This window comes from Pelodiscus sinensis, chromosome 21 (genome assembly GCF_052426305.1).
Source record: "Pelodiscus sinensis isolate ZL-2025 chromosome 21, ASM5242630v1, whole genome shotgun sequence".
NCBI lineage: Eukaryota > Metazoa > Chordata > Testudines > Trionychidae > Pelodiscus > Pelodiscus sinensis.
Window position 1 is genome coordinate 9493189 of NC_143072.1, and position 68411 is coordinate 9561599.

The 68411-nt window shown below is 57.3% G+C and overlaps 2 protein-coding genes and 1 long non-coding RNA gene across 4 annotated transcripts; 1 reads left to right on the plus strand and 2 right to left on the minus strand.

Moving 5' to 3' along the window:
• Nucleotides 1-7963: 7963 nt before the first annotated feature.
• On the plus strand, nucleotides 7964-30761 carry MPO (myeloperoxidase). Of its 2 annotated transcripts, none has more exons than XM_089772102.1 (14): nucleotides 7964-8040; nucleotides 11766-11843; nucleotides 13228-13321; nucleotides 15392-15567; nucleotides 16235-16358; nucleotides 19813-19942; nucleotides 20774-20980; nucleotides 22347-22662; nucleotides 24356-24516; nucleotides 25531-25777; nucleotides 26390-26560; nucleotides 27066-27303; nucleotides 27956-28167; nucleotides 30182-30761. In XM_089772102.1, exons 1-14 carry the CDS (start codon nucleotides 8034-8036, stop codon nucleotides 30202-30204), a joined length of 2184 nt encoding a protein of 727 aa, XP_089628228.1. In that variant the 5' UTR covers nucleotides 7964-8033; the 3' UTR covers nucleotides 30205-30761. The 2 variants fall into 2 exon arrangements, with proteins under 2 accessions (XP_089628228.1, XP_075761168.1); XM_075905053.2 differs by having other exon boundaries at nucleotides 7966-8040; nucleotides 30179-30761.
• A 1050-nt stretch (nucleotides 30762-31811) lies between these two features.
• On the minus strand, nucleotides 31812-33540 carry LOC112546370 (uncharacterized). The gene is made up of 3 exons (XR_003090055.3): nucleotides 32901-33540; nucleotides 32364-32541; nucleotides 31812-31950 (listed from the first exon to the last, which is right to left on the minus strand). It is a non-coding gene; the product is annotated as an uncharacterized LOC112546370 (long non-coding RNA).
• Nucleotides 33541-34561: 1021 nt separating this feature from the next.
• LOC102454048 (myeloperoxidase-like) lies at nucleotides 34562-59898 on the minus strand. The gene is made up of 12 exons (XM_075905054.2): nucleotides 59799-59898; nucleotides 52337-52430; nucleotides 50520-50695; nucleotides 48838-48961; nucleotides 46486-46615; nucleotides 45604-45807; nucleotides 42081-42396; nucleotides 40814-40974; nucleotides 39664-39916; nucleotides 39069-39239; nucleotides 37679-37916; nucleotides 34562-35222 (listed from the first exon to the last, which is right to left on the minus strand). Exons 1-12 carry the CDS (start codon nucleotides 59872-59874, stop codon nucleotides 35015-35017), a joined length of 2151 nt encoding a protein of 716 aa, XP_075761169.2. The 5' UTR covers nucleotides 59875-59898; the 3' UTR covers nucleotides 34562-35014.
• Nucleotides 59899-68411: the final 8513 nt, after the last annotated feature.

The following is a 68411-nucleotide window of genomic DNA, read 5'->3' on the forward strand; positions in this document are numbered from 1 at the left end:
CAGTCGAATTGGGCCCCGCGCCTAAGGGGGCCCCGCGCCCCTAAACCTGGAAGTGCCAGCGAGTTACCAATATGTGGAGCTGGGTCTCTCCCCCCACTCTGCGTGGAGTGGGCCCCGGTCCCCCCCGTGTGTCCTCCCACCCTGCCCCCAGAGCGTCCCCCTCGGCCCTGGACTGTCCTGCCGTGTGCGGCTCCTCCTCGCTGCCTGCTGCTGCCCATGCGCGGCGCTGCATGTGGGCGGGGAGGACACCCAGGCATGATGTGACGTCACGGCCCGGGATTTTAAAAGTCCTGGGAGGCAGGTCGCGGGACCACGCTGGCTCCGGGTTCGGCATCCGGGGCCTGAGCACAGACTCTGGCCCCACAACGTGGAAGGCAGAAGGTGGGGAACGGGCCTGTGCAGTGGCGGGAGGGGAGGGGAGGGGCTTGGGCTGAAGTGGCGGGGGGGCTTGGGCAGGGACAGAGGTAGGGGCAGGGTGAGGGGTTTGGGCGGGGGGGGAGAGGGGCGGGGGGAAGGGGGGGGGAGGGGAGGTGCTGGGAGAAGTGAGGGGGAGGTGCTGGGAGAAGGGGTGGGCATGAGAAAGGTGGGGATGGAGCAAGTCATGTATGAGGGCACAGAGGGGTATGAGGGGAATGGGGCAGAGAGTGGTGAGGGGGTGGGCATCAGGGAAAAAGGGGGCAGGGGAAGTAAGGGAAGGGGGGACACCAGGAGGGGGTAGGGCTAAGGGAAGGTGCAGGTGCCAGGGGATTCTGGGGAGAAGCAGAAGGGCAGACTCCTGCAGGGGAGGGACCAGCACCAGAGGAGAGAGGCAGGGCAGGTGTGTAGAGGGAAGTGTTAGGAGAGGGGATGAGGAGGGGTAGCTCACCTGCTCAGAGTGAGGCTACTGGAGGAGCAGGCACAGGGGGGAGAGAAGGGCTGGTGGAGGGGGGCAGGTCTCAGGAAGGCTGAGGGCAGTGAGAAGGGCAGGAGTCAGAACAGCAGAGGAGGGTGAGGAGTTGGGGGGCAGCAGGCACCAGGGGAGATGATGGAGCAAGGGGAGGAGACATGGCAGCAGAGAGAAAAGGGAAAGGTTTATAAAATATTTATTAATAACTTGGTCTGCTGCCCACGGCCAGTTTGTTTGCGCCACGCGGTGCAGTTTGGGTTTATGTGGGGATCAACACGTGGCCGGCGAGTGGGAGCCAAAACAAAGAAGTAGCCAGTGTAACGATCTTCTGTTGAGATGTTTTAGTAGTTAAATTCTTGGACTGTCATTGCTCATGAAAAGTGCTGTCACATGAGTAGAAATGGGGTCAATGTTGTATTTTATTAATATCAGCAGAACTGACTTAAATGGGGCCTGTGTGTTGTGTGTCTTGCCTTAAGCTTTGGATTCATGCCTGTCAGTGTGAGAGAAGCTATTTGTGTATATTTGTTTGCATATGCAACCACACTTAAGTTGAGGCCCTCAACTTAAGCTTCCGACACCCCCCCTTTTTTTTTGCTACTTCACTCAGAGGGTGGGGACGCCCTGGACTGGATTTCCCAAGGAGGGGCGGAATCTCCATCCTTGGAGGTTTCAAGTCCCAGCTTGACACAGCCCTGGCCGGGCCGATTTCGTTGGCTTTGGGCCGGGGGCTGGACTGGGTGACGGTCCTGTCCCTCCCCCTGGAGGAGGGGGGTCAGGGCCTGGTCTGCATACGCAGCCAGGTCCGGACCTTCCGCCTCCAGGCCCTGCAGAGACTCCTCTTCAGTGCAGGTAGAGGAGCATGGGGCACCTTGGCGCGCGCCTTCCTCCGCCGCCTCCGAGGGCTCCGATACGACCGGCAGCTCTTTTTTATCCACCCGGGAGGTCTTCCGCGAGACCTCTCAGAGCTTCCGGAATTCTACCAGGACCTCCTCCAGACCTGGAAGCTGTTCTCGGCGACCAGGTCCGTTGTGGCCTCCGAGGGGGCAGACCTCCTCGCGGAGCCCCTGCTCCACAATCCAGCCTTGTGCGTGCAGGTGGCGGAGTCTCCCTCGGTGCGCCGGAGTCTGATCCTGGCAGAAACCACCATGGTCGGGGACCTCCTGGCCTACGACAGGGGGGACTGGGTGGATCCCCGAGCGCTCGCTCAGCGCATGGGGCTCTCCACCCCTCGAACTCCCCTGCGCCTACTCCAGGAGGTGAAGGCGGCTTTGTCGCAGCCCGCTCACGATCTCCTACAGAGAGCCCTGCGAGAGGGAACGCCCCGCCCCTCCCCTCCTGCAAAGCCTCCGTCCCTCTTTATTGGGCCCCTGTCCCGCGGGCCCCCCCGGCCTCCCCACCCTTGGACCCCCAGCCGGCTGCAAAATCTGCAGCCGGTCTGTTTCCGGACCGCGCCCAGGGAACAGCTGTACACGCTCGTGCTCCACGCTTTGCATTTCCCCACCCTCGTGTCCCACCCCGATACAAAGTGGCGGGACTACCTCAGACCTATAGAGGGTGGGGAACCCCGATGGGCCAGCGTTTATTCGACCTTAATTCCGTGGCCCGTCGGGGACATCAGTTGGCGGCTCCTTCACGGGGCCGTGAGCACGGGCGTGTACTTGGCGCGGTTCACCCCAATCCCAGACACCTGCCCCTTCTGCGGCGTGAGGGAGAACCTGGCGCACGCCTACCTTGAATGCGCCAGGTTGCAGCCCCTATTCCGGCTCCTCCAGAACCTCTTATTGAGGTTCTGGCTGCACTTTTCCCCTCACCTTTTTATTTATGCACACCCAATCCGTGGCCCCACAAAGTCGCGAGACCTCCTCGTCAACCTCCTCCTGGCCTTAGCGAAAGCTGCCATCTATAATAGCAGGAGGAGGATGTTAGACAAGGGGGTTCTCTGCGACTGTGGGGCCTATTTCCGCTCTTCCCTCGTGTCACGAATCCGGGCAGAGTTCCTCTGGGCGGCGTCCACTGGCTCCATCGACAGCTTTGAGGAGCAGTGGGCGCTGTCCGGGGTTCTCTGCTCGCTGTCCCCATCCGGCTCCCTTATTTTGAACCTATAACCCGCACTTCTTGATCCTTTAGTCATTATTTGTCCCAAGCAATCAGTTGGACATGGGTTCAGTGTCCCTCCCATGAGGCTGGGGAGGGGCTTTTAGAAGGTGGGCGGGCAAAGCCCGCCCACCCTCCCATGATTCCAAATAGACTCCGGAGTCTCAGAGCTCTTCACGCTAACGTGGGTGATGGCGTCCTCAAAGGCCCAGCAGCGGCCTGGGCAGTGGGCAGATTCACATTCTGAAGCGCAAGGCAATTTGTGAGTGCTGGATCTTGTTCTAACCCCACACCTGTCTGAGTGTAGCGGGGGAGGCCCCTGTTCCAGTTCTGGCACCACCCAGAGACTCCCCCTCCCCAGGGCAAGCCTGGTTATCAGCTGCCTGCCCTTGCAGGAAGTTGGTTAGCAGTTGTAACTGAATAATTCACGCGGCTGTTTCTCAAGAGGGCTGCTTCAGGTCACTGGGTAACAAACCCTGCGCAGTGTTGCAATTGGTGTTAACCTTCCTCAAGGAGGCCACTTGCTGGACCTGCCCATGGACCCGGGCCTGCAGACTCAGGCTTATGGGGCTCGCGCTCCGGTGCAGACATTCCCACGCGGGCTGGAGTTGGGCTCTGAAACCCAGCGGGGAGGGAGGGGGAGATGCCGGGGGCTCAGAGCCCATGCTCCCCTTTGCGTGGCCGTGGCTACGCTGCTATTTCCAGTGCTGCAGTGTCGGCCCCTCCCCCGCCGAAGAGCGTGTTGTTTGCAGTGTGCGAGTGCCCCGTTAGCTCGGTGCAACGTGCACGGCACGAGGAGCTCTAGACGTGCGTGTGCAGCTGCTCGAGCGTTCTGGGCCTTGCACGAAGAGCGCCGAGCAAGCATCGGGTTGCAGTGCCGCGGCCCAGCAGAAAGTCCTGGTGCAGTTCAAGGTCTGGGTTCAGATCGTGCCCAGCAAACAAGAACACTTGAAATCGGCAGCCCATGACGGGTGTGCTGGGGGTTACGGCTCATTGGGGGGTGTTGCCCCCCTCAGCCTTTGGGGGAAGTAGCAGGCTGCCAACAGCCACTGCAGAGAGCCTTCCTGTCCTGGCTGCCACCCCGCACCTCTTAGGACCCCAGCATCTACCATGACACCACTGGGCCTTTGTGGGGCTAATCCTGAGAGACGGCCTGAGCAGACCAGGGTCTGTCTACACTACAGCACTAATTCGAACTAATTTAATTCAAATTAGTTAATTCGAACTAAGCTAATTCGAACTAGCGCAGCTAGACCTAAAAACTAGTTCGAATTAGCGTTTTGCTAATTCGAACTAGCATGTCCACATTGAGTGGACCCTGAACCGAGGTTAAGGATGGCCGGAAGCAGTGCCGGCAGGGCATCAGATTGGGACTTAGAGCGTGGAGCTGCTGTCTCAGGCTAGCCAAGGGCTGTGCTTAAAGGGACCCAACCCCCACCCCGGACAGACAGTTCTCAGGGGTTCCCCGCTCACTTGTCTAACTTGATGAGGGACAGCAAAGCAGTCCTGGCTTGGAGTGCCCTGAATGCCCACACTCGGCACATCAGCCTGGCTGCACTTGCTGCAGGCTGCCATCTGGGGGGGGTGGTCAATTGGGGGGGCTGCAGGACAGCTTCCACCCCGAGGAGCCCGCAGAGCCACCCCAGTTCTCCCCATCGGGGGCTCGTACCCCATTCCTTCCTCACCTCCTTCCACTTACCCCTCCCTAGCCCCCCTTCCTGATGTACAAAATAAAGGACATGTGTGTTCAAAAATAGAAACTCTCTTTATTGAACAAAACTCGGGGAGACTGGGAAAAGGAGGTGGGAGAGGGGAGGGAAACTAAAATGATTAGGGGTTTGGAACAGGTCCCATATGAAGAGAGGCTAAAGAGACTGGGACTTTTCAGCTTAGAAAAGAGGAGACTGAGGGGGGATAGGATAGAGGTCTATAAAAGCATGAGTGGTATGGAGAGGGTGCATAAAGAAAAGTTCTTCATTAGTTCCCATAATAGAAGGACTAAAGGACACCAAATGAAATGAATGGGTAGCAGGCTTCAAACTAATAACAGAAAGTTCTTCTACACAAAGCACATAGTCAACCTGTGGAACTCCTTGCTGCAGGAGGCTGTGAAGGCTAGAACTATAACAGAGTTTAAAGAGGTTAGATAAATTCATGGAGGTTGGGTCCATGGAGTGCTATTAGCCAGGGTATAGAAATGGTGTCCCTGGCCTCTGTTTTGGAAGGCTGGAGATGGATGGCATGAGACAAATGACTTGGTCATTGTCTTCGGTCCATCCCCTCCGGGGTAGCTGTTGTTGGCCGCTGTCGGCAGACAGGCTATTGGGCTAGATGGACCTTTGGTCTGACCCAGGATGGCCATTCTAAGCTCAGGGCTCAGGGTTGGGGGTCTCACTGGACCACATTGATTTTCATGCAAACCTGCCCCTGAGTGGCCAGGCTGGCAGCTATCCTGCCCTAGACGGCCATTTTCCTGTGCCTAGTGCGGAGGTCGTGGATGAGGTCCATGGTGTCCGCACTAGATCAGGTGGGCGCCCGCCTCTTGTGGCCCCAGGCAGGCTCCTGGGCGCCGCCAGCCTTGTCCCGGGAAGAGGCGGAGGGCTGGGTGGCAGCGGGTGGCTGGCTCATGCCGTGCCAGGTGCAGGGTCTGCTGGCTGGGTGCTGGCAGGCTTGCACCTGGCACGGGCACCGTAGCCAGCCCGTGCCCCTTTAAGGGTTCCGGGGGCAGACGAGTTTCCCTGGTGGTGCCCAGAGTGGCCACCAGGGCAAGCTGGGGAGGGCTAGCCTCCCACTAGTTCGAATTAAGTGGCTACACAGCCCTTAATTCGAATGACTTAATTCGAGCTAGGCGTTAGTCCTCGTGGAATGAGGTTTACCTAGTTCGAATTAAGCGCTCCGCTAGTTTGAATTAAGTTCGAACTAGCGGTTTGCCTGTGTAGCGCCTATCAAAGTTAATTCGAACTAACGTCTGTTAGTTCGAATTAACTTTGTAGTGCAGACATATCCAGAGAGGCACCCAACTGGTAACGTCCCCTCCACTGGGTCTGGCTAATCTCAACCCCCATCCAGGATGGGGGAGTCTGTTAGCATCGTCCCCCCCCCCCTTTGGCCTTCTCCTCCCCTCCCTTGGCTCTTCTCTCTTGCCCCCTCTCATCCCTTCCTTCGGCCTAAGGAGAGCCTGGCTTAGCCCGCCAGGACTGTATTTTGCAAGGGCTCAGCCAGCCTCTGGCCCAGCAGAGTCAGCTGTGAGACCAGGAACAGATTTTTAGTGGGGTTTGAGCTCTCCAGGGCTTACGGGGGGGCACCAGGGGTCCCACGTGGCTGCTCCAGAAGCACTGGGGGGGTCTGAATCTCAGGAGAGGAGTCAGTTAGAATTCCAGCCTGCTGCTTTCCGGCCGCCGTGCGAAAGAAGAAGTGCTTCGGTGCCCCCCAGATAACAGCCGCCGGCGCGGCCCATCTGCCCGCTCTGCCGGCTTGCCCAAGAACGGCCCGAGTTGCGCAAGGCAGCTGTGGTAACGCACCCAGGAGTGTTCAGTTTCCCTCTGCCGGGAGCTGATTGTGGACTTGGCCGCAGCACTCGGTCGACCGCCCCCGGGGAGCCGAGGGAGATTATTCTGGGCCACATCGAAGCAGCAGGAAGGGACCTTGTGCAACTTGTCCAGCACTAGAGAAACAGCCCAACGGGGGGGTTGGGGAGGCACCCGGCTTGCCACAGCCCCGGGGAGCCTGGGTGGAGAGGCAGCCATGAGGCTGCCACATGGCGGTGGAGGGGGCAGAGGCCTGGCCTGTTCTGTCCTCCCAGAGCCAGGTGTCGTGCCGGGGTCTCTCTGCAGGGTCAGAGGGCTCCAGGGCATGTCAGGGTTCGAGCCCAGCGGATCTAACACGGATTTCATTTGCTTTCTTGTAGCTAGGAATGAGGACCAGGCTCTGGCTGCTGCGCGATCGGCCCCAAACCGAGAGCTGTCAGTGCCTACGCAGCCCCCGTCATCCCGGTTACGGTGGCCCCCTCCTTCCGAAACCTGAACTGAGGCCCCCACGTGAAGGCCGAACAGACTCGCCGCATGGGTGCGGTTTGGGGGGGCAGGGCCGTTCTGGACACACAGTCTGGGCTGCAGCGTGGCCAAGGCTGGTACGGGACGGGGCGGCTGGGAGAGACGCCAGGCTGGAGGCTGCTTGGAGGACCCAGCAGCAAGGCCAGGGGAAGCCCTGCTGGCACAGGGCACAGAGCGACTCCCTGGTGTGGACTGTCCCTGGTGCCCCACAGAGGCTGGCCGGGCTCTTGCAGGACGTGGCTTTGGGCAATGGCCCCCTCAGCAGCCAGGGCAGCGAGGCCTACCCCCACGGTGCCCCCTCCTCCTTTCGCCAGCGGCAGCCCCACATCCCCCTGCCTCCACCTTGCCCCATGTGGGCAGCATGTACCAGAGGCCCCAGGGGGATCCCCTGACCTCGGACGTGGGGACAAGCACCAGCAGCCTGGAGCCGGGGCAGGCCAGGGCGAGTCGGGCAGGGCAGGAAGGGCCCTCCAGCGAGCCGCACAGACCCCAGGGTGGCCCAACGCAGCTTCAGCAACAGCCTTGCTCTGGGGAAATAAGGCCAGCTGCCCGGTGGGGTGCGGCCCTGGGCTTTGCCTGGGACAGGGACATCCCAGCCCGCCAGCCGGGCAGGGGGCTGCCCCCTCGCACTCCCTGCTGAGCTCTGTCCACACGGGGTCAGACCCAGGGTCCATGCAGCGGCCAGTGCCGGGCGCCCCAGTGCCACTCACCCCGGGATCCCCCCGGCTGCCCATTCCCAGCCCTGGCTCCCAGAGGTCGTGTTGCCTTCCCCGGCGACAGGAGGCAGCCAGGGCGCACCAGGGACACGGCCCCTCAGCCTGGGTGCTGCAGGAGTGGGAGCTGGGGGGCGACAAGAAGCAGGGAAACCTCCTCGTGGCCCTGCCCAATTCATGCCCACGGGGCGTTTCCCACAGCCCGGGCTGGTCCCGCCCAGCAGGAGCGGCCCCGGCTGGGAGATAAAAGCGCAGGGGCCCGGCTGCTGGGAAGAGACGCCGAAGATGGCAGGTGAGATGCGCAGGGTTCCGGCTGCTGGGCGTGAGCAGAGCGGCGGGCGGGGAGCTGCGGGTGGGAAGTGCAGTGGAGGCCCCAGGTCTGGTGCTTTGCACCACGTGGGTAGCAGCCTCTGCGGCGTGGCCCCTGCACTGGGGCCGGGCACCGATTCTGCTGTGTGCCCACCAGGCTGTGTGGTCCAGCGCCCGCCCGCCCGGTCAGCCAGCTGGGCTCTGGGCCAGGGAGCTGCCGGTGCCTTGCTGGGGATGGGGAAAGGGAAGCAGCCCGAGAGCTGAGCTGCTGGGTTGTGTTTTCCTTCCTCCACTGCGGTGCGAGGGGCTGCCAAGCCCTGCCCCCCCCCAGGGCCTGCCCTCTGGGGGGCTGGAATTGTCTGCCCGGCTGGAGCACCCCGGGTAAGCCTGGGTGGGAAAGGACGGTTCCACCTTTGGGATTGTTTCCTGGCGTGACCTGGGACAAAAATCAGAAGCCTGGAAAGTTTGAAAAACCAAACTTAAGGAAAAGATTGGAGCTGGGCCAGAGCCATTTTATTTCTCTGATTTTGAAACATTTGTCTCCGTTTGGCGCTTTCCTTTTAGCAAAACTTGTGAGTGTAAATTTTAAAATGAAAAATAATTTTGATTCAAACCCCTGAAACATTCCTGTGAGGGGCTGAATCACAGACATCCCCTTAGGCCTGCAGGTCATGGCATGGACACCCATCCGCCTGCTCTGCTGGGCCAGATCCTCTGGTCTCCCCCAGGCATGGCACAGAGCTGGGGTGACTGCCCCCCTTCAGAGAGAGACAGACACTGAACCGGCTCAGCATCCAGGAAACCGATCCCCAAAGGTCGTTACGGGGGGTAGGGGGATGGGACACTTCAGAAATCCGAGATGAGCTTGAAATACTCAGAGGCCTTGGGTCCTTTGCCTTTGGTCCTGCTTCCAGAGCTCGGTGCTGCAATCCTGTCCTGTTTCCAAGCTTTTCTCGGCATGAATCAGAGTAGAAATTCAGTAGAAACCCTTCCTCCCTCGCACGCTGGGCCCTGACACCGGCACGGTCCATTTGGCTCAATTTCAGTCTTAGGAAGTTAAACATAAAGTCCATTATTTCAGCTATTTAAAGCTGACACTTTGCAGGGCTGGATTTGTAGGGACCCTGGCCCACAGAGGCATTTGGGGATCAGGAGGTTTCTGTAGGAGGTTGTGCCCCTGTCTTCTGCGAGGCTGCGGGGAGAACACTGCGCAGAGCTGGGCAGCAGCAGCTTGCGGCCAGGGGCCCAGCCGGGAAGGCAGCGCCAATGCCAGCAGCAGCAGCAGCAGCGAGGGTGGCCTGGGGCGATGTTGCCACCTTTGTTTCTGCGCTTTCTGCAGAGCAGGGCCCTTGGTCGGCATCTGCCCCTCCCGGGCCACCCGGCTCTGAAGGCAGCAGAGAAGTGGCAGGGCCTGGTGCGGCCTCCCTCACTGTGCTTGTTTCTTGTGTTCGGACCCATCGCTAACCAGGCTGGGCCCCCCCAGAGCCCCCCCCCCCCGCACGCTGCATGGAACGAAGTCGGACCAGAGCGTGGTACAGGGAAGGCAGCCTGGCCCCACCTCTCGGCTTGACACGGGCTCATGAGGGGAGTCTGAGGGGACCAGGCTTGTCTAGTCTGCAGCAGGGAAGAGCGAGGGGGGATCTGACAGCAGCCTGCAGCTCCCTGAAGGGGGTTCCCAAGAGGCTGGCGAGAGGCTGTTCCCAGTGGGGGTAGAACCAGGAGCAATGGGCTCAGATTGCAGGGGGGAGTCTGGGTTGGAGATTAGGAAAAGCTGCTTCCCATGGCGGGTGGGGAAGCACTGGGCTGGGCTCCCTGGGGAAGGGGTGGGGTCTTCATGCTCAGAGATTTGTAAGGCCTGGCTGGGCTGATTGAGTCGGGGTTGGTCCTGCTGTGGGCAGGGGCTGGACTAGCTGGGTCTCTAGGGTCTCTCTGGTCCCCAGCCACCTCCACAATCTGGGAGGTACAAAGGGCTGCTCCATGAACTCTGATTCCCAGACCCATGGGAGTCTGGCACTAGCTAGTAGCCAGTAGCCCCTGTGAAGTGGAGTGGGCGTCTGTCGCCGAGGGGGGGGGGCCCGGGCCCTGCACCCCCATCCATAGCCAGAGGGACTCCCCGCTGGCAGGGATTCGTCAGCAGGGACACAGCGCAGCACAGACTTGTCAGTGCAGGAACCAGGAGCAGCAGCGCCAGCCATCCTGGGGGAAAAGGGCCCAGAGGCAGGGCCCTGTAGCCTAAGTCAGCCAAACTAACTCACCCACTCGACAGCCTGTTCCAGTCCTGCAGCCAGCCCGGGCTCTGGCCTTTGTCCAGCTTCCGGGGCAAGTCTCTGGAGGGCGGGGGCATCGTCTGGAGAAATGGTCTGAGCTAAACAGGACGAAGTACTGGAAAGGGTGTCACAGGGAGGAGGGAGAAAATTTGTTCTCCTTGACCTCTGAGGATAGGACAAGAAGCAATGGGCTTAAACTGCAGAGGGCGAGGTTTGGGTTGGATATTAGGAAAAACTTCCTGCGCATCAGGGTGGTCAAACACTGGAATAAATTGCCTAGGGGGTTGTGGAATCCCCATCTCTGGAGATATTTGAGAGCAGGTTCGACAGACACTGTCAGGGATGACCTAGATGGTGCTTGGTCCTGCCATGATGGCAGGGGACTGGACTTGACGACCTCTCGAGGCCTAGTTTCTATACATTCAGAACCTAGGGTTGCCAGGTGTCCGGTTTTGAACTGGACAGTCCAGTATTTGAGCTTTCTGTCCGGGAAACAAACTGAGACAATATCAATGAGAAAGTAGAAATGTCCGGTATTTTCTAAACCAGGTGGAATGTGGCTTGTGATGTTGTGACGTAGTGGGGGTACCTGGCTGGTTTCTATGCTGCTGGCTCTGGGGTAACCCCCACTGGCTGCCGTGGATACCACGACCCAGCAAAACAGGATGAGTCACTATGCAAACCAGTATGGCCAGACACCCCCGATGGAGAGGAACAAAGGAAGGTGGAATGCTGCCCTGGCTGGGGGGCAGGGCTGGAAGAGTGTTAGTTAGTTGCTGGCTGGGAGCATGGGGGAGACAGCCTAGGGAAAGGGGCTGGAGTTTAGGGGCCCAGTCTCCCCCCATCTCAAGGGGGCCTGAGGCATCCTAGCCCAGCTCTGTGACCAGATTACATCTGTGCTGTGCTGTAACCTGGAGAGGCAATAAACTCCCTCTATTCCACCGGCTGGTGCAGTCTGTTTGTGCCATTTCGGGGTGCAAGAGACGGGGGAACCCCAACGCGCCATCACAGATGTCATGGCAAGCGCCTCCGTTTTTTTTGTTGAAACCATCTGGCAGCCCTAGGCGTGCCCCAGAACGCAGTGCACATGCGCTAACGCACCTCCAGAGTGCGATACAACCTGACACCAACAAGCGGACGGACCGTCTCCTCTCTGTTCAGGCCAAGCTGCTCACGGGCTGTGCTTCCCCCGGTGGCGTTATGCCAGTGTAACTGTGGCCGTCAGCAGGGTGCTAGGCGTGGGCAGCGGGTGCACTGCTGCCGTGGAAGTTACCCTCCCTTCGTGGGGCTGCGTGCGCCGTTAGTCAAAGGCTCGAGGCTCTGGGCTGGAGCTGAGCCGGGCCGGGTGGGCAGACGGGGCTGACCGGGACAGGGCAGCTGAGCTCTTTGGTGGGGGGCGAAACCCGGCGTGCTAATGAGCGGGGGGTTTGTGTCTCTCCAGGGACGAAGCCTGCCATCGCGCTCTGTGGATTCCTGCTGGCCCTGAGCCTGTGCCACGCCGCCGGCCCGGACGCGCACGGTACTGCCCCATCGCCGCCATTGCCGCCAGGGCCATTCTGCTCTAAGGGTTTCTATTGCGGGAGGGGCAGAGTGCAGCCACGCCAGCCCCAGGTGTTACGTGTGTCCCCAGCAGCGGCGCTAAGGCAACAGCTGGCTCCGGAAAGCCAAGCGAGCGCCGGAGCCAGATGCCCTCTCCCTGCACGGCTCAGTCGGGGGCCGGGCGGGGGGCCAGTCATTTTTTGCCTGGGGCCACTTCAGATATTTGCAGTGGCCCTGGGCCACATTGGAAGGGGCGGGGCTTCAGGCAGAAGGGGCGGGGCCAGGGCACTTCCCTGCTTCCCCACCCAGAAACCCTGAGTGGTCTGGGGGTGGGGGAGCTTCCCTCTAGGCGCCCATGCCCCTGGGGCGGGAGGAGACGTCGCACACTCCCCCTTCTGTCCCCAGGCCAATCGGGGCTTGGGGGGCGCGCGACGTCTCCTCCGGCCCCACCAGGATGCGTGGTGCTAGCGCTGTGAGCTCCTTGCAGCGCGGGGGCAGGGCGCACGCTCCTGATTGGCCTGGGGGCGGGGGAGCGGCGGGACCCGCTTGCTGGGCTGGATCCGGCCGGTGGAGGCCCTTTTGCCCACCCCTGCTGCAGAGGGGGGCGCGATTCCGGCAGCTCCCGTCCAGCACCGGAGAGCCCCTGCCAGAGGAGGTGTGGCTGCTGCTATTTGTATTTGCTCAGCGCTCGGAGAGCACAGGCAGAGACCGGATCCCGGCGGTGAGGGCAAAACTCCGTCTTACCCAGGGAGCCAGACACTTGCCGACAGCTCTCCTGATCCCTCGCTGCCCCCTCGGGGCAGGCATGTGGAGCCGTATGGGACGGAACTTTTGCCCCCCTGCCAGCCACCCGCAGCCCCTCCAAGCCGGCTGCCTCTCGGTGTCCAAGCTGGGAAGTAGGGGGCAGGGTTCGGGGGCTGCGGCAGCCGGAGGAGCTGCTGGAGTTCTGCTCCTTCTTGCTTCCCCTGCCAAAGTTCAAAGTTCATAGCACGGGCCCGTCATTTAGGGCAGAGCTTGGTGCAATAAGATCAATGCGGATGAGATGATAGTGCAAAGGGAAGCGCACCGGTGCATTTCCAAGCTCTGTGGGTATGGAACAGCTGGAAGGGTGGGTGCCCGGGTGCCCTAGGGAGGGGTGGAAGTCCCGGCTTGACACAGCCCTTGCCCGGAGGATGGAGCTGGGGGCCCTGAGGGCCCTGCCCGCCCGGGGGTTCTGTGAGTCTCCGGTAGAGGAGAGAGCCAGAGGGCAGATTCACCGCAACGGGCAGGGACTTGTTCCCAGGTGTACAGTGAACCTGCCTTGTGCAGTGAACTCGTGGGCGGGGGCCGGCCTCACGTCCTGCCCCTGCTTCTCTTTGGACCAGATGTCTCAGGGATGCTGTCGGCTCCCTCCATTCTGAGCAGCGTCGAGGAAGCCAGGCGGCTGGTGGACACAGCCTACAAGTACACCCGGGACCGGTGAGTGCCAGTGTGACGGCGCGTTGGGGGTCCCCCGTCTCCTGCACCCCGAAATGGCACAAACAGACTGCACCAGCCGGTGGAATAGAGGAAGTTTATTGCCTCTCCAGGTTACAGCACAGCACAGATGTAATCTGGTCACAGAGCTGGGCTAGGATGCCTCAGGCCCCCTTGAGATGGGGGAGACTGGGCCCCTAAACTCCAGCCCCTTTCCCTAGGCTGTCTCCTCCATGCTCTCAGATAGTAACTAACTAACCCCCTTCCAGCCCTGCCCCCCAGCCAGGGCAGCATTCCACCTTCCTTTGTTCCTCTCCATGGGGGGTGTCTGGTTCAACAAGTTTGGCATTACCTTTGCATAGCGAGGTTTTCCCTGCTGGGTCTTGCTCCAGACAGCAGGGGTCACCACAGCCCAGCAAGTACCCCCACTACGTCACAGCCAGTGTGCAGGGGAAGACGCGTACCCGTCTGCCTGGGGACTAGCGTCCTGCTCCCTGCGGTGGCTCCTGATCTCAGCGTCACTATTTGCAGCACAAAGGGCGACTCACCCTGAGCACAGATGCCGAAATGTGGCCCAGGGTGGTTCTCCGTGCGCAGTGTGCCCCAGTCTGGTATCCGACCCCCGGCCACGCCTCTTCTGCAGGCCTGGCCCTGCTCCGTGCTTGGTGGCACGGCCCAGCAAGGGGGGTCATGGCAGTGCCATTGAGGAGTCCCTAATGGAAAGTGACAAGGAAACAAGATGGAGGCTGGAGACTGTTCCGTGGGCTGACCTGCCCGTGGGCCTCAGGGCTGGAGATTCCACCCTGACAAAATTGTTATGGGACAGCTGGCAGCTCCGCCGTCGCTCAGCTCGGGCCCAGGGTTTCACCCCAGAATACAGCACGACTTCCCCAAGTCCAACGCTGAATCTGCTTTGTACGAACCCGCCCCACAACCACAGCACTTAGGCTGTGTCTAGACGGCACCCTTTTCTGTAAAAGGGATGCAAATTAGACATATCGCAATTGCAAATGAAGCGGGGATTTAAATCCCCCCTGCTTCATTAGCATAAAAATGGCTTATCCCTCATTTTAAGAGGGATAAGGGATCTTTCGGAAAAGGCTTTATTTTCCGAAAGATCCGCATCTAGACTGGCGCTTTTTTCCGGCAAAGCTCCGAGCCGGAAAAAAGCAGCAGCCATTTTTATGCTAATGAAGCGGGGGGAGATTTAAATCCCTGCTTCATTTGCAATTGTGATATGTCTCATTTGCATCCCTTTTCCGGAAAAGGGGTGCAGTCTAGACACAACCTTAGTCTTTCAGAATAGAAATGAGTTTTCTGGGCGTATGCAATAGAATGTCTTCATGAAACAGCAGGGCAATCAATGCAAATAGTCAACGATTATTTGCTCCAATCTGATCTCCTGAATGGAGTAATGAAGACGCCTCAGACTTTCCAGATCAACCTCACTGAATTTGCATCCGTTAGTCACAGGCGAAGAGTTTTTGTTTAGGATTCATGGTCATTTTTTGCCATTATCTACTATGTGTTTGAGAGAGTTTGTGTGTCAGTGCACGAGTCTGTCTGCCCGTCTGCGCATCTGTCAGTTTGCTGAAGAACTCCTCCTAACGGGTAAGAGCCCGGACACCAAATCTGGGAGGCAGCTTCCTCCTCCCATAACGGAAAGCAGGGTCAGGGTCCTGGTTGTGCCAGGACACTGGGATACGCCTGGAATGGGATTGCTCCTCACAGACCCCCCAGAAAAGAGACAGAATCACCAGGCAGGTGAACCCAACTGGCTAGGCTGCTCCCCACCCCCATCTGGGACTGCCTCAGCCCTGAGCTCCCCCTCCCCCAGTACCCTTTAGGGAGGGAGGGAGGGAAGGGTTTGCTGCTCCCTCCCCATTGGTACTGGGGCATCAAACCACACCGAGAAGAGGCGGAGTCACCGGGCACCCTGGCTTCTGAGCCTTGCCCCGCCAGCGGCTGCTGCACTGCGGGGTGAGCTGCTGTGGACAGAGGGCAGAGGGGCCTCCATGCAGCGAGCTGGGTTGTTGCTGCTCCATGTCGCCAGGAGGAATATTTTCATTCCAGTTTAAAGGAGAAGCTGAGGAACGGAGCCTTCAGCCCTGCGGATATCCTGGGATACATCAAGCAGCCAGTGGCAGGCACCCGGGCCGTGATCCGAGCCGCCGACTACATGGACACCACCCTGGCCCTGCTGAAGAAGAAGCTGCAGCAGACTGTGAAGGGGAAGTTTAATGTCACAGGTAATGGGGCTGATGTCGGATCTGCTCCCCCGGGAGCCCCTTCTCCGCCTGGCGCCGTGGGCTTAGGTATCTCCCATGGGCTGCCGGGCTGGGCTCTCCGCTCACCACCCCGGAACGCCAGGCCAGGAGGGGTTGCAAGGCAGAGGCACTCGCTGTCTGGTGGTGCACGTCTCCTCGCTTGGCCAGCCCCTGGGACACAGACCGTGGGGCTAAGGACCCCAAGGGGCCATAGGGCAGGACCTCTGCCAAGAGCTCAGCCCGCTTGGCTCCTTGCTGGGAAGGGGGAAAGCTGAGCTTCCCACCCGGTCCCAGGCTGCCTTCTGGGATGTGGCTCACCTTGAACCACTGCTCAGCTGTGGGATGGGAGGGGAAGGGAAGGGGACCCTTCACTAGCATCCCCCTCCTCTTCCGCCGGGGGGTGGCTCGAAGGCCTGGCGCAATCTGTGGGAACGTGCCCGGCGGCTTCCGTCTGTTTCACTGCGCGTCCAGCCGGAGACTCCGAGCAAAGCCGGCTGCGGCCTTGCCCTGGTGCATTTCCTGGGGAAGGCTGCAGTGGTCTGGGGGATGATTTGACAGACGTGGCCTCCAAATACTCTTTGCTCGCCCCGTTTTGGGGCCCCCGTTCCAGCACGCGGAGCTGCTGCACCTCCTTGGCTTTCTCTTGCAGATGTGCTGAGCCTAGACCAGCTGGAGTTGATTTCCAAGGCTACTGGCTGTGCCCAGCAAAATATGCAAATTCCATGTGACGACACATACCCTTACCGAACCATCACGGGCGAATGCAACAACAGGTGATGCTCGCTGCCCAGGAGAGGGTGGCAGGTCCTCCCTGCACTAGAATAGTTTCCCATCTGTGTGCTCCCATGTGATCCCAGCTACCCCGCGAAAATGAAGGGGTCTAAATTTGCTTATTTTCCCTGCCGTTGCCTACTCAGTAGGTGTTTTCGGAGAACTACAGTGACTCCAAGCTCTCTCCCTTGAGCGGGAACAGCTAACAGAATGGGGGGAATCGTTAAGAAAGGGACAGCGAACAAGACAGAAAGCATCACATGGCCTCTGTAGAAATCCAGCTTGAATACTGCATGCAAATCTGGTCACCCTGTCTCCTAAAAAGATACAGTAGAATTGGGAAAGTTTCAGAAAAGGGCCATAAAAATGATTACAGGCATGGAACAGCTTCCCCATGAGACAAGATTAAAAAGACTGGGACTTTTCAGCTTGGAAAAGAGTGCGGGGCATGACAGAGGTCTGTAAAATCATGGCTGAGGGTGTGGAGAGAGTCGATAAGGAAATGTAATTTGCCCCTTGTCATAACACAAGACCTAGGGGTCACCGAATGAAACGAATAGGCAGCAGGTTGAAACAAACAAAAGGGCTGTGTCTACACTCGCGGCTTCTGGCGCGAGAAATATGCAAATGAGCTAAGTGTGGACTATCGCCAAGCCTCATTTGCATACCTAATGAGCCTCCATTTTTGCAGAAGAGGCTCTTGCGCCAGAAGGAGCTGTCTGCACGGCCCCTTCTTGCGCAAGAAAACCCCTCTTGTGCGATGCCGTTCTTTCTGAAAATAATCGGTGTAACGGCATTGCACGAGAGGGGTTTTCTTGCGCAAGAAGGGGCAGTGTAGACAGCTCCTTCGGACACAAGAGCCTCTTCTGCAAAAATGGTGGCTCATTAGGCATGCAAATGAGGCTTGGCGATAGTCCACACTTAGCCTCATTTGCATATTTCTCGTGCAAGAAGCCGCAAATGTAGACATAGCCAAGGAGTATTTCTTTGCAGTCAACCTGCGGAACCCCTTGCCTGAGGACATTGTGAAAGCCAAGACTTTAACAGGGTTCCAAAAAGAGCTAGATAAATCCATGGAGGACAGGTCTTTCCATGGCTACTAGCCAGGATGGGCAGGGAGGGGGTCCCTAGTCTCTGCTTATCAGAGTCCAAGAATGGGCGACAGGGGAGGGGTCACTTGATCATTCCCTGTTCTGTTCTCTCCCTCTGGGGCACCTGGCATCGGCTGCTGTCAGAAGACAGGCCACTGGGCTAGAGGGACTTTGCTTTGATCCAGTCTGGCCGTTCTTATGCTCTTCTGCTCCTAAATCACTAGCCAGCCAGTCTCGGAGCAATCCCAGGGGCACACCGGTGACAATCCCTGCCAGGAGTGGGGGCCCTGGCCAGGCATTCAGAGCCTGCCCCCTCTTGCTAGTTCAGCTCATCGAGAAAGCCCTGTGGACAGCTGCCCTGGGTGCCCGGCTCTGGCTCAGCAACAGGAATTTCCTCCTCCTGTGCTCCTGGCTGGCCGGCTCACACCTCCCAATCTAGAGACTCTAGAAAATCTCTGGAGGGAAAGTCCAGCCAAGACAAAGCAGAGGTTGGATTTCAGCTCATATTCTACCCAGCGGTCACCAGCCAGTCGATCGGGATCTACCAGTCGATCTCAGAGCCCCTGACGGGATCCTGGCTGGTCTGGCTGGGAAACTATCAAGCGCTGGCACTTCAGTTGCCCCTCCCCCACTGTCATGCTGTTCCTGCCCCTGCCTTGGACCTGCCCCTTGGGAGCCTCCTGCTCGCTGTGCAGGGTATGGGAGGGAGAAGGGGGGGCTGATGTCAGGGTGTCCCTCCTCCCCCACTCCTGTACCCTGTCTCCACACAGAGAGGAGGGGTTGGAGGGAGCTTGGCAGTGCAAATCTCTGTCACTCTCACACGAGGGGTGTGTCTAGACTGGCAAGATTTTGCACAAAAGCGGCCTCTTTGCGCAAACACTTGCCAGCTGGCTACACTGGCCGCTTGAATTTGCGCAAGAGCACTGGCTTCGTAATGTACAAAATCAGTGCTTCTTGTGCAAATACTTTCACGCTCCCGTTCAGGGATAAGCCCTCTTGCGCAAGAATACGTGTGCAAGGGGGCCAGTGTAGACAGGCACCTTCATTTTTTGTGCAAGAAAGCCCAATGGCTAAAATGGCCATGGGAGCTTTCTTGCGCAAAAGCGCGTCTAGATTGGCACGGAGGTTTTTGTGCAAAAGCACCCTTGCCAATCTAGACGCTCTTTTGTGGAAATACTTTTAACGGAAAAACTTTTCTGTTAAAAGTATTTCTGCAAAATCCTGCCAGTCTAGACGCAGCCCAGGTGTGTCTGTCATTCTCACGCACGCACACACACACACACACACACAGTCCTTCCCCCTCCTCTCCTGACACAACACGGGGCTGGAGGGGGAGGTGTTGTTGCTACTTTTACGGCTTGTGGGTTAGTTTTAGTGTTGGGCTGGTCTGGGCATTTCATGGTTTCATTCTCCCTCACGCTTCCATGTAATTCTCTGAGCAGTGAGTTCTAAACCGCCCAGCCTGGCGTGGCTGGAGCCATTCTCCCCGTGGGAACTGCTGCTCCTGGAGGTGGCTGGCATGTCCCTGCGGCCCCCGAGAGAGGCAGAGCAGGGGGTCTCCACATGCTGCCCTTGCCTGCAGACACCGCTCCTGCAGCTCCCCTGGATCAGTGATGGGGAACCGCAGTAGGAGCTGTGGGCTCAGTGCCCGTAGATGGGGGGCAGCACATGGTGCCATGGAGCCATTGCTGTCCATGCCAGCTGCTTTCAGGGGCGGTGCAGGGCCAGGGCAGGAGAAAACCTGCCTCAACCCCACTGTTTCGTCCCTGCACCCCAACCCCCTACCCCAGCCTGGTGAAAGTGAGTGAGGTCCGGGGCGAGGGGGATGGAGTGAGCAGGGGAGGCCTTGGCGAGGGGCAGGGAGCTGGGCGAGGGTCCGTGGGCTGGCGGTAGATCTGACATTGCACTTACATCGGAACAGCGATCTAGTGGCTGAAAAGGCCGGTGCCCCCTGCTCTAGCCGGTCCTGCGCTCTGCGTGTAGCTGAAACGTGCAGGGCGTTTACACCCCGTCAGCTGCTGCCTTCCTCTCTCATCCACTGGCCTCCCCCAGGGCAGGAACCCCCAAAAGCACGGGCACCCCCCGGCTTTCACCCTCCCGTAGCCTCCAGGGCACACCCCGGGCAGTGAGCCCTGCAAGGAAGGCAGCTGAGCGCTGAGGCTGCTGCTTGTCAGGCCGACTGGCTGTGTGTGCTGGTGCCTGTCTGCCTGCCTGCTGCCTCTTGTCTGGTCGGTGGGCTGCCCTCTCCTTGGGCGGGGCGTTCTGTTCTGGCTGCTCGGCCCGTGCCTGGGCTCCCAGGTGCTCTCCTGACGCCAGGGTGGCGGGATGTGCTGTGTTGTCAATGCCTCTCTCATGCTTCTCTCAGGAGAAACCCGTCCTTGGGGTCTGCGAACCGAGGCTACAGCCGCTGGCTGCCTGCCGAGTACGAGGACGGCGTTTCCCTCCCTCCCGGCTGGACCGACGGGCTCAAGCACTGCGGGTTTCCCTTCCCCTTGGTAAGGGCTGGCAGGCCATTGGAAATGCTTTCCATAAAGGCCGGTAGTGGGAAGGCGCTCAGAGCGTTGCAGGAGGACTCCAGGGCAACGTTCTCCAGCCTCAGGGGCCCCCACCCCATCTCGCGTAACGACAAACGAAAGAAGCAGCAGGCCGGTCGGGGCCAGCCCTGGTTGAGCCAACGTGCTAACAGAGATGTCCCACTGGTGCCGGTGCAGGGAGGGGGTAGCTGCCCTGACAACATGCCCAGGTTGGTAGATACCAGTGTTCTCTCTTAATTTTTCCATCCGCGTGTGGAATAATTTTTGCGGAGTGCACCAAGGCATGTGCTGCTGTGCACCACCAATAGAAACACATTCTGCTGGCTGTGGCCAGCTGTGGGCGCTCTGCTAAACAGAGGGTGGCACCTAAATCACTCCTGGATGGCCACCCAAGTGCTCAGTTTCCGGGGAACGCTGGCACCTCTTTCATCCCACGTGAAGGCCTGGCCGGCTCTTTGAGCCCCATGAGTGAATTATGTGGGGAGTATTGCAACGTGCCTTTCCAGAGCTGCAAACCGAAGCTGCAGCCGCTGGCTGCCGAGCACGACAGCGGCAAATGAAGAGTTAGGACCTCGGCTCGGCGTGCCCAGAACGGGCCCTGAACACAGAGCAAGCGCAGACGCCACCGTTAACGTTTGTGTTTTCCAAAAGGGCACCGGAGCAGCTGCCCTCTCCCGTGCGCCCCTGCTGCTGGCCCCGGGAGCGGACTTCCATGCCCCAGTCCTGCACACAAAAGCCCCGCTCCTAGCCCAGGGTCCGGCCCCACCCACCCTCTCTGCTTCCACCCTCCAGGTCCGAGCAGTGTCCAACCAGATCATTCGCTTCCCCACGGAGCAGCTCATCACGGACCAGCAGCGGTCGCTCATGTTCATGCAGTGGGGCCAGTTCATTGACCACGACATGGACTTCGGGCCCGAGACTCCGGCCACAGTGACCTTCAGCGGCGCCGTGGACTGCGAGACCAGCTGTGCCAAAGAGCCCCCCTGCTTCCCCATCAAGGTACCGGCGGGATTTCCCCACAGGGAGCTGGCGAGGGAGGGTCCCCCAGGGACGGGGCTGCCTGGGTCTCCCCCTGGCCTTATCGGGGCAGGTCTCTCCCAGCCCGGGTCTATGCTAGGACCTTGCTCGAAATAACGCCCCACCCCCGCCCAAGTTTGAATGTCCGAGTGGTGCATCCTCACTGCCAGGCCCATTCTTCTGAAACCCTGGGCTGCCGAATTTGACCTCCCAGCCAGTGGGGAAACCTCCACCAGTGCTCGAGGGTCAATGGGCTCAACTTGTGGGGAGGGGTCTGGGTTGGACATTAGGAAAACCGATTTCCCATGGTGGGTGGGGAGGGGGTGGAGTCTCCATCCCTAGGGGTGTGTAAGTCTCTGCTTGACACGGCCCTGGGTGGGGGGGTTGAGTTGGGTTGGTCCTGCCGTGGGCAGGGGGCTGGATGCGAGGCCTCCTGGGGGCTCTGCCCGTCCGGGGGGTCTAGGATTCTAACCAGTCAGCTTAGCTCCGTCCAAACACCGGAAAGTGACGATCCAGGGGATCTCAAATCCTTCCACCATGGGGCGGGAACACTTATCTCTGCCCCCGCGCTCTTTTACTTGGATCTGGGGGCATCACCCCATGCCTAGGGAGTCAGGCTACACCTACACTGCAGGAATCTGGCTGCAGAGGCAATGCAAATGAAGCGCTCATTAGCATTTCTCACACTCTCATTTGCATAGTCTCTTCCGATCCGTTTTGCGGAAGAGTTTTTGCGGAAAACCCTGCAGTGTAGACGGGGCCATTTTGCACAGAAAACCCTTTTGCGCAATAACCTTAGTCCTCAAAAAAGCCGGTGCACGGATCTTGCACAAAAGGGGGTTTTGCCCCGTCTACACTGCCAGGTTTTTCCGCAAAACGGATCGGAAGAGACTATGCAAATGAGAGCGCGAGAAATGCTAATGAGCACTTCATTTGCATTGCCTCTGCCGACAGATTCCTGCAGGGTAGACACAGCCTGGGCATCAGGCTCTGGAGACCTTCCGGTGGGTCAGTCCCACAATAAGGAAACCCCCTTTCCGACGCCCCATCCCGTCCTGCCGAGACGGAGGCAGTGGGCGCCCTTGGCCCGCGCAGACCATGATGCTGGATGGAGGCTCCCTGCTTGGCTGGGAGGCAGGAGCAGCGGCCAGGAAGCCATTTCCTGCTCTGCACCCGCCTGTCTTAGCCAGTCTGGATTAGCAAAGCAGCCCCGGTGGAGCCGCATCTCAAAGCCACCAAGCCACGGAGCCTGCTCCAGCATGCGGCAGGGCAGGAAATGCTGCTCGGCGGGGGGCGACTGGCTTCCGCCCCCTGGGCTGGTAATGCTCCCCCTCCTCTCTTGCTGCAGATTCCCCCCAATGATCCCCGAATAAAAAACCAAAGCGACTGCATCCCATTCACCCGCTCCGCCCCGGCGTGCACCCAAGGGAGAGCGATTCGGAACCAGATCAACGCGCTCACCGCCTTCCTGGACGGCAGCATGGTGTATGGCAGCGAAGTGCCCTTGGCCAAGCGGCTACGGAATCAGACCAGCCCGCGGGGCTTGATGGCGGTTAACGAGCAATTCACCGATGGCGGGTTGGCCTTGCTGCCCTTTGGGAACATGGACAAAGACCCCTGCCTTCTCACCAACCCCATGGCGCAAATCCGATGTTTCCTTGCGGGTAAGGCGTGCGCCTGCAGCCCCTCCTGTTCTCTGCTCAGGAGACCCCAGGACCTTCTATTTTATTTTGTGAGTTGTGAAAAAATTCCCAACACCTCAGCCAGTGGGAAAAGGGGCAGAGCAGAAATCCACAAAGGTCATTTCAGATTGCCCTAGACAAGGCTCTAGAACAGCCACGGGCAACCAAGTGGGCTGCATGAATGGCCCTCCCTAGTCTCCGTGGGCTGCAGTGGTGGGCAGCCTGTGGCCCACACCCCCGTATCTGCCCCCAGCCCCCACGTGCCTCTTACGCAGTGGGCCCCTGCACTTCCTGCTCCTCCCACTCCCTCCCAGCACTTTCAGAGCATCATGAATCCCCTGGTTCGTGATCCATCCCAGCTCCCCTCCCTCCCTCCCAGAGCTTGAGCAGCTGTGAACAGCTGGCCCCAGCTGGCCACTTTCTTCCTGGGGCAGCTGCTGCCCTGTGATTCCTCTACAGTATAATTGTCCCCCATGCTTGCTGCCCCCAGTGGTCATTGTGGAGCATAACTGTCCCTTCTCTCAGCCCCCTCCCTTTCCATGTTATAGAACACAATCCCACTCCAGGCACATCCCATTGCCCTGGCACAACCAAAAGCTGACCTCACCTTAAGTTAGGATAAAAGGAAGCTGCATATCGAATGTGGCGGTCCTAGCTCTTACCGTGCAGGAGTCACAGACAGAGGGATGGACTCATGGACAGAGAGACAGACACACAGACTGTCTAAAATAGATAAATTGATAGATGTACTAGCTTGGCTGCTAAAGTCTGTCAGTAGGGATATAATATATGTAGCCCTCAGTGGAGGCATTTGACTTGGTGCCCAGTTTTGATGAAAAAACGAGGCTGATGACACAATGTACCATTAACAGGGCGGGTCTCAGGCGTCATGATGAAGGAGGAAAGCACGCTGAGTGGGCGTTGCTAGGAGGGTTCTGCAGAGTCCCGTTCTCAGACCCACAGGCTCTCCCGTTGGATCTGTGAGCGGGAAGGAAACACGAAATCCTCCTGGATAAAGCTGGCTGATGACCCAAACCTGGGGTGGTGCTGAATACCGGGGCGGGGGGCGCTGATACAGAGCAAGCCGGTTTGCTCGGCAGGCTGGGTGGTGCTGAATACCGGGGTAGGGGGCGCTGACACAGAGCAAGCCGGTTAGCTCGGCAGGCTGGGCCCTAGCTCACAAGCTGCAGCTTAAGGTGGCCAAATATAAAGTTCCAGGTCAAGGAACAAAGACTCAGCCCGGCACAAGCCGGGGCGGATCTGTGCTGGGAAGCCGTCCCGCTGCAAAGGGCTTGGGCTGCCCGTGGGCTGAAAGGAGGGGAGCGCCCCAGGAGCAGGGCTGGCAGAGGGGAGTGCTCTGGGCAATAGGCTGTGAGCAGCACTAACCACCGCCCCGCCAGGCCAGCGCGCTCCGTTAGCTCCGCTCAGCGCACAGATCTGGCCTGGAGATTTGTGACTTTATGAATTTACCCCTTTGCTCTGCCACTGGCTGTGGAGGCCAGAAAACCGCCTTGTGCAAGAAACAAGCCGAGCCCAGAAAGGGTGCAGGCGGCAGGGCGGGTCAGTGAGCTGGGGCGCTGGGTCCGGGGAGGCAGAGTGGGGGGCGGAGGGGGAGGATCCGGGAGGGCCACACAGACGAGGCTGGGGGGGACACAGACGGTTTTCACTTCCCCAGGCGACTCGCGAGCCAACGAGATGCCGGAGCTGACGTCGATGCACACGCTCTTTGTGCGGGAGCACAACCGCCTGGCCACCGAGCTGAGGAGACTGAATCCGCGGTGGGACGGGGAGACGCTCTACCAGGAGGCCCGGAAGATCATAGGTGCCATGATTCAGGTACAAGCTGTCGTGGCCGACTGCCCGGGGCCAGGCTGCCGGGGCCGTGACCTCTCAGGCAAAGCATGGCCAGGCTCCATCAGCACTCGCCCACGGACCGGCCGGGCAGGTGGGCTCCTGCAAGGGGATCGGGGAGACGGTGCGCTCCTGGGCAGGCAGTTGTGCATGCGTGGCAGCGGGGCTGGGGCTGGCCGCGGGAGAGGCGGTGGCTCGTCCGGTCACTAGTTAGCGCTGGGCCGTGTTCGGCAGGGAGCAGGCGCTGGGCCTGGCCAATGCCAGCAGGGTGATGACCCCTGACTCCCACTCGTGGCGCTAGTAGCTGTGGAGAAGCTGCACGCTCCGTGCAGGGGCTGTCGGCATTTCTGTGGTGGCCGAGTGGCCCCGTGTCGAGAGCCTGGCGGGCGTCACAGGCAGGAGGCTCCCGCAGTAGCTGAGGTTCCTCTTTGGCACCCTCTGGCCAGCTGCTCATGACTTTGGAAAATGTCCTTTGGCCGCCTGGGGCCAGCCCCGGCATCACCCTGTCTGGCGGCTGCAGCCCAATGGCCGTGGGCGAGCGGAGAGTCTTGCCCAGCTTCTCAGATTCCCCGCCCCCGAGGAATGCGGGGACGAAGAAAGTCGGAGGGAAAACGAGCCCGAGCATGTGGCAGGTTTCAGACCCCAGAGCCTGGCGGCCATTGGACATTGCACCGTGACTGGACCATGCTGTCAGGCCCGGGCTGCCCCGGGGTAGTTCGCCCTGGGGCTCAGAGCTATCCCCGGGGTGCCTGGTGTAACGGGAGGGAAAGGTCCTACAGCCCTCAGCAGCACACAGCCCGCTCCTCTGCTCTTCAGACCAGCCTCGAGCCAGAAGATGGGGGCTGGCAGAGCCCTCAGGAGCCATCACATCCAGCCCCCTGCCCAAGCACGACCCGCCCAACTCAACCCCCCCAGGCCAGGGCTGGCCCAAGCCGGGACTTAGGGCTGGAGAGTCCAGCAGCAGGTAGGAGTGGCTCAGTCTCCCCTCATTTCCCCCAGGTAATAACCTTCCGAGACTATTTGCCCAGCCTGCTTGGAAATCGAGTCTGGTCAGCGATTCCTCCCTACCGCGCCTACAACGACTCGGTGGATCCCCGAATATCCAGCATCTTCACCATCGCGTTCCGCTTCGCTCACGCCTCGATCCAGCCCTTCGTATTCCGCCTGGACCAGCGCTATCAGCCTACCGGCCCCCCCAGCCTGCTCAGCAAAGAATTCTTTGCTATGTGGAAAATTGTGAGACAAGGTAAAACCCTTCTTGCTGCCCCACACTGGCCCTGGTCAGACCCTTCCTGCCAGCCACTCGGGCCAGACTCTGCCACAGGCGGCGTCAGAATGAGGGTCAGTCTCAAAAGCAGCCAGCGGATCTTACCAGGCCCCCGTGGCCAAAGCGGCCAATAGTGGCTTCTTGTGAACTCGGACTTGGTGTAGAGCTTAAAACGCCCCTCTGCCCCCTGCCCCCATGGGCCAGCTTGTTAGGGAAACCTTTCCTCAGGAGCCTCCCTCTGCCCACATGGGCTGGTGCCTACCTCGGGCTTTGTGGCTCCCCTGAGTTTCTGGGCACTGGCCACTCACCTTTTTGGGATGGGAGGCTCAGAGACCTGCCCAAGGCTCCTAGGAAGTCAGCGATGGTGGAGGGAATTCAACCCAGGCCCCAGGTCAGCACGTTAGCTGCTGGACTGGCCTTCACCAAAGGAGCTCTTGCCAAGACGTCAGGAAATACAAAGCTTAGGTTCCTGGGTCACCTACTGCCCCCCTAGCTGCATGAAGCAAAGCTCAGCTCAGCACAGCGGGGCCTCTGTTTGCAGAGGGAGCTGGGTGGGAAGGCTGCTCACGAGGGTCTGTTTAATGACTGCAGGTGGCATCGACCCTGTTCTCCGTGGCTTGCTGGCTAGGCCGGCCAAACTGATGACCCAGAAGCAAATGGTGGTGGATGAACTCCGGGAGCATCTGTTTGAGCAGGTCAGGCGGATCGGACTGGATTTACCGGCACTGAACATGCAGCGCGGCAGGGATAAAGGTCTCCCAGGTGAGGGTCCCCACTGCTCCAGAGGAAAGGGAAAAGCCCTCAGGGCTGAATGTAAATGGCTGCGGGTTCTGGACACGCAGGGGGAGAACCAGACCGTCCCAGCATGGGATCCAGAGAAATGGAGATGGCCGTAAGCCGCCCCACCCCCTTGGCAAAACAACCTGACACGGAGAGGAAATATTCAGAACTCAGGGATCTTGTCTGGGTCCGGTCTGCTTTACTGCACCCAGGATGCCTTAGGGTCGGAGCACCAGCCACTAAGGCCAGGTCTATACAGAGCCGGGAGGTTGGCGTGAGGTGCACAGCTCCAGCAAGGTAAATAACACAGCTGGAGTTGGCACACCTTAAGCCAAGTGCGGTGCTCTCTTCCAGGGCTACCGAGGCCAGCAGGGCGCCCTCAGCATTCAGTGTAGGGGGTCGCCGTAGAAAAGAGCAGCAAGTCACTAGCCCAGAGGGGAGGGGCCTGGCGCCCGGCGGTACTGACCGCGCTGCCCTGGCTCTGCAGGGTACAACGCCTGGAGACAGTTCTGTGGGCTCTCGAAGCCGCGCAACGTCGTTGAACTTTCTGCGGTGCTGAGTAATTCCGAGCTGGCCAGAAAGTTCACAGACCTGTACGGGACGCCGGAAAATATCGACATCTGGATCGGGGCGCTGGCGGAGCCGTTCGTGCCCAATGGCAGAGTGGGGCCCACCATGGCTTGTATCATTGGATCTCAGTTCCGGAAATTACGAGACGGGGACAGGTAAGAGCCCATCAAGGAGAGGAATCCGAGTGAGCACGCGTGGGCGGCAATTTGTCTGGAGGAGCTGAATGTGAGCGCCCAGCTGCCCAGCTTCCCAGCTTCCATTCCTTCACTTGGCCGGCGTTTCGGAAAGCCTCCGGGGCATGGCCATTTTGGTATTGATCGTAAAGTCTTGCACTGCTCGTTCAGGCCTGATAGATTGGTTGGCGCTATTTTCACAGAGGCCTTGATTAGTTGGCAGACACCCGAACGCATTTTGTCAAGTTGTAAGTTTACACACACACACACACACACACACACACTTGAGTTGCCCTGCCAGTGCTGTGGCGGGAAGGACACTGCCAGACCCCCACGAGGCAGACAAGGGACAGGATGGAAACGGGGGAGAGCCGGGGCTTCTCTCCCTCCTTTTGGGCTGTGGGTTAGTTACCGTTCTCTGCTTTGGCTGGCATGTTAACCGCAACACCTGCTCCACAGACCTCGCTTCGTGTGCTCAGGTGGTGGGAAAGGGGGATCCTCGCTCAGCGCTGGCCACTGGCTCTGAAGCCCCGTTCGTGCCAAACCTCCCCCAGAGCGAGGTGTCTTTGGGCTCGGCGGCTGGGGCTCGCCAGGGACATCCTTGGGGTAAAGCCTGGTGCTACTCTTTCGGCAGATTCTGGTGGGAGAACCCCGGGATTTTCACTGCCCAACAGCGAAGGGCCCTGAGAAGGATCAACTTGCCACGGATAATCTGTGAAAACACCCACATTACTCAGGTTCCTAGGAACCCCTTCCAGGCCAACAAATACCCCGGAGACTTTGTGAACTGCAACCAGGTGCAGAAGCTGGACCTCTCGGCGTGGAGAGCAATGGTGGAGGAGCAAGGTACAGAGCGAATCGGCCGGTTTGCATGCGCTCTCCTTGGCGCGGGAGCTCCCCGTTCAAAGGAAGATGCGCCCAGGCCGCAGCCGTTAGGGCCTAGAGATATACATGCAGGCGGATCCTCAGCAGGGCCCAGGGATGCCGGGTGGGGCCCAGTGGGACTTGCAAACGCACCCACCCAGAGCTGCTTGAACTCCCTGGGAAAGTGAGGCAAGCCGGGCATCGAACTCGCTGGAGTGTCTGAGAATTCCACTGAGGCGGTGCTCCGTGCGGAGGTGCCCAAGTAGCTGTGTCGGCCTGGCCCGGGCCCAGACCCTGGCCTGTCGGGGCCTAGCGCAGGTTCCAGGCCCGAGCTACATTGCAGAGAATTGGAAGTTAACTTAGGAACGACTGTTTAGCTCATGATGTGATTATAGCCCAGGCCAGGTCCCCGTTTCTAGGGGACCCGTTGTGGCCAATTGTCACCCCTGTCCGGTAAAGGGGCGCGTGCCGGTTCTGTCGGCCACATGCCGGGGAGCGAGACACTCGGCACACGCCGTGTCCAGAGCTCCCCTTGGCAGATCTCTGGGAATGACAAGGGACCCTTTGGCAAGGTCCTCGGGTCGCCCTGGGGCTCCTGGGCCCACTCGAAGGGAGTCCTGGTTGGCTGCACTGAAGTAGGTTGAGTGGTCACGGCAAACCCCACCACAGAGCCCTGGCGTCGAGTGGCAGGTCTGTCGGGTCTCTGCAGGGCCGCCAGCGGCTTGTTGTGCCTGTGCAGCCTGTGCACCTGAAACCGCCATCCCCCGCAGCCTCCATCCCCCCATACCCCGCAGCCTCCATCCCCTCCGTCCCCCGCAGCCTCCATCCCCCGCAGCCTCCATCCCCCCATCCCCCGCAGCCTCCATCCCCTCCGTCCCCCACAGCCTTCATCCCCCGCAGCCTCCATCCCCGCATCCCCCGCAGCCTCCATCCCCTCCGTTCCCCGCAGCCTCCATCCCCTGCAGCCTCCATCCCCTCTGTCCCCTGCAGCCTCCATCCCCTCTGTCCCCTGCAGCCTCCGTCCCCCGCAGCCTCCATCCCCCACAGCCTCCGTCCCCCGCAGCCTCCATCCTCCATCCCCCACCCCCTCCACCCCCCACACGCTCCATCCTCCATCACCTGCACCCTCCACTCCATCGGGCAGGGCTGTGCTCAGAGTTGGGGGGGGGAACAGGAGGAGGGTAACTGCACCTGCACCCTCCCAGCCCTGTCAGCCCCCACCCTTCCAATGCTGGCTGGGGAGCAGATACACGGTGGCAGAGCCGGCTGGAGCTGTGGCCCGGCAGGCGGAACAGGTAGAACGGGGAGCGACACAGCCTGATTGAATGGTGGGTGGGGAGGTGCAGCAGGGCATGGAGGGTCTGGTATCATGGCACTGATGGGGCTGGGGGGTGGAGCATGGGGGATGGGGGATGGTGTCGTGGGAATGAGGGGGAATGGAGCAGGGGATGGGGGCTGGCAGGGCTGGGAGGCAGAGCGGGGGATGGGAGCTGGCAGGGCTGGGAGACAGAGCGGGGGATGGGGGGATGGGGGCTGGCAGGGCTGGGAGGCAGAGCGGGGGATGGGGGGATGGGGGCTAGCAGGGCTGGGAGGCAGAGTGGGGGTTGGCAGGGCTGGGAGGCAGAGTGGGGGATGGGGGCTGGGAGGGCTGGGAGGCAGAGCGGGGGCAATGAGGGGATGGCGTCATGGGGCTGAGGGGGAGCGGAGGGGGGGGGTCCAGGAGCTTGGGGCCTCTGGAGCTGGTGCTGCACGCAGCCAGCCGTGGCCCTAGGCATATGCAGCACAGGGCTCTCCTAACCACTGTGCCCCAAATTTCGTGGTGCGCGCTGCACCTGCGCGTGCTGCCTATGCCTAAGGACGGCCCGGCCTCTCTCCCCTTTGTCCTCTTGCCTGTCCTCTTCCTGCTTAGCCTGCACCCCCCTGCACCGGCACCGAGCCCGGCCTTCCAAGGGCCTCCTCTGCTTTACTAACACCCGGCCCATTCCCCCCCCAGAAGAAGCATCCGGTGACGCTTCGTGATGGCCGCTGAAGTTTCCCGCAGGGCTGGATTCAGGGGATTAAGGCTCTTCACCCCGTTCACCCCAAAGCTTTGCTGCCAGGAGCATGCAGCCTCGCCGCTAGTGTTCCGCTTGGCCGTGCTTTGCACCAGGCTTTTCAGCGAGATGCAGCCATATGGAAGTGAGTGTCCAGCACCCTCCCAGCACGATGCTGCAATAGGTGCTAACCGGGATGGCACAGACAGAGCGGCGTGGAAAGGAGGCTTCGAAGTGACCCCCGAGTCATTGACAAGGAGCTAGAAGCTGCCTTCCGATGAAATTCACACAAAATCAGCTGTAGTGCCCAGCCGTTTCTGTGCCTGATTTCCCAGAATTCGGTGGCGGTGGCATTCTGGGCCACGCTGTCTGCACAAGAATCTCACTGCGGTGAACTTGGACCATCTCTCGTTTGCTGAGACTCTGCTTGGCTTGTTTGCTAATTTTCCACTGGGCTTTGAACGACTGAGGATTGTCAGCGATACGATGCCGCTTAGCTAGCGTTCTTTGATTTCTTTATAATAAAAATGCTTTTCTTTCTGGGTTTCCAGGATGGTAAGTCAGCAAAGAAGGCTCCTTAATTCCTCACTTTTGCAGAGACTATGGAAAAGCCAGAGAGCAGGTCCCAATGGCTCCCAGTCATGCTGGAAGTGCAGCATGAGCCAGGTTCCGCAGGGATCGGTTCTGGGCCCAGTTCTGTGCAAAGTCTCCATTGAAGATTTCGCTAAGGGGCTAGCGAGTACCCCTGTAAACTGCTCTCTGACAGTCCGGCCATGCCCGGCCTCCCGCCCTCCTCCTCACCCAGTGCTGGCTGCCGGAGGGCTGGAGCAAGTTCCTCCCGCCCTCAGCTGTCTGCTCCTCTCGCCCTGAGAATCCGCTGGTCCTGCAGGTGCATGTGGCCCAGGGCAAGGGCAGGACAGCACCTCGCTCTCTGGGCCCACCGCCCGCCAGCCTGAAGAAAGCCAGAGTGGCCAGACTCCGGCATTTGCTGATGAGGCAGCACTCCGGCGCCTTTGCTCCCCGCACGGCAGGTCGTGCCCACGAGAGCTCGTGCCACCGTCTATCTATCTCGTTGTTAGTCTCTGATGTGCCACCGGGCCACTCGTTTCCCTGTGGGACCGCGTCAGGCCTACTCCAGATAATTACATCTCCTGCTTCCTCCACGTGCCCTGGGCCAGGGTCTCTGCCAAAGAAAAGCCAGGTGGGTCTGGCAGCATTTGCTGTCCACACTGGCGATTACTGATCACTCCATGGTCCTCCCAGAGCCACAAAACGATTGTCCAGAAATTTGCTCTAACATCTCACCCCCGCCAGGCTGCCTGGCCCGTAACTCCGGGGCTGGTGCTCCATTCCCCTCATACAGCCACAGGCGAGATCTCTCTGCAGAGCCGCCTACCGCAGCCCAAAGGGGACTTTCGGAGGGAGACAAGCAGCAACACAAAGAAGGTTTCAAAGGCCCCTGCCTGGATCCCCAGCTTTATGCCCAGAAAATGCAGTAGCCGCAGCTGGGTTGAGTGGCACATTCAAAAAATTAAGGGCCAGGAGATGCACAAACTTCATAGACCACAGGTTTGAAAGTGACACTGCTATTATCATGTGCTGCGAGACCGAGTAGATCTTGAATCTTTCAGGGCTCTCTCGTTTCCAATAACTTCTGGCCGTGTGCACCAGAGTGCATGCAGTATGCCAGTGTCTCACAACGGTAAAGCCATTCGAGTTGGGGTGTTTTTTTCTGGGAATAGAAGTGTTGACAAAAAATACTTAGGAGGGGCTCTAAAAACACTTGCAACTTTGAATCTCATTCCAACACCATCCAAACATTTCATCTGGAGCATCGCAAAATGTTAGTTTGACCTTTCAATTTGAAACGGCATTTCATTTGCACATTTGTCCAATTAAAAAAGAAAAAGCACGAAAAGGAGTGAAAACACCCCAAAATCACAAAATTAAAAAACCTACAATTTTTTAAGTCAGCTAAAGTATTTTGGTCAATTCCAAACAATCTTTTGTTTTTATACAACAAAAAATGGGGAAAAAGGGAATTCAGACTGAATGGCATTTTTTGCCCGTTTTTCTGTTTCCACTTCCAGCCGGAAACCACAGCCACTTTTCACTCAGCTCTGCCTCCCACTTCCCGGTTCTTACTAGACAGTCGGTTCGATATCCAACGTTTGCATCTGAGTTACACTGTACAGCTAAGTGTTGTACGTGACGTCTCTCACCGAGGGTCCATGCTGCAGTCAGTTACTGTATCTACATGGACTCTACATTCTTTTCTGATTCACTCTCATCTATGGTCCGGACTCTCCTCTTGTGCGACTGGCTGTATGAAAATGGAGACCGCACTCAATTTAACAAGTGATCAACTTTGACTTCTCTAACTGCAGGCCCAGACGCAGGCATTTCTGTGGGGGGGAGGGGAAGGCTTTTTTTGTAAATGTGAACTGCAAGGGTGTGCATGCCCCACCCCCCATAGTTCCCCAAGCAAATGGGAAAATCATCCCCAGCCTTCCCCAGGCCAGCCTGAGCATGGGGGAGGGCGGCTCGGGCAGCACACTGCTCTGGTGGGAGCACACTTACTTGGGGGACCACAGGGGGTGCTTTGGCACCCTTTGCACACACCTCTCCCCCCCACCCCCCACACAGGCCTGAACTGGTCTCTCTTCATCATTTGCCACTAACCCAGCCTCATGCCGTCTGCAAGGATTGTATGTGTTTACTAGTGTTGGCCACGGCCTTGCTCAGACGTATCTCCCTGTACATGTGCATGTTGCGCGGGGTGCGCGCTGTGTGTGGCTGACATTGCTGGCTGTGTTGTTGGGTGGGCGGCTGTGCTGATTGGTGCCCGAGGCGTTGTCCTGGTGTTTGCACTGAGTTGTGTGTCGGTGTTGCTGGGCGATGAGCTGGGCTGTGTCTGGGAGGGTTGTGCCGAGGGATGTGAGCTGAGTTGTTCACAGCAAGTTGCACGGGCGGCAGCTGGACCCGCTAACCCAGCATCCGGGTTGTCTCCTTCATGTCACTGACATGACCGCCAACGAAATTGTTTGATACAAATTAACTGCAGCACAAGGATGGTGATTGGCTGAGTTCCTTGTGACATCACAATGGAGTAGGACTCTGGGCATGGCATGGGTGCATGGCCTTTTCTGGTCCACAGATGCCACGTCCTTTAGCCAAGCACTGGTCCTTGCCGAACGCTGTGACAGCCGCCTCCGCCAGTGGCACTGCTCTCAGCCTGAGCTGGCGGCTAGCGACCGGCACAGAGCACCTGGAAGCGGTGGCTTTCTGAGCCTGAACGAAGGGAGAGGTGTCCCTCGGGCCCACAAACGTTCCAAACTCTCCTCCCAATGGGGCAGAGCAGAGGTTCTCAAGCTGTGGGTCGGGGTCTGTTTTCATGGGGGTCTCTGGGGCTGGCATCAGACTTGCTGGGACCCAGGCCTGAATCCTACTGGATCGCTACTGCCTAAGGGCTTCAGCTTCAGCCCGGGGCCATAGGGCTCTGGTGACAGGTCTCCTCCCAGGGCTGAATTCCTTGGGGTTCTCTTTGGTCCCCCACTTGGGGTGGTGGCGCTCGGGCAGGCTCAGGCCACAGCTCCCCACCTGGGGGTCGTGTGGTAATTTCTGATGCTAGAAAGGGGCTGAGGTGCAGTGAAGCTGGAGAACTGGCCTGGAGACCTTTACCCAACAGGTTTTAAACAAAAACACTCCACCCGGGGCCCAAAGGGTCTTCTCCAAAGTGGCTGAGCAACTTAGCTCAAACGTGCCAGAAAATGGACCTGCGGCACGTGTGGAAAAGTCCGGGCCTCGCCATGTGACGACTGAAACGGACAGCGCCAGGCACTCTTAGCCCTGGGCGTGCTCCTGCCCCAGCCACGCCTACTTTTTAGTGCGATTGCGGGAGCCTGGCTCCTCCCCCGTCAGAAAGCAGTGGAGAGCTCCTCTGGGCACAGACAGCTGTGGCTGGCAGGCACCTCAAGCCGGAGCCAGGTGGGTCCCGACGGGCTCCGACAGGGTGGTGCTCCGAGGGAGCAGGGTGCCAGTTCAGAGCCCTCGGGCCCTGGGAGCAGGGACTGCAGGCCAGGCGAAGGTCCAAGAGCAGGGTCCACCCAGGCTCCCTCGGACGGGGAAGTGCTGGGTCTTTTCTCTTCCTTTGGCTTCCCAAAGGCTCTGGCTGCGCCGCTTGTGGCTTGCAGAACCTCTCTGACTGTGTGCCGGGACCACAGGGGGCAAACCAGCAGGGGGCGGTGGATGCCTGGGACTCAGGAGCAGTGGCCACCCTTTGCCTGGGGCGTGGAGATGTGAAACTTCGTTAACATGCTTCTACCCACCTATTTGTTCCCATCTGGGGCCAGCAATCGGAAACGGGAGGGGTGACACCTGGATACACGTTTGCATGAATCAGGCTTTATTGGGGTCATCTTAAATGAGAGACCCGCAAGGGAATCGGTCACCTGGATGCTAAGAAAGCAGAAGCTCTCGGAGAGGTGCCAGCAGCAGCCTACGATCAGCGATTCGTGCTTTGATTCCATCGGGACTTTGGGAGCTCGTTCCCTAGCAAGCCCTCGTTCTCCGAGCAATGGCCCCTCGCACACTAGTGACAGGGTGGGACGATTTTTCACGGGGAAGCAGATCTCTGCAAGCACAGATAAAGCAGCAGCCGCGAGGCTGCGCATTCCGGCCAGAGAAAGCGTCACTGGTCGGGTTACACTGAAGTAGGAGAGAATCCCTCGCCAGCAGCAGCCTGAATCCAGCCCTCCAGGGAACTGGATGGAGGTGGCACCGGATGCTTCCTCTCCCTAGCTGCTGCGTTGCTGCCATGGTGACAAGTCAAGCCGGTCAATCGTGCTGCAGTTCACAAAGTCCTCGGGGTAGCGGTTGACCTTGAACAGGTCCGTGGGCACCTCTCTAAGGCGCGTGTTGTCACAGAGCACCCGGGGCAGGGAGCTGCTGCTTAGGGCCCGGCGCTGCTCAGCCGTGAACACCCCGGGGCTCTCCCACCAGAACCTGCAAGAAAGCAGAAAACAGCAAGTTACAGCCTGGGCTGGGCACAGGGTGAGCCCTGGTGCCGCGTGTGTTGGGTGTAGTGTGTGTGTGTGTTGGGTGTAGCGTGTGGGGGGGTGTAGTGGGTGTGGGTTTAGTGTGTGTGTGTGCATGCGCACACGTGTTGGGTGTAGTGTGTGTGTGTGTGCGCGTGCGTGTGTGTTGGGTGTAGTGTGTGGGTGTTGGGTGTAGTGTGTGTGGGTGTTGTGTGGGTGTGTACGTGCATGTGTGTTGGGTGTAGTGTGTGTGTGAGCGCGTGCGTGTGTGTTGGGTGTAGTGTGTGTGTGTGCGTGCGTGTGTGTTGGGTGTAGTGTGTGTGTGTGTGTTGGGTGTAGTGTGTGTGGGTGTTGTGTGGGTGTGTGCATGCGTGTGTGTTGGGTGTAGTGTGCGTGGGGGGTGTAGTGTGTGTGGGGGGGTGTTGGGTGTGTGTGTGAGCGTATTGGGTGTAGTGTGTCTGTGTGTGTGCAGTTGGGGATGCGGCCGCAGCAGAATAGCTGCACCAGCTGCAGTGGGCCCAGGTTTTAAGTGTGTTTGTTTCTAATGTGAACCAGTCTCCTGTAGCCGAAGCGTCTCCCGCCAGGCTCCTCTGCAGACAGAGCAGGGCCAGGCTCAGCTAGCCCGAGGGCTCCCTTTAACCCCTTTCATGCTGGTGGGCAGTTTCTCTGCTCCCCCACATTTGGCTCTTCCCCCCCCCCCCCATGCAGCCTCGCCCCTGGCACAGCACCCAAGCACTGCGCAGGGGCCGGCTGTCCAGTTCTCGACTGGACTTCCATTGGCTGAGAACTGGCCAATGGGAGCTAGGGGGCGGTGTCTGTGGGCAGGGGCAGTGCGCTGAGCCTCCTAACCCCACCCCCTGGCTGCTCCCAGGGCTTGTGCAGAGCCAGGACAGGCAGGGAGCCTGTCTTAGCTTCATGGCGCACTGCGGACCGGGAGGCGCCCAAGGTAAACCCATGCCCTCAACACCAAGATCCAATCGGCTCCCCCAGCCCTGCCCCCCCAAACCCAGAGCCCCCACCTGCAGCCAGGAGGAACAAACTCTTTTAAGTTATGAAGTTAATAGCTCTGCACCCATCTGTAAAATGGGCCCATAGTGCCTTCCAACTCACTGAAGGGACATCCTCTGACATCTGTGATACTATGGGAGATGCCGTGGAATTGCCCGTGAGGAAATGACTCATTCTCTCTTCAGCTCTGTGTACTGACTGATGCCATTTGTCCCCAGAAGCCCTACAACACTCCACCGTGTAATTAAAATGACTGTCAAAAGGCATATGACAAGGGTGCTGAACTGAGATTGCAGGCAGCCGTAATGTTGGCATTTCCTGACCTCTGAGCACTCGGCTTTGCAAACTACATGAACATTCTTTTAATAATGAGTGGTCCTGCGGCACCATAGGGACCAACGAAAATACACAGGATCATGAACGTTTGTGGGCCAAACCCACTTCTTCAGATGAGCTGGAGGGGAAATAACAGAAACCAAGAGATACACAGAAGAGCAGATAAAGTACCTGTCACTTGTAGGGCCCCCACTAATGGGGCTAATTAGGTGGGCTGGAAGTATCCCATTCTTAGCTTTTGATGTAAAAATGCAGCATTAGAGGCAGGGGAGACTGGCTTTATAAAGCGACATCCCGTCTTTGTTCCAGACGGGGGTAATTGTGTCAGATTTGCAGATGAATACCAATTCTGCTCGCTCTCTGTAACTGGATGGTGAAATTCCTTTGTAGAAGAATGGCTACTCGCAGGGGCAGATGACCATTTTGCGAGGCCCAGGGCAGCACAATTTCGCGAGGCTCCCCTTTGCATGCACGGGGCTTCTTGAAGCGCGGGGCCCGGGGTGGCCGCCCTGCCCTATATCCGCCCCTGGCTACTTGTAAATCCATGACTGAGTGCCTAAGCAGGTTAAAATGTTCCCCTCCAGGTTTCTGCGTGTTACCGTTCCTGCCTTTGCATGGCATAAATGATGGGAGAATGGTGGTGACGTGATTGTCAAGAGGGAAATGCTGCTGCAGTGTTACCAGGCGCATTCACGCTGCGGTTCTAAGAAATGGTTTAAAAGTGGCCCCACATGGAAGAGATTGAAGTTGACCTCGTGTTTGCATTTGTGTGGTGGTTTGAGGCAGGCTGCATTCATCCGCCCAGGATGAGGACAGAGAAATGGCCACCGTTAACAGCGATTTAAAGGGGCATTTCACCTTTCTTCAGAGCCCCCGAAATCCCACCCGCGCATCAGTGAGGGCAGCTGGCCAGCCACACACGGGTTAATTAACGAGCTGCCCTTCCCTTTAATTACCGAAGGAAGCTCCGGGATTGAGCCATCGGGCTCGGGAACCAAACGAACCCTTTGGGGAGAGGATGGAGCAGCGCACGGCACCAGCTGCCCGTAGCGACTAAAGCTCACTTGCCCCTCAGCCTACCTGTCCCCATCTCGCAGCTTCCTGAACTGCGTCCCAATGAGGCAAGCCAGGAGAGGCCCCACTCTGCCATTGGGCACGAACGGCTCCGCCAGTGCCCCGATCCAGATGTCGATATTGTCCGGCGTCCCGTACAGGGCTAGGAACCGCTTGGCCAGCTCGGGGTTCCTCAGCACCGCGGAGAGTTCCGCCACATCGCGGGGCTGCGAGAGCCCACAGAACCGTCTCCAGGCGTTGTACCCTGCAGAGCCAGGGCAGCACGGTCAGTACCGCCGGGCGCTGAGCCCCTCCCGGCCGCGCCAGCACCTCCTGGCCGGTGGCCCCTCGCTCACACCTGCTCCGAGGGGCGGTTTCTGACCCTGCCCTCTCCCTGCCTGCCCACCCAGGCCACTTCCAAACCCTGCTGCTTCTCCCTCAGCATCGCCAAGATCCTTCTTTGCCTTCCACTCCCACGGCCAGATCCCTCCTGCAGCTCCCACGGCAGCCCCCCAACGGCTGCCCCAGCCTCCTCTGGCCACCCGGCTCCTCCCTTTGCCTCTAGCCCGCCCAGAACCCAGGGACAGAGCCGCCTTCCTGGTCCGTCCGCCCCACTGCATCCCGCCCCTGGCTCTCAGCAGCTCTGATCACAGCCAGGCCTCTGGCCACCTCCCGCAAGTCTCTGTCCAGTTCTCCCTTTCCCTGATGCTCATTCCTTCCCAAGCGTTGCATTACCCACCCCCCTCTGCTGCGCCAGGGTCCCTCCCGCTCCTGCCCGTTTGCCATGCTCTCTAGCATTCAGTCATCGCTTGCCTCCTCCCCAGGCATGGGCTCCCAGAGTCCCCTGGAGGGCCCCTGCTATCCCTCTTGGGGATTGCTGACAATCAGCGAACTGTTCCTCCGCCCTGACAGCTGTCAGCCTTCCGGCCCAGGCTGCCCTTCCTGGGCTGCCTGGAAAAGCCTCTCATGGTGTGGCGGGACTGCAAAGAGCAAAGTGCCCGTGGCATGCCGTGCTTGTGGTGTGCCGTGCCCGTGGCGTGCCATGCCCGTGGTGTGCCCGTGGTGTGCCGTGCCCGTGGCGTGCCTGTGGTGTGCCCATGGCTTACCCGTAGCGTGCCATGCCCGTGGCGTGCAGTGCCCGTGGTGTGCCCGTGGCGTGCAGTGCCCGTGGTGTGCCCGTGGCGTGCCCGTGGTGTGCCCGTGGCGTGCAGTGCCCGTGGTGTGCCCGTGGCGTGCAGTGCCCGTGGTGTGCCCGTGGCGTGCAGTGCCCGTGGCGTGCCCGTGGCGTGCCCGTGGTGTGCCCGTGGTGTGCCCGTGGTGTGCCCGTGGCATGCCCGTGGCGTGCAGTGTCCGTGGTGTGCCCGTGGCTTGCCCGTGGCGTGCCGTGCCCTTGGCGTGCAGGCTCCTGCTGACGTACCTGGGATACCGTGATCTCTGCCCCGTTGCAGGTTTAAGGAGGCCAGATCCAGTCCCATTATTTCCAGCTGTTCAAAAAGCCGCTCCTGGAGCTCTGCCACCATCATTTGGTTCTGCTTCATTAGTTTTGCAGGGTCAACCAGCATGCCGCGGAGGAGCGGGTCGATGCCACCTGCAGTGAAGGCCAAGTCGAGAAAGTAACAGCCCAGTCGGTCACAGATGCCACCGTGCTGGCTGCCTCTGGTACAACGGAAGGTTAGCCGCCCTGGAACTCTGCAAGCGCCGCAGCTCTCAGTAGCTAATCTTAGCATTAGCACTGGAGGGCAGGGGTGCGGACTAGACCTTCCAGTGCTACGATCCTAGGTAAGGACCCAGAAATCGCGGCTTGTCTGCTGGAGTTGGCGGATTTATCACCAGACCACACCCTGTCCAGATGCATTGAACCACAGGACGGGCTGGCACGAGCTCGGGGGGGCTGAGCCAGGAACGTGCTTAACGTGAAGCGGGTGTGTAACTCACAGGGAAGCCATGGGCTTAAGGGCTTGCCGAGCCCCGGCCTTGCTTGCAAACTGGCCTGCAGGCCGGCGCGAGCTCACCTTCCATGACAACCCTCCAGGTCGCGGAGAAGGTGAGGTGGAGCGGGACCTGGGACTGCGGACCCAGAGGCTGGAAGTGTTCATCTAAACGGGTCACCAGCGGCTGGATGGAGCCGTGGCCGAACCGGAAAGCCATGGAGAAGACGTTTGACACGGTGGGGTCCTCAGACTCGTCATAGCCCCGGTAGCAGGGTAGCTGCTTTTCAAGCTCATCTCCAAGCAGAAGTGGCAGGTAGTCTCTGTACGTGAGCACCTGGAAGGGAGCACAGCCTGCGTTTGTTCGGGGGAGATCGCAGTCTGGCATTATCAACAGGGCTAGTCAGACATTCTGGTCATGACACAAGACGTCAGGGAAACAGCTGGGGAGGCCAAAGACAATAAGAAGGAAATTGTCGCTCCCCGAGGCACAATAACAATTCTAGCAATGGCCTGGGGGGAGGGTGAAGCTGCTGCTAGGGGAGGCAGGCCCCCCAGCCCCACTCTTCTGCATGTGGCCCCTCCCATACACCACCCTTGCTCTGCTCCAGGCTCCACCCCACTCTGTCCAGGCCCCGCCCTCCCGTCTCTCTTCTGACCCACGCCCTGCTCACCCCTTCCAGCCAAATCCCTGAACCCAAATGAAAAAAAAAAAATCCTGCAATTTATTTGTAAAAAAAAAATGAGAATTTTGACTCTCCAGAGGCCATGAGCTTCACAGCTCGAAGGGGCTCTGCGTGGCCTGGCAGGAAAGCCGCAGGAGGAAAGGCAGCACCGGCTTTCTGGCCACATGGAGAGGCTCAGAGACCTGGGAATGAGAGAGGAGGAAAAGAGAGAGCAGGGAAGGGCAGTAGCCTGGTCCCGTAGCCCGGCCCGGATGAGAAGGGACTTGTGGGGCGGGGGTATTGCAGGGAGACCCCAGACGTGGCGGTTCCAGGCACATCCCCTGCAGCTCTTGCAACTTTTCAGGTCTGAGAGTTTGACGCAGGCGCCTCAGAGGACGGGCGTGCGGCTGCTCTCATGCTGTCTCAGCGCCCTCACTACCAGCTAATTCACAGCACTTAGCTCCAGCCCGAGTCTGGATTTCAGAATTCTCCTGGTGGCTTGGAACACGGCCCCACTCCTGGCACCAAGGCTGAGCAGGGAACAACTCTGCCCTCCCCTGCGCTAGTACCTGGGTCATAGCGCCAATGATTTTCCGGGCCTCCTGGTAGAGCTTCTCTCCATCCCACTGTGGATTTAATTCCTTCAGCTCTTTAGCCAAGCGATTATGCTCCCGCACAAAGACTGTGTGGAGAGCCGTAAGTCCCAGGTTTTCGGTCACTCGCGCATCCCCTAGTACATAAAACACAGGCTGACGATGTATCCGCCCGAGGGACACTTTTACGTTTGTCGGATTAGACTCTCCTGTGGAGCGTGAGCTGCCAGCAATGCCTCATTACCTGGGAGGAGTAATGGTTCCACGAGGAGTAACGGTAGTTTGGAATAGGAAGCCTAATCCGAACTACCTAGCCCGTGCCGCGTGTAGCCGCAGGCACAGAGTCCAAACTAGCGGACATTTAAAAATGGCGGCGCCCGGCAATATGCAAATGAAGCCCGGGAAATTCAAATCCCGGGCTTCATTTGCAACTCCAGTTGCCTACATTAACCACCCTAGTTCGAACTAGGGGGGTAGTGTAGACATACCCTGAGAGTCACCACGGGGCGCTGCTCTGAGAGACAGCCGGGCCCCTCGACAGCTATGCAGGAGGGCCGACGCTGGGCACGGCGCTGCGACAGGCCCCCTGGGCTGCCGAGAGCCAGAGGTGAGCGCACGCTCTCAACTGAGTGGCTGCGGCAGACCTGATTGGATTTGAACGTAGCTCCAGGATCGGGTGTCCCGAAACGTGCTCTGTGGTGCCCTGGGGCTCCAGGCAATGAGTCCAGGGGCCCCGCAAGAAAATATTAATGGCAGCTCGATGACCCTGGCACTTTGTTACCATTTTTTCTGAGTGTTTTCTTGAAACAAATAGAATGTATAAGAAACAGACAAGAAATACAAATCGAATTCCAGCCCTTCTCGATTTATCTGGGTACCTAGTGGATCGTGATATTTTAAGGATTCTGCCAAATGTTCAGGACCTTGTAGGGGCTCTGCGGCTGACCCTGGGCCAGAGGGAGACAGGGCACTGTGCTAGGGCCTGTAGGACGTGCACCCTGGAAGGGGCCCGCTTTGCTTGTATCCCTCAGACCGTGCGTGACTCCGATGGAGGGGCTGGGTCACTGAAGCCCACCTGTGAAGATAATTGCAAGCTGAGCGAAGCGGCGTGCAGGTGCAGACACACCCCGCGGGCTGGGACATTCACGCAGGGGACATCCCCTCCGACTCCGTGTGGGACATCTCCTCCACACTGTGCACATTCCGCTCGGGGCGGGAACACAGCTGCAGAGCGATGACTTACCTGCTTTAAAGCAGGGGATATTCGCAGTCTTGTTTGTGAGTACACAGAGGCTCTGGGACTTGTTCTCAAAAGGCAGTAATCCCAACCCCGCATCGGTAAAGTTCTGGTTCAGCGCCAACAGCCCCAGCTGGTTTGTCTGATTCCGAAGACTCCTCGCTAGCGGCACTTCACTGCCGTACACCATGCCGGCATCCAGGAACGAGGTGATCGCATTGATCTGCTCTCGTGTAAAGGTCTTGGCATTGCAGACTGGAGCTGAGCGGACGAACGGCATACAAGTATTTGGGTCCTTAATCCGTGGGTCATTAAGAGGAATCTGGAGAAAACAAAAGAGAAAGACTCCCAATGTGCAGCTTAAAGATTGGGGTTTTTAAAAGAGATTCCCTAGTTCAAAGGGAATTATTCCAGGGACAATCTATAGCCTGTGGTTTGACAGGAGGCCAGAGTAGGTTACCACAATACCCCTGCCTTAGAACCTCTGCATCTCCCAATGTCCCAAATGCAGCATCTAGTATTGCCATAGCAACAGAAGAACTGACAGATTGGACCAGTCCCAGGGTGCACCTACTCCAATGACCTGTCTCCAACAGTGTCTGGGACCAGATGATTCAGAGGAAGGGTCGTGAAGTCTGTAGCAGACAGGCATGCCCTCATCTGCACCCATGCACCCTAACCCCTCCTACTAAAAGCCTGGTTTAAAACCTGAAGTAGGATTTTTATAATTCTGACCAAAACTGTCTTAGTATTAGCCCTGCTAAATCTGGGTGGCCTTGGTATGCATATGACTGTCCAGCCCCTCTTTTCATCTTGCTGCATTCACCATCTAGTGTTGGTGAGTTCCAAAGTCTGTTGGTTTATATAAGGCCTTTGTATTTTTTCTGTCATATTCTCCATCCCATTCGTCATGCATCATAACACCTTGTTTGCTTTTTGGGCCCCAGCTGCATATGGAAGGGAGTTTTTCATTGAAATGTCCGCAGCGATGCCCAACGTCCTTTCCCTGCATTATAACGAGAGTGCCCAGAGCTCTACCCTGAAGCAGCCAAACAACCCGCACCCTTGTCACAAGAATATTCGTTAGACCCAAAGTCAAGAGCTCGGAAGTTAGGAAATGACACGTTCTATGGCTGCCTTTCACTCTAGCTTGTGTGTGTCCATTTTGTGCACTAGAAAAACTAGCGCCTGTGCCACGGCCCACACATGCCAGGCACAGACTAAAGACGGCAGGGACACCCTGAAGTCTGGAATTTGTAAGCCTTGGAGCACTCGGCCCTGCTGTCTGGGTTGTCTGTGTGAGAGTCGTTGCCTTTTTCAAAAAGAAAACAGGTCAAGTCAAATTATTTTATATGCCATAGTCACTTCCTCACTCCAGGTTGAACCTCCCTAGTCCAGCACCCTTGGGACCCGACCAGTGCCGAACCAGAGAGTTTGCCAGACCATGGGTGGTCAGTGTTGTCTAGCAGCATCAGCAGCACTTCCCCTGCTTGTGGGGCCTTAGCAATCACTGGGGGGTGAGTTAGAGCTAAACCCTGAGAGCCAGGACTGGGGGATGCAAACAAACTTCATGGGACTGCGGGAAACTTGGCCACCCCCCTGCCAAGCAGATGCCCGGCGAACTCACATCATGCCGGACCACGGGTGGTGCCGGAGCAGGGTGCCGGGCTAGAGCAGTTCAGCCGGTAGTCATGTACCCTAGGCAGGTTTTGAACTCTCCATTCGGCACTGCCTACTCCCGCTGAAGAGCTCAGAAGTTAGGAAATGGCTAATTTTGCGGCTGCTCTTGACTCTAGTGCCAGCCGACATCAGCATGGGTACAGCTGCTGCATGGAGAGGAGTCAGGCTGGCTCTCGTTCCCACTCCCTGGGTGTCCCCTGAGAGAGAAGGGCGCTGTGTGGGGAAGATGCCGGGGCATTCCCAGGACGGTGGCTGCAGTGGGGGCCCAGCCTTTCCACGTGGCTGGGCTCTCTCTGTGCCCAATTTCTAAAGCCAGGCGTGGACACCGGAGCTAGCAGAGCTTCTCCGAGGAGGCTGCCAGAGGATTTTGTGGTGGAATTGTGAGGGAGAGTCCAAGCTCCGCTGGGGAGCCAAGGGTTAGGGAGCAGCTCAGGGCACAGACGCCCAGCCCAGCTGCACCTGCAGGGCAGGCTCGTGATGGAGGCTCCGCGGTTGAGTCAGGGTGGCTGAAGGAAGGAGCAGGCCCCCTGCTTGGACCAGCCCTGTCCGCCGAGCCGCCGGAGGGAGCCAGCACTGGAAGGGTGGGTTGCGCTTGCTGGAGAAGAGCTTTCAGATCACCGCCCCGGGGGAGCCCGTCCGCAGGCTCCCGTGTGACTTCGGAGGGGCAGAGGCTGGGTAGGAAGGGACCCAGCGAGCAGGTTGGGGGGGGGGGCTGTATTGGACCTGCCAGTCACTGGGCTCTGGGCTGGCGCCTGGGTGGAGCAGGGAGGAACCATGTTCCACTACCACACCCCTCAGATGCTCACCACTGGCCTGTCATGGCTGTGGGCTCTTACCACTAAGCCATACTGCTGGGCTTGGACCCAGTCCCATGTGCTAGGCGAGCTACGTAGAGAGGCTATTTACTATTGCAGATGCTGCCACACACGCTGACTCCCAGGGGGTTCCATTACATCCAGGATTTACAGCTGGGTTCAGTGACTTTCCACCTCCCCCCCCCCCCGACATTGCTCCATTGCCCTTTACCACCAGCTCCCCAGGACTGGCCTGACCATGAGGTGAACTGAGGCAGCGTCTCAGGCACCAGGCTGGTGGGGGGGGGGGGGGGAGAAGAACGAGGACCCAGAGAATCGAGACCTTTCAAAGTTTTGGCCCAAGCGAGGGGTATGGGGGAGTCATTTGAGCTCCCACCTCAGGTGCCAAAATGCTGCGGGCCGGCCCTGCAGCTGCCCCAGGACCACAGAGGGTTCGGCGCTGTGACGTAATGGGGGTACCTTGCTGGTTGCTGTGCTGGGCAGTGGGCTGTGGGTGACCTCCACTGGCTGCTGTCTGTAGCATGGCCCAGCAGGGCAGAGGATGAGTCACTAGGCCAGGGTCTCTCAACCTGTCTGACCAGCTACCCCCCATGGAGAGGAACAAAGGAAGGTGGATGCCGCCCCTGGCTGGGGGCACGGCTGGAAGAGGGTAGGTTAGTTCCTGTCTGGGAGCATGGAGGAAGCAGCCTAGGGAAAGGGGCTGGGATTTAGGGGCCCAGTCTCCCCCATCTCAAGGGGGGCTGAGGCATCCGAGGCCTGCCCTGTAACCAGATTCCATCTGTACTGGGCTGTATCCTGGAGAAGCAATAAACTCCCTCTGTTCTACTGGCTGGCGGAGTCTGTCCGTGCCATTACGGGGGTGCAGGAGACGGGAAAACCCCAACACGCCGTCACAGGCGCGCTGGAGGCTCTTGGGCCAGTTCTCACGTTCCATCCCCACAACGTCGTTTGGGTCTAACCCTCGACCCTGGTCCCCGGGTCAGAGCCGGGGGCTGCCCCTGCAACGGGGGAGGGAGCTGGGGTTTTGGTGGTACCTTGATCGGGAAGCAAGGTGGCTCGAAGACGCAGCTGGTCTCACAGTGAACGTCTTGGTTGTCGATTTTTGTAGTTGTGAAAGGGGCTAAGTCCAAATCGTGGTCGACCCACTGGCCCCAGTGCATGAAGAAAAGGGAGCGGGCCTGGTCCGGGGTGACGTTCTCGTTGGCCGTGTGGATGATTTCATTGGACACTTGCCGAACCTGCCCGGCGAGCAAAGAGGCAAAAAGGGTGAGTTGAGCTCCACAGGGCCAGGCTGTAACGGGGCAGGGGGCTGCTGCAGACCTGGGGACGTATCGGGCACCTCGCTTCACTGAAAACCAGTCTGAAGTTCAGTGAGGGTGAGTGATGCAGCCTTTGTCTCCCGCTTGAATCTTGGAAAATCAGCATTGTGCTTTCTCCCTTCCAGCCATTCAGCTGGGGGGGGGGGGAGAGCTCCTAGTACACCCCAAAATCCTCTTCCCTGTCTTCCTTCACACCCCTGCTGACGTGCACTAAGCGCATGATGCGCAGGCCTTGAGTGGGAGGAGTTTCACCCTCCACGAGACTCTGTGGCCAAGAGGGGGGAGTTGCCTGGGCAGTGAGAGAGAACGAGGCTCTGTTCCCCTCGAGGGCTGGCTGGAGCACGTTAGCTGGGGGATTATACTGCACCTCTGAGCACACTGGCCCGGTGCAAAGCGCTGCGGACAGCACAGAGTTCTTAGCACCCCCGGAGGGAATTGGTGAAACTGGAAGTTACGGGCTGCTGGCTCCCACTCTGAGCTCCTTCTGCCCCGTGCAGCAGCCTGGCCCAGCCCTCTGCCCAGGGAGCAGCGCCGCCCCCGTATTGAAATATGGGAGTTGTTGATTGGCCAAGGACTCAAGCGACCTCAGCCTCGTACCAGCGGGAGCGGAAAGCCGTTATACAGTTTGCCTTCCTCTAGTCCTTTGGGAAGACACACTCCATCCTCATACTCTGCGGGGAGCCATCGGGCATAGCCATGGTTGGAAGCCCCAAAATACGCATTCTTCCTGGAACGCGGGGAAGAAAACAAGCGACTCAACGACTGCTGAAAGGACACAGAGTCTCTCCCTGGAATGTGACGATAAATAGGAATCGTCTCCAGGTTCAGAGGCAACGGCTATGTTCTGACAAGCCTCCGAGACAGAGACCTGGCGTCCCTGAGCACAGGCTGCGGTTAACACCGGCCTAGCAGGATGAATCGCCATCTTGGTCTTCTCCCGCAGAGTTAATTTAGGTAAACAAAGCATCGCGCAGCACTAGTGGCCCCCTACAAGCTGCAACCCAAAGTGTGAAAGCCCCAGTTAGATCGACGGCATTTCCCCCATAAGAAACTCGCCGCTTTCGCCAAGAGAGCTCTCAGGGTAGTCCCACATGGCCTGCCCTTGCCTGCAGTGTTGTGGCTCCAATGGAGCGTATTGCCCCTCTTACAACCCTGCTGGGGCAAACCCACGTTCCATTTACCTCCATGGATTTGTTCTAAAGGATTGTATCTGCCGAGGTCAGACTGACGGTTTCTAGTTGCCTAGGTTACTACCCCCTCCCCGCATATGAAATATCAATAAGTTTGTTTCTCTTCCATCATGTGGTACCACCCCAATTTGATACTTTTAGTAAAAATCTTTACCACTGGATTGGCAATTTTATGTTCTAGTTAATAGAATCAGAGACTATTAGGGTTGGTCATCTAGTCCACCCCCGCCCACAGCAGGGCCAACCCAGCTCAATCAGTCCGGCCAGGGCTGTGTCGAGCCAGGACTTAAACACCCCTAGGGATGGAGATTCCACCCCTCCCCAGGGAACCCAGCCCCACGCTTCCCCACCCGCCTTGGGAAAACAGCTTTTCCTAATCTCCAACCTAGACCTCCCCCCTGCAACGTGAGCCCATTGCTCCTTGTTCTGCGATTGGCCCCCCGAGAACAGCCTCTCGCAGCCTCTTTGGAACCCCCCTTCAGGGAGTCGCAGGCTGCTCTCAAATCCCCCCTCACTCCGCTCTTCTGCAGACTAAATAAGTTCAGTTCCCTCAGACTCTGCCCCAGCCCTGAATCATTTTGGTCGCACGCCTCTGGACCCTCTCCAGTGCACCCACATCCTTCCAGTAGTGGGGGGCCCAGAACTGGACACAATACTCCAGATGTGGCCTCACCAGTGCCTAGAAGAGGGGAACAATCACTCCCCTAGATCTGCTGGCCATGCTCCTACTAATGCACCCTAATATGCCATTAGCCTTCTCGGCTACCAGGGCACACTGCTGACTCATCTCCAGCTTCTCATCCACTGTAACCCCCCGGTCCCTTTCTATCGAACTGCTACTTAGCCAGTCGGTCCCCAGCCTGTACTAATGCTTGGGATTCTTCCCTCCCAAGGGCAGGACTCTGCACTTGTCCTTGTTGAACCTCATCAGATTTCTTGTGACCCAATCCCCTAATCTGTCCAGGTCACTCTGGACCCCATCCCTGCCCCCCAGCGTATCTACCCCTCCCCAGGATTTTTCTGGGTACTGATGTGAGGCTGACTGGTCTGTAAATCCCCGGATCCTCCTTCATCCCTTTTTGAAAGACAGGCACCACATTTGCCTTTCGCCAGTCATCTGGGACCTCCCCCGATGGCCAGGTTTCCAGAGGGAACGACCAGTCCTGGGGTATTCCCCCGACTTGAACCTCTTTGAGCTTTGCTTCCTCCTCACATTTCCAGACCCTTATCCCACCTGCTCTACATTATCAGCCCTAGTGAAGCAAGGGGCAGCGAACGCCGTGGGCCGTACCTGCACTGCAGGGAAGGGCAGAAGTGGCCGGGTGGAGGCTGATCTGGAACGGCCATAAGAAGGGACAGAGCCACCCCAAGCCTCTCCCTCTGGGCCCTTCCCTGAGATTTGGTAGTGAGGAAGGGCCTGAGTCCCCCTGCCCTCCCCTTTCCCTGGCCTCTGAGAGATGCTGGGGGGCTCCGGGGGAGGATGAATGGCGGCTTGGCTGCTGGGTCCCAGGACTGCCTGGAAGGCTCAGAGGGGAGACTGTCTCTGCACAGTTTGAACAGCGAAGCCTGCTACACACCTCCAGGTTTGTTCCGCATTTGTGCAGCATCTCGCTGGGCCTGTGCTGCTCCCGCACTACAACTCACTAACGCTACAGCGCGTTCTGCATGGTGCGAGGGTCTCACACTGGTACCTCTGAGGGTCTGTCCTGGCCACTGTGTCGGCTGGAGGCCCGCTAGTCCCCACGACCAATTGACCTACCTGTTGTTGCATTCTCCAGTAATGGTCCGGTAGGGGCTACTCTCTGGGCAGGTGATGGGACGAATCTGGTAGTCGCAACCAGTCATCTTGGAAATCATTTCCTTCTGCTTCTTGCTCAGAACATCTGCAAGAGAAGCCCGTCAGTGTGAAGCCTTTTCTGGAGCCCTCTCCAATGGCCCGTTTCAGGCGTCCCCAGCGGAAAGCTCTTCAGACAAAGAGCATCCCATTTAAATTCTCTCGTCGCAGCAGCCGGACGCAGAAGGGCCAGCGTCACGTTCTGGAGCACGCTCAGCATCTCAGGCCTGGGAAGTGGTTTCTTTGCGATCTTCCTCTCGGTGCTTGGAGCCCCTGAAGTGGCCGGCGGGTACTGGGAGGGACTCAAAAGTGCTAATGACAAAACCACCCCTGTGCTATCCCCACCTGGTTCGACGACGGGTGGGACAATGTTCCTGTAGGAGGGGGTTAAGTGCGCGGTGTTTTCAATGACTACGGTGACGTAATTGGAGGATAGGCTGAGGGACTAGGCAGGGGCAGTGGAAAGGGAAGATCCGAGGAATGGTGCGGCTGGAGGAGAAGGGGAGGCAGGGTGGCAGGGAGGGAATTTACTGCTAAGTTGGGAGGCGCTGCAAACTTAGCAAGAAGAAAGCAAGAACCAGGAGATTTGAGACACCGGGGGTCACACCAGGCTGTTTGCCTGTAAGTCGGGACGAACTTCCTCTGTCAGGGATGCAGAACTGCATCTGTCAGGGATGGTCTAGATGGTGCTTGGTCCTGCCGGGAGGGCAGGGGACCGGACTCGATGACTCTTGAGGTCCCTGCCAGTTCTAGTGTTCTAGGATTCTAGGATTCCTGCCTGGAGGAGCTAATGGAAATGGTGGGAGCTGGAACTTCTGGGACATTTAGGCCACATTAAGTATCAGAGGGGGAGCCATGTTAGTCTGAATCTGCAAAAGCGGCGAGGAGTCCTGTGGCACCTTAGAGACTAACTGAAGTGTTGGAGCATCAGCTTTAACTTATTCTTCACTACTGGGAAGATTGATGCTGCAGCAACTGATTTTCCAGAGTTTGATTTAGTGGGTCTAGTAGAGACCCACTAAATCAAATGCTGAGGGTGCCCCCTCTGATACCAGTATTCAGTGTGCAAGGAATAAGACCTCCTGCTATGGAGAAGGCACCAAAGGTCGAGTTAAGGATGTCGACTCCAGCTATGCAATTCACGGAGTGGGAGTTGCGTGCTTGAATTTGAACTTCTAGGTTAGTATAGAGAAGGCCTTACTGGACGGGCAACTAGCACGTGTGCAGCTGGGAGCCAGAGTCGTAACTAGCTAATCTGGCGCCTGAGGGAAGACCGTCCTCGGTGTGGGCGAGGCGCTGACGTGGCGCGAGGCACGAGCACAGACAGCGCAGGAGCTGCCTTCTCTGCGCCCCCTCAGCTCCGCGCCCGCCGCAAGTGCCTCACTCGCCTCGCCTTTGTCACGGCCTGCTGGGAGCAGCCTGAGCGGGAGGTGTCAGGCCGAGGCGGGAGGTGGGTTCCATTGCCAGGGTTTGCGACGGCGCCAGCACTGACTGCGTTGTCCTTAGGGGGCTCCAGGCCTTGCCTGGCTCAGCCGTGGCTCAGACCCTGGGGCAGAACCACCACTGGGCTCTCCTGCCAGCGACAGGTCCCCTGCTGCTCCCCGTACCTGTGAGGTTAAACTCCCCTTTCACCATCCGAAGCAACTTCTTCTTCAGGATCTTCAGGGTGGTTTCCAAGTAATCGGCAGCTCGGATTGCAGACCTGGTTCCTGCCACCGGCTCCTTCAAATGCTTCAGGAAGTCGCAGGGGCGGGCGCTCTTTTTCGGCAGCTCCTTCTTGCTTCTGCAAACCAAAGGACCCTGAAGCGTGCACCAGTCACTGCTGGCCGCAGCCCACCCCTCTGAAACAAGCCCTGCATCGCAGTGCGGGAATTACAGCCAGGCCCCAAGCAGTGAGGAGCAGGCCTGGAGCAGCCCACTTGATCCTGGATGGCCTACGGAGCCGGGGCTCCCAGGCCAGCGCCACCCGGCACACACCACCCAACCCGGGACCCTGCTTGGCAGACACTCCCTGCTTTCTGTACGCTTTGTGTGATGGTCTCACCTACAATCCTGCTCACTTCTATGGAGCTGTGAGAGCGCAGCCAATTGCCTGCTGCGTGCAAAAGCAGCGGCTCTCACAAGCCCTCTAGATACACGTCTGGGGTGTGTCTAGTCGACAGGCTTTTGTTGACAGAAGTTTTGTCGTTAGATACTGTCGACAAAGAGCGTCTAGACGACAGCCAGTTCTGTCGACAAAGCCGCTTTGCCGACATGACAGTGTAGACGCAAGGACAGTGTAGATGCAATAGCGCCCTCTGTCCACAGAACTCTGTCGACACAAGGTGCTATTCCTCGTAGAATGAGGTTTACCGCCGTCGACAAAGCTGCTGAGTTCTCTCGACATTATGTTGAGAGAACTCAGTGGCAGTGTAGACGCAGGTATCATTTTGTCGACAAAACCCTGTAATCTAGACACACTCTCAGACGTACCTAGGGAGTGCTAGGGAGGAGCCAGTGGATGAGCTACGTGTCAGACCAATGATATGGGGAAAGGCAGGCCAGAGGCCCTGCCTCCCTGCCTCCCTCCCTCTCTCCCTGCATTAATTTGGGGGTAAGATGTGCGGGATAAGTTGGCCTGGGAATGTGGCTGCTCCTTTGGGATCGGAAGAACTTGTTCAGGGTTGGTGAGTTTGGCTTTCGTAGCCTCTCATCTGGACCGCGAGCGGCACTGGGGCTGGCCCGGGAGAACTGGACTGTCTAGGGAATTGCTTGCAGGACTCCTTGTCAGCCAGTGTGGCAAATAGAAGTGCTCTGTGTGACTGGTTTGGTGCCTTGTAGTGGGGGACCCGCTGTCTTGGGCTGTACGAGTCCTGTCTCTAAGCAATTCGCTCTAAATTGACCCTACAGATCTACAGATCCACGCTAGAAAAAACATTCACAACCCCTGAATGCTGATGTCTCCTTACCCAACCTGTACTTGTGCAAAAGCAAAACTCCCCAAATACCGGAATCGTGTTCACCTGTTTATGTGTAAAATTGTGCCCCGAGGAGGGATAACACAACTCCCTTGTCCCGTTCTGGGCCCCGAGGAGGGATAACACAACTCCCTTGTCCCGTTCTGGGCCCCGAGGAGGGATAACACAACTCCCTTGTCCCGTTCTGCACCCCGGGGAAGGATAACACAACTCCCTTGTCCCGTTCTGGGCCCCGGGGAAGGATAACACAACTCCCTTGTCCCGTTCTGCGCCCCGGGGAAGGATAACACAACTCCCTTGTCCCGTTCTGCGCCCCGGGGAAGGATAACACAACTCCCTTGTCCCGTTCTGCTCCCCGGGGAAGGATAACACAACTCCCTTGTCCCGTTCTGTGCCCTGGGGAAGGATAACACAACTCCCTTGTCCCGTTCTGCGCCCCGGGGAAGGATAACACAGAGTGAACTCACTTTTCCCGTTCGTACTTGTACGCAGCATCCACCAGCTGCTTGGCCTCATTGGTGCTGCTCAGAAAGAAGGGATCTGGTAGTTTCTCCACGACATCTGGCCCAAAGATAGGAAACAGCAGGATGTGAGGACAGCGCACGCCCACCTACTGCCCGCACACACCCAGGGAGAGGAACACAGGTGTCCTCCATGCTGGGACCCTGCTGCAGTTCCCGTCAGGCACTTAAAGCCGTGCCTGGAGTTGGATGGAAGTTGTTTCTCTGCCATAGCTCCATAGACTGAAAGGGTTCCAAGCACTGAAGAAAGGGAGCCACAAAGCCAAGTTAAACTCGGGGCCACGGGGCAAAACCGAGTGGCCTGTCCATCTAGCCGACTTGGAGTAGAGATCGAACGGTCCGTTCTGGCCCATGCTCCAGGAATTAGAGTTCCCACTTCCCAGCTCCTCAGGAGGACAGAACGAAGCTTTTTGGAGCCAGCCATTCTTCAGCGCTCAGCTCAAACTGCGTCTGCAGCTGCTGTCTCTTCTCCCTGCTCCCACCACTCAGCTGTGCTCAGACCTGCTGGTGGACTGAACACAAGTCAGGGCCCTTAGACTGTTCTTGCCAGATGTGCTCACCAGACCCTGTCTCCTCTCGCTGCCTGCACCCTGCCCAGAGCACCTGGAGCCCCACCTGGCTTCCCAGGCCTGATTGGTGAATATCCTGCCAGTTTGTGACTCCATTTCCATAGGGGCTGGGCTTCATCAGGGGACACCGCCACACTCTCTGGTGTGTACACTGAACTCTGGCCCTGGGGGGCAGGGATGTGGGGCCTGGATTGCTTCCATAAGAGCGGCCATATGGGTCAGACCAAGGGCCCATCCAGCCCACTGTCCTGTCTTCCAACAGCGGCTAATGCCAGGTGCCCCTGGGGAGTGAACAGCACAGGGAATCATCAAGTGTCCCTCCCTTCACAATGTCCTCTGGCAAGGAGTTCCACAGGTTGACTATGCACTAGCAATAGCCGGATATCCCCTCTCTGTAGCTAAATACGTAGGCTCCCTCTCATTGAATGTGTGACCCCCCAAAAGCCACTGGACGGGGCCTTCCAAGAAAATCAGTGGGTATGTCTACACTAGCCCCCTAGTTCGAACTAGGGTGGCTAATGTCGGCATTCAAACTTGCAAATGAAGCCTGGGATTTAAATATCCCACGCTTCATTTGTATGTTCCCGGGCGGGCGCCATTTTTAAATCCCCTTAGTTCAAACTGACTGCCTGCGGCTACACACCTCATTGCAGGAGGAGTAACAGTTAATCCGAACTAAGGACTTAGTTTGGATTAACTTCTGACTGCCACATGTAGCCGTGGGCAGTCAGTTCAAACTAAGGGGATTTAAAAATGGTGCCCGCCTGGGAACATGCAAATGAAGCCTGGGATATTTAAATCCCGGGCTTCATTTGCAAGTTCGAATGCCGACATTAGCCACCCTAGTTCGAACTAGGGGGCTAGCGTAGACATACACTTGTAGACACTGTAGCAGCCTACAAACGGCTGTAGAATTTCAAGCTGGACTCCTTGAAAAGTTTTGGAACCCTTTCCACATCTCCCAGACGGCCCTCCCGTGTCTTATGGCAACCAATGAAGCCAGGGGAGCCTGTGAGGTAACTGTACCTCTGGGTGCCCCAAGGGTTTTTGACTCCCAGCTACGGCTCTCGGATAGAGACCTGTGCCTCCTGCCCCTGGACCAGGGAGTTACGGTGCACAGCTCCCTGCCTTCCCCTGCAAGCAGATAGTCTCTGTCTTAGCCTCTGCCCCTTTCCTAATGATTCCCAACTTCGCTTTGCTTTTTTGACGGCTGCTGCGCACCAAGTGGCTGTTTTCCGAGAACTCTCCACGACTTCAGGCTCTCTCTCGAGTGGTACCAGCTAATTTAGGCCCCATCACATTTTGTACGTAGAGATGAATTTTATCAACATTAAAATTCATCTGCTATTTTGTTGCCCAGTCAGCTAGTTTTGTGAGATCCCTTTGAAGCTCTTCACAGTCTGCTTTGGACTTCACTAGCTTAGGCAGTTTTTTGTCATCTGCAAATTTTGTCACCTCCCTGTTTCTCCAGATCATTTATGGGACACCATGAGTTACCTCTCCCCATCTCAATCCATGAGAGGACCTTGCCTCTTACCCTATGACAACTTACTTCTCTTAAGAGCTTTGGGTGCGGGACTGTGTCAAAGACTTTCTGAAAATCTAAGTACACTCTATCCCCTTGGCCACGTGCTTCTTGACCACCTCAAAGAATTCTAGTAGATTGGCGAGGCAGGATTTCCCTTTCCAGAAACCATGTAAAAAAGCATGTTAATCTACGTCTGACAATTCTGTTCTTTACTATAGTTTCAAGCAATTTGCCCCGTACTAAAGTTAAACTTACTGGGTTGTAACACCAGGATCACTTTAGAGCTCTTTTTAAAGATCAGCATCACATTAGCTATCTTCCTGTCATTAGGTACGGAAGCCGATTTAAAGGGTAGGCAACAAACCACCGTCCACAGTTCCGCAATTTCACAATTGAGTTCTTTCTGAACTGTTGGCTGAATGCCATGTGGTCCCGGTGACTCGTCACTGTTCAGTTTATCAATTTGTTCCCAAACCACCTCTAATGACACCTCCGTCTGGGACAGTTACTCAGATTTGTCACCTGCGTAGAATGACTCACATTTGGGAATCTCCCTCATGACCTCAGCCCTGAAAACTCATGAAAAGAATTAATTTAGTTTCTCTTCAATGACTTTATCGTCCTCCTTTGGCATCGTGATTGCCAGGGGCCCCACTGGCTGTTTAGCAGCTTCCTGCTTCTGATGGACTTAAAAACATTGCTATTACTTTTTGAGTTTTCAGCTAGCTGTTCTTCAAACTCCTTTTTGGCTTTCCTAATGATATTTTTACACTTCTTTTGCCAGAATGTTATGCTCTTTCTATTTTCCTCACTAGGATTTAACGTCCCCTTTTTATCTCTCACTGCTTCTTTTACTTGGTTGTTAAGCCACGGTGGCACTTTTTTCATTCACTTACTATGTTTCTTTTTTAAATTTGGGATATATATTTAAGTTGAGCCTCCAATATGGTGTTTTTGAAAAATTTCCATGCAGGTTGCAAGGATTTTACCTTTTACACTCTACCTTATAATTTCTGTTTAACTAACAATCTAATTTTTGTGTAATTCTCCCTTCTGAAATGACTTAATGGTTTCTTGCTTAATGACTTCTTGTTTCGGTCTTTACCGAGAAGTCTGATGATGAAGGAATGCCTAACGCAGAGAATGCTAGTGGGAAGGGGGTAGGTTTAGAAGATAAAATAAAAAAAGAACAAGTTAAAAATTACTTAGAAAAGTTAGATGTCTGCAAGTCACCAGGATCTGATGAAATGTATCCTAGACTACTCAAGGAGCTGAGAGAGGAAGTATCTGAGCCTTTAGTTATCATCTTTGAAACGGGAGAGATTTCAGAAGACTGGAAGAGGGCAAATCTAGTGCCCATCTATAAAAAGAGAAATAAGAACAACCCGGGAAACTACTACAGACCAATTAGTTTAAACTCTGTGCCAGGGAAGATAATGGAGCAAGTAACTAGCGGGGTAATGTAGGCATACCGCACTTGCAAATGAAGCCCGGGATTTGAATTTCCCGGACTTCATTTGCATAAGCAGGGAGCCGCCATTTTTAAAACCCCGCTGGTTCAAACCCCGTGCAGCGCGGCTACATGGGGCACGAACTAGGTAGTTCGAACTAGGCTTCCTAGTTCGAACTACCGTTACTCCTCATTTCACGTGAAATGGGATGTAGTTTAGACGTAGCCTACGTGTGAAACTGATTGATGACTGCAGTTTAAGCCCATGGCTGCTTGTCCTCTCCTCAGAGGCCAGGAAGAACAATTTTTCTCCCTTCTCCTTGTAACACCCTTTTAGATACCTGAAGACTTCTATCATGTCCCCTCTCAGTCTTCTTTCCAAACTAAACAATGGGCTTAAACTGCAGCGAGGGAGGTTTAGGTTGGACATTAGGAAAAACTTCCTACCTGTCAGGGTGGTTAAACACTGGAATAAGTTGCCTGGGAAGCTTGTGGAATCTCCATCTCTGGAGATATTTAAGAGCAGGTTAGACAGACATCTGTCAGGGATGGTCTAGATCTTGGGTTCCCAAACTGGGGGGGCATGAAGAACTTCCGGGGGGGGGGGGCATGAGGCGACCCAGTTACACACACCCCGTCAATCCCATCCCAAGTTTTGCTGCTGTTTTTTTTGGGAGGGGGCGTGAGGGTTTCTCAAAAATCAAAAAGGAGGCGTGATGCCAAAAAGTTTGGGAACCGCTGGTCTAGATGGTGCTGGGTCCTGCCGTGAAGGCAGGGGACTGGACTCCGTGACCTCTCGAGGTCCCTTCCAGTCCTAGTGTTCTATGAAATTAAATGACCCAGCGTTGGGCTGCTGTGGTGTTTTTCCCACCACAGGAATATTACATTGAATTATATTGTGGTCTCTATTTCCAAGTGGTGCTCTGGGACCAGACCCTGCGCTCCACTCAGGACTAAATTGAGAACTGCCTCTGCTCCGGCGGGCTCCAGCACCCACTGCTCCAAGAAACAGCTGTTTATGGTGTCAAGTAACTTTATCTCTCTAGCTAGTCCTGAGGGGACATGTGCCCCGTTGATATGAGGATAGTTGGAATCCCCCAGTTTTTTTATTTTGTGGCTTCCCTAATCTCCCTGAGCATTTCACAGTGAGGCGAGTCTCTCGAGATGTGTATAGCCTGTGTGACTCATCTAAATCACCCTCCTCCTCGTCCAACACACACACACACACACACACACACACACACACACACACACACACACACACACACACAAACTGTTTTCAGTTCCTGGAGAAGCAATGAAAAATCCTCCCTTAGAGCTGCAAACAACCGCTGGCCCACTGCAATACAGAAACCAGGTGCTGCATGCAGACGCTAGATCCCCCAAAGACTGCATGCAGCTGCAATATCTGTCCATCTTAAATTCTCGTGGCTTGAGTTAGATCATTTACTTCGAAACGTGTCTGACGCAACCAGGAGTCCAGAAGGTCTGCTGCAGGTCTGAGACAAGCCGCAGAGCGTGAGAAAAGTTGGTTTGCTCTTGACCCTCATGCACCTGTTCAATCTGGCAGTATCCAAACGCCAAATCCAAACTACTCAGATGTTTGGCTCCTTTTGTGCCCTTCTGTTAAGGCTCCCACCAAGTTAACCCCTTGCTCCTTTCCCACCGGCCTGCTACTCTGCTCTTTTTCACTAGCTAAACTTCCTGCTCCACCATGATAATACCCAGTATCCAACTGGAAACCGTGGGCAGCCCCGCTCGGATACTGGTAACTACAAACACTCCTGCAGATTCACAGCACCGGTGCTTTGTCCTCCGGGATCTGACTGCACGAATTATCTAGGGACCAGTTTGTGGGTTGTGTCGGACGTGGTGTTCGCAGTGGTCCCTTCTGGCCTAGGTATCTGCACATGTGAGGCTGGTGACAGAAATCATTTAGTTCTTCAACAACCTCAGTTTTTCTGCTTTGTTTAACTCCCTGGGAGTCAGCCATCCCGCTGGCTCTCCAGCAGGGTTCCTGCTGCTGCTTGAGAATTTCTGACTCTGTTTATACCTTCAAATATTTACTCCATCTTAGCCTCCCTTGGTTCCCTCTGACTGCTAGAGTGTGTTCTTGCTAACTGGCTGGGTGGGGCTGCGTTTCCAAATCCCAAAGAATTTTTCTCTGGCTCAGAGAAGCCCTTGAATCTCGGCACTTACTCTTCTCTTCCTGGTTCCCTTTTGCTCAGCAGTTTGCATGGGACACTCCAGCCACAGTTTTCATAGGCAGCCAAATCTCAGGGTGTTTCTGCCTTTTCTCTGGCCGTAGGGCTGTTCTGAAGAGCTTCCTTATTGCAACTGAACTCCCTTTTCTATACCTAGTGTTGCAACAAGCGGGTTTTGTACCTTATTTCCCTTTAGCTATTAACCCAGTTACATTGTGGCCATTATCACTTGCCGGCTTGTTGGAGGAAGATGTGAGTTGGGGCTGTTTGATTCAGTCTATTTCATATGCTGACGTAATTTAAATCAAATCTGTCACAGATTCTGTGCCTCTCGCAAGAGCCCACCGAGCCATGTTTAATCACGGCCGTTCTCTCGCGCTGTTAATGCTACCAGGAGCGCGTGAATTCTTCCCAGGGCATAAGCTGAGGTCTCATTCCAGGTGGCATTGGTGGGGGCCCTTTCTATTGAATGTGCCCTGGACTTCCCATTGAATCGCCCTTTCTCTCTGTTGCTCTAACTTGGCCCCCTTAAAGCTTTCAGGGGTTGACATGTTCCAGAAATTCTTTGGCTGTGTCTAGACTGGCCAGTTTTTCCGGAAAATCAGCCGCTTTTCCGGAAAAACTTGCCAGCTGTCTACACTGGCTGCTTGAATTTCCACAAAAGCACTGACTTCCTACTGTAAGAAATCAGTGCTTCTTGCGGAAATATTATGCTGCTCTCGTTCAGGCAGAAGTTTCTTTTGCGCAAAGCTTTTGCGCAAAAGGGCCAGTGTAGACAGCTCAGATTTGTTTTCCGCAAAAAAGCCCCGATCGTGAAAATGGCGATCGGGCCTTTTTTGCACAAAATCGCGTCTAGATTGGCACGGACGCTTTTCCGCAAAAAGTGCTTTTGCAGAAAAGCGTCCGTGCCAATCTAGATGCTCTGTTCTGAAAATGCTTTTAACGGAAAACTTTTCCGTTAAAAGCATTTCCGGAAAATCATGCCAATCTAGACGCAGCTTTTCTGTCTCCGGCTGAACATTTCTGGCAAGTTTAAGCAAAATAGTGCAGCTGTTTGTATGAAGACTAGGGGAACAATAGGTAGTTTTGCCAACTTTTCCCCAACCATTTTCTTAAAGGGCTCTCGTGCCTCCCTGAGCTGAGAACTGAAATTTTGCAAGAGTATAAGCAGGGAATGGAGCATCCGAAAAACGAGCTGCGCTGGTGTTGCCAAAACTTTCCCAACCAAATGCTACTTTTTGAGGGAGGGGGCTGATGCAAAACAACCCATTTAGGGAGACGAGCCATTTTCATGCTGCTGCCAATCCATTTTGTTTCACCACAAGGGACATTACTGAGTCCGTTGCCTGGAGCTCAGGCCCTAGCAGGCTGCATTAGGGGACCTGCGTTTCGTTCTTGGCTCTGCTGTATGTGACTTTCTTTGTGTCCCAGAGCCAGGCATGACCTTCTCCGTGCCTCAGTGTTCCCGTCTGTAAAAGGGGATCATGAGTAGGTCTACCCACAGCAAATATACACGTCCCAGGCCGATGTTTTATTGCGGGGAACACAGGCACTTCAGATGCATATAGGTTGGGTGGGGGCCCACTGAGTTTGGAACCAACCTCACATCTTAGATCCCGAAAGCAGAACATCAGGTACAGAAGAAAGGGGACCATACCATTTACGGAAGATCCAGCTGCCAGGCACAAGCTCAAGGCCACCAAGACTGTGAAGAGGAGAATCCCTGGCTTCATCCCTGGAGAGAAACACAGATGCACCTGGCTTATTAGCCCTGCGTACAGGAGGTAGAGGCCTTCGGTGCCAGCCACCCACAGTCAGAGACCAGCTGCCCTGCCGGTTTGTATGGGAGTCTGGAAGGCAGCCTGCCTTGGCTGAGAACATTTGCTGGGAGTCTCAGCTGGTGGGTGACGGGTTCTGCCTGCAGGCCACATTGGCAGGAGCTGTTTGTTTGGGGGTTTCCCTTCCTCTGCAGCATGGGAGCTGGCTCAGAGCATCTGGGCATGTTCCCACGATCGGTTCCCTGGTGCCCTGTGTCCCGCCTGCACCTCGCAAGGGCGCAGCCTCTGGCAGGCTGCAATACCTTAGTCCAGAGGTCCCCAACCTTTTGGGGCTGCCGGGCACCTGAAGGCAGGGCCACTCATGTGAAGGGCACACAGGGGTGGGGCCGCGCACGCAGCCAGGATGGGGCTGCGCACACGCCTGGGGGCAGGGCCACCCATACGCTGCGTGCCCAGTGCTGGTGCCACCCTTGGGCTGCACTCCCGGGGCCGGTGCTGCTCCTGTGCCGCATGCCCAGGAGCCGGCATCGCCCACGTGCTGCACGCCTGGGCCGGCACCGCTCCTGCTCTGTGTGCCCAGGGGCGGGGACGTCCATACCCCGCGTGCCCGGGGCTGGCACAGCCCTTGCGCCATGCACCCGGGGGCGGGGCCGCCCATACGCTGCGCGCCCAGGGGCTGGCACCGCCCATGCACCACGTGCCCGGGGGCGGGGCTGGCCCCGATCACTCGGCGGGCACACAGAAATGGCCTGGCGGGCGACATGGCACCCGCGGGCACCGCGTTGGGGACCACTGCCTTAGTACAAGCCAATCGACTGGGCTCAGTACCAGGGTAGCTGGGTGGGGCTCACTGGCCCGGGAGGGACAGGTCAAATGGTCTGGTGGTCCCATGTGTGATGCAGAGTACACGCTACGTGTTCCTGCAGAGCCAGCAGATCCGGTCGTTGGCAGGAGGGAGGGACCCTGAGACCTGAGGGGCTAAGCCATGTGCCTCTACTGCATGCGCACAAAACCAGCTGGCTCTCGGCTCAGGCTGTAGAGCAAACGTCCCTGGCCCTTGTCAGTGGTCTCCACGTCTCTGGGTACACTCAGAACCCAGAAAACAAACTATACTCTGGCTACGTCTAGACTGGCATGATTTTCCGCAAATGCTTTTAATGGCAAAGTATTTCCGTTAAAAGCATTTGCGGAAAAGAGCGTCTAGATTAGCAGGACGCTTTTCCGCAAAAGCACTTTTTGCTGAAAAGCGTCTGTGCCAATCTAGATGCGGTTTTGCTCAAGAAAGCCCCGATCGCCATTTTCGCCATCGGGGCTTTTTTGCACAAAACAGTTTTTAGCTTCCTACACTGGCCCTCTTGCGCAAAAACGTTTCGGGAAAAGGGCTTATGCCCGAACGGGAACGTCAAAGCATTTGCGCAAGAAGCACTGATTTCAGACAGTAGAACGTCGGTGCTTTTGCACAAATTCAAGCGGCCAGTGTAGACAGCTGGCAAGTTTTTGCACAAAAGCGGACGTTTTGCGGAAAAACTTGCCAGTCTAGACGCAGCCATTGTGTATCCCTCACTATGTGTATCCTGCTCTCAGGGGCTTGGAGCCGGGCTGGTACTGGCTGCGTGAGGCTGGCGATCCCGATTTCTGACCGGAGCGCTGGGGATTGTGGGCTTGGGAGATGGGAGGTTGGATGGAGGGGTGAGAGTTCAGCATTCTGGGGCCTGGGAATGTTGGGAGAAAGGGAGGTTTTAGAGCTGGGGGTCAGGAGAGGGGGTTCTGAGAAGGGAGGGGCTCTGAGCCTGAGGCGGTTATGGGGAGTGTGTCAGGTGGGCAGGGGGCCGGCCAGGAGGGAGGGGTGTGAACTTGGGGGAGGCTGGTGGGAGCAGTTCTTAGTCTGGGAACTGAGCTGGGTGGGGGGTTCAGCACAAGGCAGCGGGCGGGGAGGCCAAGAAGAGCTGGCGAGGACACTGAGCTGAGGGGAGGACAGGCTGGGTGAGTGGAGGTAGATGGGGGGGTGCGTGAGGAGACAGGAGAGGTTTTGGGAAGGAAAGGGGAAGAGAAGAATGCACTGGATAGCAGGGGAGTGCGCACTGAGCACGGAGCCGTGACGTGGCCATTCAGAGGTTGGGAAATACCCGAGTGAGGGGCCCATACAAACGTGGCTCCTCTTCTGCATCCGCACTGCCAGGCTGCCTGTCTCCCCGGGCCTGCCCCCGCCTCGCACAGGACAGACTCCCTGAGAACTTGCACAACATCCTGCCCCGCGTGGGCCCGTTTACTGCCCGCTCTGAAAACGCGTGTTCACGTCCTCCCGAGGCTGCCGACGGGGTTTACGGCTGCAATTTCTGAACAAAATCAATAACTGGCCCACGCTCACTAGACCTGGGACCCGGGAGGGGTTCCCACCCCCTGGTACAGGGGAGAAGTGGAGCACCCAGGCGCTAAGTCAAAAGACCCCCCTAAGTTGAGATGCCCAGGTTTGTGGCACGGAGGAGCTGGCTTGTCGGGAAGGTAGCACAGAGACACGAGTACTTCTCAGTTACACGTCTGGACGCGTTTTTTCCGATGAGGCTGATTTTATTGCCCCCTAATCTCAGCATGAGACGTGGATAAGCCATTCCCCCCGGAACTGACAAGCACACGTCACGGACCATTTTGGCCAAAAGTGAAAGTTTGTCAAGTCTGTAAGTAACTGAAACTGGCTCTTAAAACGGGCTTGTTGGGCAAATGTAAATATTGATGGGCCCACAAGTGCCCTGCAGAATACGCAGCTACGCAGAGAAGGGACACACGGGTCTTCTATTCTTCCTGACTCACGAGACAAGAAAAAAAGGGCCGTGTGAGGAAATGAACAAGTGGAACATTCCCAAATGGCACTCAAAGAAACGCTGTTTCACCTGGTGTGTAATTAGACTGGGGAACTCACTGCCACACTATGTCACTGAGGGCAGAAATTCCGTCTACACTGCAGGGTTATTTCAAAATGAGCTACTTCAGAATAACTATTCTGGAATAGCTTATTCCGAAATAGCACATCTACACTGCAGGGAGGCCTCAAAATGAGACCGCGGCAGCTCCCCTAACGTAGCCGTGCTATCTTGATTTAGAGCCCCAGGAGGAATGATTTAGAATGGCCCTGGGGAGGGGCTATTTTGAAACAGCAGAAGTGGAGCGTCTCCACAGGCCTCATTTCGGAATGGGCGTTATTCTTCGTAGAATGAGGCTTACCGACGCCGTAATAAGCCGTGTAGACGCTCGGCCATTATTGCGAAATAACGTTGCTGTGTAGACGCACCCTGGGAGTCCCAGGGACTGGAGAGCACGCTGGTAAAGGACCGCCCGCCAGTAGAGGACTCAGCACTAACGTACATTTTAGACGTGCTACTGAGACCCCGTTCCATCAATCACTAAGCAACAGGAATTGTGAGGCTCCGCCAGGCCGGGGAGGGAAAGGGGCAGGGAGCCTCCATTGCACACTGGGAAGGTTCTTGCACTTTTCCCTCACAGCCCTGTACTGTGAAGTCTCCTGGAAGGGATGTCCCTGGGGGGAGAGGGGGCTCCTTTTCTCCCCATCTCTCTGTCTCCCCCCGCCCCACTCCTGCCTTTTCCTTGCCACACAAGGCGTTTCGAGCCCTCCCTCAGAAACGCTGCCCATGGCGGTCCCCAGGCCAAGCCACAAACCCGAGTGGAAAGGAAAGCGGCTCACCTGCCATCTCTGCGCAGCTGGGGACGGTGGCTCAGCTCCTGGGCCTTTTATAGCAGCTGCTGAGAGCTCGGGGCGGGCACTCACCCAGGTGGAGCTGGGCTCAGGCAAGGGGAAGCACCTCTAGGCAGAGGCTGGGCCAGGAGGAAATGTTTACTGCTTCTTTCCCACAGCGAGCTGAGGAATGCCCACTCCTTCCCACTTCCCCGCAGCGGGTGAGTTGGGCAGGGCAAGAGGGCTGCGTTGTACGGTGCCGTTCCTTAGCCTCTGGGGCCGGGCTCCCAAATGCTTTCAGCCCCAGGGCACCTATGGCAGGGGTGGGGCGGCCCCCGGCTTGCTTGGATCCGTCCCCCAAGGCTCGGGGCTCCCGCTCAGAATTGGGGAGCACCCCCATGGTCCTCCCATGGGGCTGGAGCACACAAAATCGACTAGTCTGGGCCTGCCTAGGCTCTGACATGTCGGGGGAATGTGGGGACGGTCTTCTTCCTTCTCAGTCGGAGGCCACGTCACTGAGGGGTTTTTCCTTTTCGCTTGCGGGCGGCCCCCCCCCTGATTTTTCTGTGAGTCGCTGCCCCTGCCCACGCCTGCCCGATGGGGTCCTGAACATTTGTCAGAGCCCTTAAAATATTGTGATTTTTAATTCAATAGGTACCCAAAGAAATAGACAGCGTTTTGGAATTCTGGTTTTATATCTTATAATGTTTTTTCAAGAAAACTCTCAGAAAACTAATAACAAAAGAACAGGGTCACACAGCCGCCACGAGCATTTTCTCACGGAGCTCCTGGACACCTGGACATATGAAAAGGACAAATCAAATTTCAGAACAGAAGGGGGATGGAGGAGGAGGTAAATTTGTCCTTTTCATATGTGTTCATTTTTTTAACTGTATCCTTTGGCATATATGGTTGTGAAAATGTTCTTCCACTATTTGATCTGAGGAAGTGGGTCTGGCCCACGAAAACTCATCGCCTAATAAACCATCTTGTTAGTCTTTAAAGTGCTACATAGTCCTGTCTTTTGCTTCAGCTACACCAGACTAAGACGGCTACATTTCTATCACTGTTCTGCAAATGACTGTGATGGAGGATGATTGCAGGGAAATCCCACCGGACTGGAAGTGCTAATGCTGGGCCATTTCCAGCAGGACAACCTGGGTCACGAGAGGCCAGTTAGCCTGACATCAATCCCAGGCAAAATGCTGGAAAAGCTGGGACAGGATTCAGTGGATGACAAGTTAGGGGATTAGTAGATTCCAAGGCTGGGCTGGAGCACTGGGATCACGTGGGCAGCTCTCCTAAGAGCGCAGCCCCCAAGGAATTCCCAGAGCTGATGGTTTAGAAAAACATTCAGTTTTGTTTTCAAAATGACCAGTGACGGGGAATCCACAGAGCCCTGGTGCCTTGCTCCGGGGGTTAGTTACTCTCACACCCGAACTCCTGTCTCATTTCCAGTTGGCATTTGTCTGGCTTCACCTTGGAGCTACTGGATCTCAGTCTGCTCATTGAAAGAGCCCAGGATCCAATTTCTTTTCACCGTGTGCTACTGGCAGACTGTCCATGTCACCCACGAACCTTCTCAGCGCCCTGCTAGGCAGCCTGAGGCCGCGTCTCTCGCCCGTGCACGTGTTCTCAACTTTTCAGCATTCTCGTGGCTCTCCCCTGATCCCTCTCCAATGCAGCGGCACCATTTGTAATGCTGGTTCCAGAACTGGATGCAGGATTCCACCCGTGTCAAATCCAGCGGTAAACCCCTCCTCTGCTCTGCCTCCAGAGTCTCCCCGCCTGCATCGCTCTCTGGCGCTCTCAGCACATCCAAGCAGCAGGGTGCCAATGGTCCTCGGGTGCCCTTAAAGACTAACCAGTTTATTTGGGCATCTGCTTTGGTGGGCGGGAGCCCACGTGTCAGACGCAGGGAGGGAAAGGTCAGGTTTCATGGGCAGGCAGACAGTGGAGGTGGGTGTGTATGCAGAGGAACCTGGTCAATTCAATCAGGGCAGACCAGGCCCACTCCCAACAGCTGATGAGAAGGTGAAAATGACCGAAAGAGGGAAAGTTACTTTTTGTAGTGAGCTAACCACTCCTGGTCTCTCTTCAGACCTAGATAAGTCCATGGGGGTCCGGCCCATCAGTGGCTGTTGGCCAGACTGGGCAAGGAGGACTGTCACAGGCTACGAATGGGTGACAGGGGAGGGAATCCCATGAGGATTCCCTGTTCCCTTGCCTCCCTCTGGGGCACCTGGCACTGGCGCTGTGGGCAGACCGGACACTGGGCTAGACAGCTGTTTGGGCTGACCCAGTACGTTCTCATGTCCAGACCCAGACTGATAGTGTCAAGTTCCCATGTGGCGAGGAGTCCTGGGGCACCTTATAGACTAATCGAAGTGTTGGAGCAGAAGCTTTCGTGGTCAAAACCCCACTTCGTCAGATGCACGTCAGATTCAGACTAACACGGCTACCCCTCTGATACAAGTTCCCATCTGAGTTCCAGCTCTGCAGTCTGGTTTTGAAGATTTTGTCCTGAAGTTTGGCAACTTTCAAGTCTGCTACTAAGAGTCAACAGCCTTTGCTCAGGCCTCATACACGGTATGTCTACACTATAAAACTAATTCGAACTAAATTAATTCGAATTAGTTAATTCGAACTAAGCTAATTCGAACTAGTGCATCTAGACCTAAAAACTAGTTCGAATTACCGTTTTGCTAATTCGAACTAGCATGTCCACACTGAGTGGACCCTGAACTGAGGCTAAGGATGGCCGGAAGCAGTGCTGGCAGGGCATCAGATTAGGACTTAGAGCGTGGAGCTGCTGTCTCAGGCTAGCCAAGGGACCCGACCCACCCCGGACAGACAGTTCTCAGGGGTTCCCCGCTCACTTGTCTAACTCGATGAGAGACAGCAAAGCAGTCCTGGCTTGAAGTGCCCTGAATGCCCACACTCGGCACATCACAGCACTCGGCCATCAGCCCGGCTGCACATGCCGGGGTCAATCGAGGGGCTGCAGGAGAGCTTCTACCCCGAGGAGCCCGCAGAGCCACCCCAGTCCTCCCCATCGGGGGCTCGTACCCCATTGCTCCCTCACCTCCTTCCACTTACCCCTCCCTAGCCCCCCTTCTTGATGTACAAAATAAAGGACACGTGTGTTCAAAAATAAAGACCCGGTGGGGAGGACTGGGCTGGCTCTGCCGGCTTTTGGGGGTGGAAGCTCTCCTGCAGCCACCCCAATTGCCCCCTCTCCCCAGATGGCAGCCTGCGGAAAGTGCAGCCGGGCTGATGGCCGAGTGCTGTGATGTGCCCAGTGTGGGCACTCCGGGTACTCCAAGCCAGGACTGCTTTGCAAGCGGAGCACCCCTGAGAACTGTCTGTCCGGGGTGAGGGGTCGGGTCCCTTTAAGCACAGCCCTCGGCTAGCCTGAGGCAGCAGCTCCACGCTCTTAAGTCCTCCTCTGATGCCCTGCCAGCACTGCTTCCGGCCATCCTTAACCCCAGGTCAGGGTCCACTTAATGTGGACATGCTAGTTCGAATTAGCAAAACGCTAATTCGAACTAGTTTTTAGTTCTAGACGCGTTAGTTCGAATTAGCGCTGTAGTGTAGACATACCCCATATTAGATGGACAGAACTGGACAAGTACCCAGAAGTTGCCTGATACAGGACAGACCCCACAGGGAAAGTAACCGAACACCACTAGTGCCCACTGAAACCTCTCCAGCACATCATCAGGGAGCTGCCAGCTGTCTTGGAAGATGATGCCTGGCTCTCTCTGAGCTTGGGAGGCTGCCAGGCCTTGCTTACACACAGTCCACGAGCCGGGACACTCAGGAACAGGCTGTATTGCTGAAACAGGCTAACACGCCTACCCCTCGGAAACATCCCGGCGGGAGCTCGTATTCCCTAGGACCCCAAATTTCTTTCAGGACAGCACCCCCCTATCTGTAGCTATGGCCGTCATGGCCGTCATTCCTTATCCCTGCATGCAGGTGGGGTGGGGCCATGCAGGTGGGGTAGGTGGGGCAAAAGCCTTGCCAGGCCCTTGGGCATGGGGAGAGGAGAGGGGGAAGGGGCTGGTTCCAGGCAGGGGGCGGGGGCGGGGCTTTGGGAAGAAGGGGCAGGTGCCTGGTGCACACGGGGCAGGCTGCCCGGAGCGTGCCATGCTGTGCTCCAGCGGCGACTGAAAGGCCCCGGGGCTCCTGCTGCTGCTGCTGTAGTAGAGGCAGCTGAGAGCCCAGGGCATTTTTGAATAGCCAGGCCCTGGGGCAGCTGCCCCCTATCGGAACACCCCGTTTGCTTGGGCCCCGCTTGGCCATGCGAGCCAGACCCCTGTATCCAGGGCCTCCCCTCCACTGCCTCCTGCTCCTCCAACTCCTGTGCGCTTGGCAGACTTCATCAGAGGTGACCTCAGGTTTCCTCCTGCTCATCTCAGGAGCAGAAACGCGTCCTCTGGCTCCGGCAGCTCCTGGTACCCCTGCTCTGGGCCCTCCCCCGCGCGGCTCCGAAACCTGCCTAGCTGTCTGAGGGGCCCTGGCACCCAGCGACAATTCACCAAGCGGTTCCGTAGGGGTCCCAAGCCCAGCGAGCTGTGTGTCTAGTGCACTGAGCGTTAGTCCCGCCCTGCCGTCCACCTTCTGCCACAACCTCCCTCCGCGGTGCTGGGCCCCCACCTCCTCCCAGGTCCCTGCCCAGCCCGCTGCTACGGAAAGGTAGGGACCTTCCCTGTGGCAGGGGAACGGCTGCCATCTTGTCCCCAGCCATCTGGCATTAGCCCCGGACCAGGTCACGGCCATGTTGAATAAAGGAAAATTT

What these genes read in the sequence shown, in the direction of transcription:
- LOC102454048 (XM_075905054.2), bottom strand. Translation starts at nt 59,874, where the DNA reads ATGAAGCCAGGGATTCTCCTCTTCACAGTCTTGGTGGCCTTGAGCTTG. An exon ending in AGCTGGATCTTCCGTAAATG is followed by an intron (nt 52,431 to 59,798) that starts GTATGGTCCCCT and finishes TCTTTGGGCCAG; the next exon opens with ATGTCGTGGAGAAACTACCA. An exon ending in TACAAGTACGAACGGGAAAA is followed by an intron (nt 50,696 to 52,336) that starts GTGAGTTCACTC and finishes TTTGGTTTGCAG; the next exon opens with AAGCAAGAAGGAGCTGCCGA.
- MPO (XM_075905053.2), top strand. An exon ending in AATCCGATGTTTCCTTGCGG is followed by an intron (nt 22,663 to 24,355) that starts GTAAGGCGTGCG and finishes TCACTTCCCCAG; the next exon opens with GCGACTCGCGAGCCAACGAG. An exon ending in CAGGGATAAAGGTCTCCCAG is followed by an intron (nt 26,561 to 27,065) that starts GTGAGGGTCCCC and finishes CTGGCTCTGCAG; the next exon opens with GGTACAACGCCTGGAGACAG.